General features: G+C 39.2%; 2 protein-coding genes across 3 annotated transcripts; both read right to left on the bottom strand.

The window, feature by feature from the left end:
- Positions 1-22,574: 22,574 nt before the first annotated feature.
- Positions 22,575-40,943, bottom strand: LOC131969178 (monocarboxylate transporter 2-like). Its single transcript, XM_059330354.1, has 5 exons — positions 40,924-40,943; positions 40,386-40,606; positions 33,745-33,888; positions 30,203-31,006; positions 22,575-25,672 (listed from the first exon to the last, which is right to left on the bottom strand). Exons 2-5 carry the CDS (start codon positions 40,600-40,602, stop codon positions 25,326-25,328), a joined length of 1,512 nt encoding a protein of 503 aa, XP_059186337.1. The 5' UTR covers positions 40,603-40,606; positions 40,924-40,943; the 3' UTR covers positions 22,575-25,325.
- A 3,549-nt stretch (positions 40,944-44,492) lies between these two features.
- kbtbd8 (kelch repeat and BTB (POZ) domain containing 8) lies at positions 44,493-51,844 on the bottom strand. Of its 2 annotated transcripts, XM_059329761.1 has the most exons (5): positions 51,795-51,844; positions 49,155-49,362; positions 48,645-48,951; positions 47,720-48,539; positions 44,493-47,568 (listed from the first exon to the last, which is right to left on the bottom strand). In XM_059329761.1, the coding sequence occupies exons 1-5, from the start codon at positions 51,808-51,810 to the stop codon at positions 47,105-47,107; spliced, it is 1,815 nt and encodes a 604-aa protein (XP_059185744.1). In that variant the 5' UTR covers positions 51,811-51,844; the 3' UTR covers positions 44,493-47,104. The 2 variants fall into 2 exon arrangements, with proteins under 2 accessions (XP_059185744.1, XP_059185743.1); XM_059329760.1 differs by lacking the exon at positions 51,795-51,844 and having other exon boundaries at positions 49,155-49,396.
- Positions 51,845-72,089: the final 20,245 nt, after the last annotated feature.

Below are 72,089 nucleotides of genomic sequence, written 5' to 3'. Positions count from 1 at the left end.
TTTTTATTATGTGGAAATCTTAAAAATATTAAAATATTTTGTGATTTTCTTATTTTTGACAAATGTTGAAATATGTGGCCTGTGTTTCTGTGTGGCTGAAGCCAATCCCCCTGTGCTGTAGATCTCCATTGTTGTCTAAAAACACACCATTCTAAACCAACTCGGTCAGCGTTTAGTTATTTTAACTCACGAAGTTAACTGCTTTAGTAATCCAATGACATACTACTTCATGTAACCATGCCGTCATGCACTTCATGATCTTGTCCTAAACCTCACCAGGTAGTTCAATTTCACATGTTTAAAAGTGTGCCACTTCACAACGTTCTATAAAATGGGCATTTATGACATTAAACAACATATTCTGTCCTTTAGGTATGTGAGCCTTTTGAATAAGTCTTTTTCATGGCAGACAGTTTGATATGTTGCCATAGGTAATAATAGTAGCATAAGTACCTGTGAAACTGATGTAGGGCTCACAGCTATTCCACAAGTTCATTTGGATTAAAGACTGAATGCAGTGATTATTATTGTCAACAAATTCTCTCCATGCTTCAAGATGGAGGTCGTTCTTTTTCCCCCTCCAAACAAAGACAAACGACCCCCACCCCCACAGGTATCTGGAGATACCTAAAGGCGTCTCATTGGCTGATACCAACAGGAAATACAACTTCCAGGTTGAGACACAAAAGTGTCCTGCAGCCACCCCTTCCCGCTCTCCTCTTCTCCTCTCAACTCCCTGAGGAACAGCATGCCTGCTGTCCTGGTCTGATCTTCCAGGAGGAAGATCAGACATCTTCCCTTTTGTCTCCAGCTCTAAGGGAAGGCCGGTGAGGACCCAAACCAAGTGGGCCCACCACGACGCTTCTAAGTTTCCTGCCTGTGATCTATCCTGGACATAATCACAGAGACCCTCACCAAGCTTCTGGAGCCAACAGCAACCAACGCTACAACCACCAAAACCCAACCAGGAACCAGATTCTTCCTCAAAAGGAGTGCTGCTTTCCCCTTTCAACTCTGGACTCTGTGGTATAGTACTGGGCAGTTAGTAAGCAAGAACAAGTTTGTTAAGTTTTAATCAATGGTGTTGATCTGTTGTGTGTTTAAGTATATTTGTTGGGATATTTTGTGTAGTTAGATCACTTGAAGTTGTATGATTAATGTTGCTCTACATATCTCAAGTTGTACATGTAAATTAGCTATAACTCCTTTGATTTGCTCACACACTAATCCACATGAAATATACTTTAATCTGGCTTCCTACAACACATAGACCTTCAAGACCGCATGGTCTATTGTTCTTCAAGAACAAAAGGGCTTCTGCCATTTTGATTTATTTAAATGACCGCCTTTCGGCAGCCATTTTGTTACACATTTTTTTCTCACTCACATTTCCACTGTAAATAGTCTTTTAGATTAGTTATTGTGTGTTCTGTTTGCTTTGTTTTATTTAGAATAAATATGTTTTTGGATTAATATGCTTCTCCCTTTAATGTTGCACATGAATGAGTGATTTGCTAACCTCTGCTATGGAAAAGAACTCAAAATTCCTTCAACCGTTACTAAATATTAATAAGGTAATTCGATTATAATTATATTTATAATTAATAATCAATGTTCCAAATTGATAATTTGTTAACTTTATGAGACTGATTAACTATGATTTGCTATCTCTTCCTATTCCTAAGTGAATAGGTGGTGCCCCATCGAGTAACTTTAATTCATTTAAAGTATTAAATATTAATTTAGTCAATTTCCGTTAGCAAAATTGACCTAAATTAGCTTTACCTCTAAATATTTTGGTACCCCTAATGGAGGCAATGTGTATCTGAACCAGATACCCCTACACTGATAACATTAACAATGGCTTAGCTTCATCAAGTGCTCCAGTAAGCTGTTTCATGTTTCAGAATGCACAATACCTGGAACCCCCTAAGGGGAGTGCAGTCATCACTATTGTAATTAGGTACAACTGTGCTTTTTCAACTAGCGAGTGTTTTTTTTGGATCAAACAGTTCTCGGGACTCCCTTAGAGGAATTACCCACTGGGGCGTTCCCCTGAGAGCTTAACCTTCAAGTGCTCTTTTTCTGTTTGCATTCGCACCGCTAACGGGAACACTAAACAGAGGTAAACCAGTGGACAGTTGACAAGTATATATCACAAATACATTTCCCATGTCACATATAAAGCCTGGACGATTTGTATGTTTTTCTTCCATTTTTTTCCCTTACATGCTATAGTTTGTTTTTTGTGCTGTCTGTGCTTACACAGCTGACAGCCTTTTAAAAATGGTGGTTAGCAGTGCTGCATCAACTGAGAAATCAACGTACAATCAGTATGTTTACATGACTCTTGAAAAAAACAAATTATTGTCTTAATCCGACTATAACTGGATGTAAGTGCATGTAAACGTGTTAGTCCAACTAATGTCAGAGTTCTCCAACTCCCCTTAAGACACCCAGATAATGCGATGGGAATAGGATTTCCGCCGTCATGTATGACAAAACAATGCATGACACCCCACCCCCCATCGCTGGCGCATGACCCCGGAACAAAAACATCCAAGAATACAATCACAGGAGAAGAACAAGGGATAGTGTGCACCTTATCTGCATAACGAGTAACGTGTACATTACGTACAAAATGAACAGAGCTGTACGATTATCCATCTTGTTGCTCTTGTTGTTCTAAAATGCTGGTTTCCCGCCTTTCTCCACTTGTTTATTTTGACGTAATAAGTCAACCGGAGGGGGGCGTATTAACCCGCTGAAACGAGGCATAGTGCCACCCAGTGTTGAGGAGGAGGACACATTCCCGTTAGTTATTCAATTTTCTCTGTTGCATGTAAACTGGGACAAGGACAGACATTAGATGCCCAAATCAAATTTTAAGCTTAGCTCGATTAAATTGTGCATGCACTGAGTGACTCCCAGCATGGTTCCTCTTCTGTTGGGAGAATACATAAGCAGTGATGCCGGTAACGCGTTAATTAGTAACGCGTTACTCTAATATGACCACTTTTTTCAGTAACGAGTAATCTAACGCGTTACTATTTCCAAACCAGTAATCAGATTAAAGTTACTTATCCAAGTCACTGTGTGCGTTACTATTTTTTGTCATTTTCCTTAGTAAAACGATATATTTGCTTTCTTCTTGCGACTCGGGGAGCGACGTCGATCGGCGGTTTTGCAATCTATTTTGCGGGTAAAAATGGGTTTGGGTGGGTGGATAAAATTGGGCTGTTTTCGGATCAGTTCTGCGGGTTTTTGAAGCCGAAACACGGGCACTTCCGATCCTTTTTCTGCGACCCTCTGTTCAGCAGGCAGCAGTCTCACTCACTCATTCACTCACACACACACTACTCACAACAGACACTCCCACTACCTTCAGGCTACGTTAAGTCAATCAGTAAGGATGACTATATGGCGCTTTATATCCAACACAATCATGATCTAGTCTGTCCTTAGCCTACAAAATAAAGTTTGAGAAATGTCTGCATGGAGCACAGCTGCTTACAGGTGTGCAGCTGACAGGTGTGCAGCTTACAGTGACAGTTTCCTCATCGCTACCTGAGCCACCATCCGATCCTCCTCCTTCAGTTTTTGCCCGTACGCGCCCGGTATCTCATCTCTTTCTCTCTTGCGATTCACACAGCACAGCTGGACAAAGTGGTCTATAACTGCCGTTTATATGCAGCAACTATATGATCGCTATTGGCAGTCCGGGGTATAAATGCTCAGAGTTTGTTTTATTTTAATATATTATTATATATAAGTTGTAAGCTTCAGAAACCATGAAACACATATATTTAGGAAAAGTCGCCGACTGAGAGACATGTAGTTTTAATGTAAACGAAGTTATTTATAAAAGAAAAACCCAAACGGTCTGTGAGACTGTCTTGGCCGTTCTAGTTCACTGTGTACATGAGAAACAAGGCAAAACTATTTTGGGCGGTTTTTTGTGCATTCTCGCGGTTTTTGATGAGGTTTTGGCTGGAAAATCTCGCTGTCACCAGGCAACACTGCGACACGAACGTTAACAACCATGGAGGGGAGAGAGAGATGCGCATTTACTTGTCATTACAGTATTAGTTAAATATGTCAGGTCAGAAAAGACTGTCTTTATGTTATATAAGCTACAGTCTTATACAAAAAGAGTATTTTTAAGTGAAGTCAAGAAAGACTGTCTTTATTTTATGTTTTATTTAAAAAAGAGTATTTATTTTTAAGTGAAGTCAAGAAAGACTGTCTTTATTTTATTTTTTATTTAAAAAAGAGTATTTGTTTTTAAGTGAAGTCAAGAAAGACTGTCTTTATTTTATTTTTTATAAAAACGTAACGTTTGTACGTTACTGTTAAAAATACACTTCCAATAAAATGAGTATTGGCAATTTAAAACTGGTTGTCATTTTTATGTTGAGGCGGCGAGGGGTTGTTGTCGGCAGCTGCTGAATGTAACTAATAAAGTAACTTGTAATCTAACTTAGTTACTTTTAAAATCAAGTAATCAGTAAAGTAACTAAGTTACTTTTTAAAGGAGTAATCAGTAATCGGATTACTTTTTCAAGGTAACTGTGGCAACACTGTACATAAGACTGGGAGAAACTGTTCAAAACAGGGTTCAAATAACTACGATCTTTGCGGGAGCTGACACAATAAAAGTGAGCTTCTTAGAACTTTGGGAACTATGAAAAAGTTCCTCCTTCCTGCCTTACGACAAGTCAAACCTCTGCAGTGAAAAAAGTCTATTGGAAAAATAAAACCTTATTATAGCGTGGAGAAACAGGATTCCATGTTTTAATAAGGTTAGACTGAAGCACACTTTTGTGCACCAGTCAACCCTAAAATTAAATACAGACCTTAATCCCAGAGCAAAAGTAGTTGAAGGGTCCCTTACCTTACCCAAGTGAAGTTGGCGAAACTTTACCATTTCCCTGAACAAATCTTTTTGGCACAGATATTGTAGAAAGAAACGTTCTTAGTAGAAGCTGAAAAGAGAGTTTTAATCAAAAGTTATCTTGTTTATCCAACAAATGCACTGATAACTTATGTTTGATCACAACTAAAATGCAGAGAGAAAAGAGACAGACTAAAGCATTGCTGGCTTTAAGTTTACCTGGGATTTTTTGCCAGTAAGCCAGGAAACCTTATCCTTTAGATAAAGGCCAATACAGTTCACCATTACCAGTGGTATACTATACTACTACTATAAAACAATGCATCCTATACATGACATACGAGAAGTGACAGAGAAGCTCATCTACAATACATAATGGAACCATAAACACACTGTCAGTGAATACCACTGAGTGAGGCATGTTCACCATATATTAGCCAGAGTGTATAAAGGTTAACTGTCTGTCAGAGGTGAGCAACTCATCCAGCCGTCTTCTATTCACATTTTCCTTCCCTGTCTCTTAAATCTGCCTCCCTGATGTGAGTGTCAGAGGAGGTGAGCGAGGAAGATGATGGGCTTCACTTCCTGCAAACACCCTCATCAGTGTGTTGCATCGATTGCATTAGTATCTCCTCCTCACCGATCAATGACTCTCTGTGCCGTCCTGAGCTGTGCTCAACAAGCAGGATTTCACCTAACATCATCACATCTCTCCGGCTTCTCACCTGCTGGTGTGTCTCCATCATGTCTGATATAGAAACTGTACTGAATGTGAAATTGTTTTGAAGATAAAGCAAATATATTAAAGTCTCATATTAACATGTATTGCTGCCACTTTTTGTTACATATCCTTATTATTCAGGGAAGAGAAAAAGATCAGCAGGATCAGGAATTACTGCAAGAATTTGACCCTCAACTGAGAGATGACTCCTCCGTCTCTCATGTGCTCCCTGTGTCTGTGACAGGGAGGCAGGTGTTAGATGAAATAGGGAAGATGAGCTCAGAAAGACCCATTAGAAGTCAGCAGCAGGGGCTCGATTGAACAAATAGAAACACTGTGTTGTCTTTGTTTCCAGTAGCCGCCTGAATGCCATCCTATCAAAGCATAAACAGGGACATGCAAACACACACATACAGGTACAGGGAGGTGATCTATAAATTAGCTTGTCTTCAGATTCAACAATCACAGAATTAGTGTTGTGCATGAGCTTTTATTTACATTTTTAAAGACTTCCATGACTTCCACAACCTGAGAGGATTTTCCACCATAATTACTTTTACAGCCAATGTATTGGATCTGTCCTGTTATCCATCACTTGGCTCCAATTTTGTTTTCCACCTGTAAAATCACCGACTATAACAACCCCCCCGCAGGTTACTCTAAATCATTTTTATCCTGACCTCATTTTGCTCTGTATCGCTAACACCAACACAGTACTTACTGGACCGTACTGTACGCCATTTCTCTTCCTCCTCCTCCTCCTCCTGCTCTTCCTTCATCTGTCGACTTACTGTCACTTTCCCGCTCACCTTCTGGCGCTGGCATGTGTGCTGAAATCCTCAGAGCAAACACCCCCCACCCCCCAATCTCCCGCAAATTTATTAATATGATTTACATAAAGTTAAAGTTCTCCAGGCAGCCAAGAAGGCCGCTCTAAAATAAGCTGTGTTGGTGACAGAGCCAATGTGTTATGTGTGTCCTAGGCCCGGGGGGCTGCAGGGGCTGCTGGGTAGGGAACGTCGTGGAGGGTCCCTGGGGGGGCGCTGGCCTGGAAATGACACAGAGTGAGGGAAGAGCCCCCATACTCCAGAATCAGTCATCTCATCTGCAGGGGGAGAGGAGGAAGGACAAAGACGCATCGCCACACCGCCGGGCACACACACACACTCACCATGGGAAACACATGCATGCCCTTCCTCACACACACACACACACACCAGAATATAATATTTTATGTGTGATTTTTAAATATGGCTTTAAAACGGATTATGCTGAGGATGATATGGGCCGATTATGGTTTCAGGAGGACATTAGGGGCACTTGATCTCTTCAGAGGGGCCCAGCGCATAATGTATTTATTCATAAAGTCTAGAATGATGTCATCTTTTCAGCTATAAAGGGTCAGTTCACCCAAATTACAAAAATATATACAAATATGTTTTTTCGCTTATGTCTGGTGGACTCTAGCCATGCAGTTCGTTTGTTGTTTAAGGGTCAAGGTTGCTTTCATTATATTTAACTTTTTTTATTTAAATTTTGTTAAATATTTATTAATTATACAAATGAAATATTACTACTACTAGTAGTAGTAGTAGTATCATCATTTAATTATTACTTAATTCATTTTTTAAAAAAATTTTCTATTTGATTATATTACAACACTTTCTTGGATTTAAAGGGGCAGTTCACCCCAAAATTAAAAATATGTATTTGTTCTCTTACCTGTAGTGTGATTTATCAGTCTAGATTTATTTGGAGATATCGGCTGTAGTGATGTATTTCTTCCCACAAAATAATCCACAGACCTTGTGGTTGACAGTTGCAGGAACACTACAAGAAAGAAAATAGTTCTTCTATAAAACTGCTCACAAAAACAAGGTCTCTGGATGTTCTTGAGTAACCAGGTCATGATTTCTGGAAGGCAACATTGCTGTTTATCGCAAGCGAAGAACCATCTAGTTTCATTATATTTGAGAGACAGACATTTCTACAGACGATATCTTTAACGCGCTGCAACTCAAACCTAAATAATCTATTTTGATAAATAACAGGTAAGATGAAAAATAAACATTTTTGATTGTGGGCTAAGCTGTCTCTTTAAGACACAAAAGGAATTTTTATATACACACACACACACACACATATATATATATATATATATATATATATATATATATATATATATATATATATATTTTTTTTTTTTTTTTTATTATAACTTGCCCACACTATAGTCACAATTTACAAAAACATATTCCCCAACTCTACTCATATTACTGTATGTGTTAATTATCTGTCCATTTTTTGAGATTTTTGGATGGATTTCTGCCTCCATTCCAATACAGCAGAGATTTACTTTTATGGTCCTTTTTTAGCATTTATAGCATTAAAACTTATATTTCTGTAAGCTTACTTTAGTGTATGGGAGTTTAGAGTCTCATAATCATGTTTAAGTCACCACCACGCTCTGCCTTCTGACACAATGATTGCAGCAAAATCAATTGTTAACATGACCCAAAACCCACCACATGTGCACATGAGGGGCTGGAAATAGGTTGTGTGTGGTGTCGCTTACCTACCACAAGGTCAATATCTGCCCCCACCTGATGACAGCCGCCTGATCTCAAACTACACTGACAGCTTTTTGATGGGATGATTTTTGAGAAACCGCCATCAAAGCCCTGGAGGTTTGGGCCAATAGCACACGGGAAATACAGTCCAGTGTAAAATGGGACAGAGGAGGTTTAAAAAAAAAAAAAAAAGACTAAATCCCCCTAGAGGGGCACACAGCACTCCAAGCCGCCTAAAGGGAGCTAAAACATGTGAAAATCAAGAGCTGTGGAAAGCATTTTGTGACAACCTATAAGGGCTTTTTTTTTCCTGAAAAAGAGTAAGTAATGCTAGAAATAACTCGCCATGGCCTGTGTTACTCCTTGCCATTATCCAGCATAGCTGTGAAATTACCTCAATGTGTCTCCTCCGAGCTGCATGACGAAGAAAAGGCAAAATGTCAACACCTAGTTCTCCCTGCAAATATTTAAGAAAACTGTGACTAAAGTCCTCTGAGACAAAAGAAACACAGAGACAGGGGAATTAGCTGAAACATTCATGTAACATTTTCCCTGATGCTTCATCTTAATTACCACCGTGCAAGCCATGCAAATCCGATTGGCCGTTTATGCCAGGAAATTCATAACCACAGTACGATATTAATTACTCCGGTAGGATTCGTGCTATATTTGATATGCACGAGGCATAGCGGCCATTACCAGCCTTGTGTTTCAGCCTCAGCTCTGCGTGTCAGCGGTAATCAAATCTAAACGTTGACAACAACACATTCACCAATCAATATAGGATGAGAGGGATCCTTTGATGGTGGAATTTTAATCTCTTTTTTCTCTCATGTGTGTGTCTTAATCTGTGTCAATATCCTGTTAGCATCTCTCACACGCAACTCTATTAATTTCTCTCCAACATTGCTCATTGGATTTCCTCATTTAAAGCACGTCTTTTATGTTTCATTGTTCGTAAAGCCATTAGATTAAATGGAGTCATATGCAATTACAGCTCATGGTTGTTCAAGTGTCTGCTGCATTTAGGGGAGGAATGGAGAGGGAAGTTATATATGCTATACTGGGATTATCACATGCTGAGAGTTGGATGAATGGGAAGAGAATGAGAAAACAAAATGAGAGAGAAAAGAGACAGAGGATAAAGGAGGGATGACAGAAAGAGAGGGAACTGGCCTTTAACTTCATCAATGGAGCAACACTGACCTCTGCTGGCAAACGCAGCTTTCTTGTCAGTGTTTGTTAGCCACTTTAACTCCCCACCAGTGGCTTTAAAATTGCTTTCTTAAATCATCCAGCCATGTGAGTGAGAGGGAACATAGATCAAACACGCTGAGGAGTAGAAATAATAAGAAAAAAACACAAAGCACTGTGCCAATTACTGGCTCAGGTTCTACATTGCTCTTATAAAAATGTAATCAATCACCCGCTCCAATGAGAGCCACCCACAATGAAGTCCACAGTTTAACACCCCACTGCCATAGCTACAGGAAAAGGTCAACAGGGGAGAGGTAACGGTGCTCTCCTGTTAATAACCTGGCTACAGCGAACTAGGAAATGAGAGATACAGAGAGAATAGGACACAAGATCACAGGCAGGCAGAGCTCATCCATGTCCATAAAATCATTCTTCTTTCCCTCCAGGACCCCCTGGCATGACTCCATTCTCTTCTAAAAGCTTCAGTTGATTTTCAGACGGGCATTGAGGATGCCACCTCAAGCTGACAGCAGTTGGAGCATGTTGGGTTGGAGAGAGGGGTTGCCCCGGGGGTCCTTGAAGGCCCAGACATGCTCATTAATATCTCCAGCTATGTGGGGTGCCACGGACAACAAAGAACAAGTGCAAGAAGAGTCTAAAGAGTGGGGACACACCAAGCAGCAACCTCCAATGTTGAGGTGCCTTAAACCTGCATTCTTAGCAATAGCCAGCATGGCGCAGCTTCACTGGCTGCAAAGAGAAGTCTGACTTTTCTTGATTTATTAATGGGCTTAATTGCTAGTTTCAAGTGTTCTTCAATACAGCATAATGTTCATTTTGTAAATTATGATCTCATTGACGGTAAAATAGACCATAAAGCAGGGTGAAATTTAAGGTGTGGCTTCCTTGTGATTGACAAGTCACTAACACAGCAGAACTTTGATCCTATCAGTGTGTTTATAGCTCATGAATTTTAATTAATTTAGTTTTGGTCAGCTAAAAAAAATGTTTTCTGCGACCGTTTGTAGTAAAAGACAAGCTTTAGTCCACTATTCTCTTCATTCACTGTTCTCTCCCAGCAGATTAAAGCTTCCCATATATACAGTTGTTGTTAGTGGCTCCCTCTAAAGGCTGTAATAATAGTTTAAAAGCAAAAGGAAAGGCAAGGATTCAAAGTATAAAGAGCTACAAGGTCCACTTAGGGTGTGAGGGGTGGTGGAAGGGCCAAACAAACGCCAGACTATGATCAAGGAGACACGTCCAAATATGGTCACTTCTCGCTTCAACAAACAAAGATGGCTTTAAAACAGTAGTCCTCAAACCAATGGGTGATGTCTACATCTACCTTTATTTTATACAGTCTATGTGTAAAGCCAGTTCTCAGAAATGGTTCATAGTTATTCCTATGAAAAGAAATGCACTGAATTTTGTAGCTATCCCATGAAATTGTGACCATTTATAGAGCATACAGACTACAGCTGCTTTAGAGCGGGTATGAAGGGAGGTGGACGAGATGAACACAGGATGTTGACCCAGTCATGTCGGTCGTGTCTTGATGGAAACTACTTTACTCACGTTCTACTTCACCAAGGTAACTATATCCATACGTTCTGTACCTTAGCAGTAACTGTCTCCTTGACCTTGTTCTTTTTCTAAACTTTAAACAAGTAGTTTTGTTGCCTAAACCTAATCATGTTGTTCCATATCACAACATTACCAACATTTTTAAAGCAGTGACTGTCATTTCAAAGGATACAACCCCTATTCCAAACAATTAGGACGCTGTGTAAAACATAAATAAAAACAATATGTATCTAATTCAGAATGAGTGCATATATTTGGAAAGTATTTGTTCTGTATACAATTAAATGTATGCCGCAATGAATTGGCAATTCTGTCGTTATTACATTTTTCACATCGTCCTAACTTTTTGAATAAGTGTTGTATTGCATGAACCACGTTGCATTCGTTTTGTCTGAGGCTACAATTTAAATTCATACTAACTCAATCATGAATCCTTAAATCTGACATACAGCATTGACACAAACACACACGCGCACGCACACACACACACACACACACACACACACACAAACACACACACACACTTTGTTTCCCCACAGTCTACTGTTAGTCAACACACAAAAAACCTCCAGCTCATGAGCAAACAGTTATCACCGACCTTTACAAAACCATACATCCTTTGTCTGCTTATGTGTGTGTGTGTGTATGTCTCACAGTCATCCTCTGCCTCAGCTAATGATGTACTGGCACGCACGGTGTAGCTGCGTAGCCATTCGCAGGGCTGGCATGAGTTAATGGGCCTGGCACCCCACGCCCACGGTAAAGTGATACATCCAACTGGCTTAGTGGCGTGCACACAGTCAGGACTGAACAGATGCCACTCATTTCTGCTGGCCAAAGTGACCCAGCAATCAGCTGGCTAAACACCTAAAAAATCTCAGCAAGCTAGTAATGAGAGGAATGAATGCTCTGCTGGGAGACAGCTCAGCGTGGAGCCTCGCCACAGTGGCCACATTTCTCTCTCCTACTTTCTGTTTGTCCTTTTCCTGCTCTTGCCAGTTTTGAGGCTGATCCTTACTTAGCTGATATTTCGCTGACCCTCACTCAGTCTCTCTATTTCTTGCTCCTCTCTCTCTCATCTCATTTTCACTCCCTCGTTCTGCCAGACACATTGTTTCATCCCCTTCCCGATCACACAAAACACGGTTCGGTATTTTTTTATTTCTGCCCTGCAATCCTCTCACTAGGCAGCATTAGTGTGTGTGTTTGTTGTGAGTGTACATGCGTGCCTTTGTGTATATGTGTGTGTTTGTGTGGCTGCTAGCTGATGCACTCTATGACATATTGAGGTAATAAAAAGCTGCTCTGCAGGGACGGCTGTGGCCCACTAATTAAACACCTCCTATGCGACCTTATTGCAGGCACCAGTTGCCATAGAATCCAACAACATCTTTTGGGTCCTGCATCAAAATGCATCCCCCATCTCTGAATCATATAACAGAGGGAAAGGTGAGAGAAACCAAGGGATGAGAAACTGCAAGGTCATTACCTCAGATAATTATACTGTACACAAAATAATCTCCTCATTCGCAGTAGAGGTATTGATTTGCAAGCACAGACTTGTTTTCACAGCTCTATATAAACATTTAGTCTGACAATTTTAGGACAATTTGTTCATGATTTGTCCTCCTAAGCAGCATACTTCAGTTATTTTCTCAATTGCATGAGCAGAATAAACACAATTTTCATGACTTTTATGCAGTTTTTTAATGTTCTCACTGTGTGCTTTATTAATTGGGATGGATTTACTTTAGGATAGTGTGTCAAAAACGCATGTATCTCTTATATAAAAACTGGTTTACCACAGTTGAAACTGGTTTCACAAGCCTAGGATCAACCCTGTAATATGTATGATGGTGAAAACAGCGTTACAGCATTCTAAGAGCTCTCCAGAGCTGACTATTATGTGACAAAAGAAAAATGAGAAACTCTGATCAACAATGCTGTGCTCACTACACCTGATAATAAACAATCAACAAAGCTTTAACGTTTTTACCTTGATCTTAAATCTTTTCTTTTTTGTTAGGTTTTTTCTCCTGAACACACAGAATCTGATAAATCAGAGCTCCAGGGGAAGGAAATGTTACTACAAACCTCTTCCTGAGTTTGTTGTCCAGGGAGTGATTTTCAGTCTTTCATTTGTCCTTTAATGTTTACTCCTGATGAGACTGTTTCCACTTCAATCATTAGGTGTGATGTAAACTGTAGCAGAGTAAATGAGCAGCACAGAGGCTTAGCACAGGAAGTCGACCCTGGATTAGAACATGACTCTGGTTTTTCTGTGTCAAGTTTGTGTGTTCTCACTGTGTTCGTGTTTGAAGACATGTGCCTCAGGTGAACTCTGAATCTGCCTGGGAGATTTTAATTTATGTGTCTGTGTTCACCATGCAGGGTGTTTCCCTGTCTACATATATGAGGGGTACTAAAGAACAAAGTTGTTGTCATGATGCATCCACGATTTACACACTTTCAAAAACTAGAAAAAGTCACAAACAATGTGCAGTGCAGCTTACTTGAATAAAGTACTGAAAAGGCCTACGGGGCACAGGCCTGGGGGCCTTAGTGTCAGGGCCCCCTGGGCCTTCTCCTGCAACGTCACTTGAAGAGACACAGGAAGAGACTCAAAAGGATCAGAATGAAATATAAAACACAAAGACACACAAAAAGACTACAAAGAGACCAAAACAACTACAAAAAGATGCAAAACAGTTGAAAATAAAGACAAGACCCTCACAACAACTAGGAAAAAGAGCAACAAATGACTACAAAGAGCAAAAAAGACCACAAAAATAACTACAAAAAGACCAAAACAACTACAAAAAGTTGCAAACAGCTGAAAAGAAAGACAAGTCACTCACAACGACGATGAAAAAGAGCAAAAAAGACCACAAATATATCCACAAAAAGACCAAAACAACTGCAAAGACACAAAACAACAATAACATTTGCAATGGGTTTTGGATCTTAATATGCATCACTTACCTATTACCTAGTAACCCCATAGTAACAAGTTATTGTGTAAAATGTTTATGTATGTTCTGTTCATCACTGTACAAATATAGTAATATATGAATATGAATATATTTGATTTGTATACTATACAAACTCGATAGTTGCACTTTTATCTTGTGTCCTTTTTTTTCTTCTTCTTCTTTGTGGTGAATGTCTTCTTGATTTATTGAGTTTATGTGTGGACACCAGGAAGAGTAGCTGACATATCAGCTAATGGATATCCCTCAAAAAATAAAAATAAAAATTTGAAATAAACTGTTTTGATTTAACCTTATACAAAACAGAACAACAACAAAAACACAATGTGATACACAGTAATTTATTAAATTCTGGCAGAAATACATACAGCTATATAGAAACCCAAGAACAACAAGAATGCGAATAGTGCCAGTGCAGCAGGACTGAATGTTCTCCATATGTTTATATAATTGCAAGCGTGGGAGTGAGCATTCTTTCCAGAGTCTGGAGTTAGCAAATAAATGTAAAGGAAACACTGAGTCAGAGAGATCTGTGTGTGTGTGTGTGTGTGTGTGTGTGTGTGTTAGGGTCAGGCCTGCAGAATGAAGGTGTCCTCTGATTTGGTCCGTTGTGGGGTGCGGGGTCAGCGCGACAGACGACTCAGCACCTGTCAGCGGCCGAGTCCCACTCATCAGTCACCACCTCCATATGCTGCCCATTAAAATCAGACGTGTGGGCACTTGGTTGGCAAAGTCCACACACCTAGTGACCCTCGCCACATCTGTTGACAAAGACTTAAACACGTGCAGCAGGGAGAGGGGGGAAAGGACAGGTGACAGGGGAGGGATACTAAACGAAACAGCGGCTACATTTACACAGTTACATTCTTTGACAACTGACTCGTGGACACTAAAGTAAACTGGCTCCTGGTCAATTGATCTGTTGTTGATCACTCATTAACCTCATGCTACAATGCAAAATATATATAATTAAACATTTTGTTTTCCATATTTGCAGAAATGCACACTCACAAGAGTATTGTTGTCAAGATAGGAACGTCTAAATGACTTGAAGTTGGAATAAGAAATTCGGAAAAAAATGTGTGCTAGATAAAACATGATGAATTCCTCTCTAGTGTGCCCATTCATTCATAAAAATGTTTTATCGTAACCAGGGTTTCTAACTATTTCACTAAAAATGTATGACATCTTTTTGTGTGCTGGTGCCCCACGACATACAGCAGGTGCCCTTTTTATTATTTTGCCCCTAAAACATCCCGAGTCTGCCAGTGGTGAGTGGTCTGTGGAGTGGTCTTATTGTTCCTGATCCATTCCACTTCACTCTATCATCAATTAGTATTACTCTTTTTGTTGCACTGTCTATTGCTATATTATATATTATAAATATCTATGCCTAACATGTTAGCTGTGGTCCGTGGCATGGTCCTTGTGGTCTAGACGGGTGGCTCAGTGGTCCGTGGCATGGGCCTAATCCACCGCACACCTCCTCTCTCTTATCTCCCCTTCTCCCTTCTCTCTCCTTTGGCCATGTGGTACTTTTCTCAGCTATTAATGCATTATTTTTGTACATTGAGACTGAAACATAAACAACTTAAATCATAATATTTTGTCAATGAATTACATTCTATATATATTTTTCTCTTTGTTCTTACTGTATTTGAAGTCTTTAGTTGGATAGGCAGACAGGCAGACTATCCCTCCAAATAACAGCAGTGGATGAAAACAAGCATTTTTTTTGCTTTTTCTTTTCCCGATTTTCTCAGAATTCAGTAAAAATTTGAAAAACATTTAGGTGGAAGCCTGTCTATTGTCTTCAGCCTCTAAACTATCCGCTCAGCTCGACACTGCTGCTATTTTATTTGTCATTTGAGTGAACGTACCCTTTAACTGCTTTTTCTTAAGGCAACAACATTAACACTCAGTTATAGGGTATCAAAGATGCATGTAAGCAGTTTAACCTGAATTAGCCCTTTACTGCAGAATGGTCAGTAGCTGGAGTGAGGCCTTGCATATAAGTACAGCTTGAGAGAGAGAAAGAGAGACATGAAATGAGGGAGTATGAGTTCAAAGTGGGAGAGAAATTCACTCTCTACCAATGACACTGCTGAAATTTGATGTAGGTGTGTGTGCACGCATGTGTGTTATGTGCAAGTTGGTGTGCAAATGTGCATGTGTGACTGCAAGACTAATATGCCTGTGTTTGTGTATGTGTGCAAATGCGAGAGAGTGTGCGAGTGCACTTGAGTGACTGTGTTAAAGAAATGCAGAGGGCATTCTCTTCAAACGGATGGTATTCAAAGAGCAGGGAGTTTCAAAAGGAGACAGCACTAAGGGCAGTCGGGTTTGAACTGTGTTTGTGCAAAGCAGTCTGCCTTTTAAAAAAAAAAGAAAAAAGGGAATTCCTGAAGTGCATTCGCTGGGTTTTCTTGGAGGAGGAGAGAATATTAGGTGAAATAAAGAGAAAGTGGTGGAGCCAGACAGACAGGGAGAAAGGGAGTTTACTAACCCGAACAGAGAGCAGAGAGAGGAATAAGACAGAGGAGGGAGCCGTGGACTGGAAGGCAAGAGGAAGAAAGTCAGGGGGAGAGAGAAAGAGAGAAAGAGCAGGACACATAGAGGGAGAACATTGGCCCGGGGCGCTGCTACGTGCTGCGCCTCCTTTCTCCCCTTTCTTCAGGAGACTTAGAGAGGAGGAAAGAAAAAGAGAGGAGACGAGAAAGAACAAAAACCCACTTTCTATCTGCACCTATGGGAGCGCTGAAGCCGGCGGTGCCCCATATAGCTGCACCAATCTGACCTCAGCGCTGCTGGAGTGATGGCTAGTGAATTACCATGTCAGTGGCCCAGTGCCCCGTCATGCCGGCTCCCTCACACACACATAATAAACACACTCCATCACCCGTTCGGCCCAACCACACCGCCCAAAGAGAGCATATTAATTATAAATGTACGTTAAATTACTTTCATTACCTCCCCTGCTCAGTGGACGGGACAGAGACAGGGATGATGGATGGAAAGGGGTTCTCTATACCTCCCCAAGAAGTAAACGCCCGCTCTTTTTTCCTTTCTCCAACCCTGTTCCTGCCCTTTCATTCTTTATTTTTGCACCAATTCCTCCACATTTTGTTGTTCTCTTTCACCGTTTTGTCTCCTCTCACATGATCCCACATTCAAATTAGCATCAAAATAAATTGTGGGAGAAAAGTGGGTAGCAGGTAGAGTTTTATGGGTGCTGAGTTGTTCCCTAAAACACACTCTTCTCATGCTTGAGGTTGTTACGCCCCTTGTGGTTTTGATAGCCCAAAACCTTTGACTTTTTCTTTCAAAGGCTGCAGTGGACTCAGTTTCAAAACTACAGAGAACATTCACATCATTGCATACTATACAACAAGGTGGGATGGGCACCTTTTTCTATCAGACGAGACATGCACTGGTTCCTCTTCATGTATAAAGTCTTGATAGGAGACATGCCACCATACCTCAGCACTTTATTAAACTGGTCACATAGTAATTACCCAACACGCTCTAGTGATTGCTTAATGCTCAATGTTCCCCGGACAAATACTGAATTTGGAAAAACTGCTTTCAGTTTTTCTGCTGCATCTAACTGGAACATCTTACAACATTCACTCAAACTCAACACAAATATAACTATGGGCCAGTTTAAAAGTTTGATAACCAATAACTCTGCCTTTCACTGTAACTGTTTTTAATGTTTTTCATGTGTTTTGTCTGTGCTGTTTGTTCTCCATTGTGTTTTCTATGTACGCTCGACAGCATTGTAAATGAGGGGTTGCCCTCAGTGATTCCTCGAGAATTAAATAAAGGAAAAATGAATTCTAATAAGACATGCCCACTGTATGCTAATACCTTGAAGTTTAAGCATCTGCATACTGGGGTCCCTAAACAGGCTTAGAATTACATACATTTTGGATATCACTTGAAGGCTGAGGCTGGATTCAATGAGCCCAATTGTATTCAAGTGTGATGATGTTAGTCCCCAAAGTATCCAATTCATTGCAGTGAGAGTATTTCTTGAAACTTGACTTCACTGTATAAAATCAGCTGCTGTGACCTCTAGTATTCACAGCCTCATGAAACTGTATAACCACAACCTAGAGACCTCGAGCATTCAGAAGATGTATTATGTATATTTCCTAGGTATATTGACAATAAAGAGGTTTTTCAGCAGTTTACAGTACAAATGTGCTCGTCACCCAATCGCTGTAAATACAGAAGTCTCCAAAATGGTCAGAAGTTTTGGAAACCCAAATCACCAAAAGCCAAGGATTTTTCTATGGTGTTCCTCAAGGTCTTGGTGTCTTGATGCAGTATTCTGGAGGGATATTTGACATTTTTTTCGTCAATTCTTGAGAACAGAAAATGGCAAAATGCAGCACCAAACAGTATTAGAGAATGACCTTAATACACCGCCATCATAATGTGACACTTTTAATTAAGTATTGAATTAATTCATATTACAGATTTATGATTACAACATCTTGCCACACAGTGCTGTTCTGCATCTTAAATTAATCTTCAGGTACCACTTCTATGTGACATCTATTGTTGACCTGCTATCTCCCCCTAAAAATCCACTACCTATTACCCCCAATTCTATATAAAGTGAGACAGAACACTAAGATGTTAAATGAATAATCTGCTGAAACCCTGTGAATAAGGCTACAAATCAACATAAGGATAGGCCCACACCCTCACATTGTTCAGCACCAAGCTGGGTTGTTCACACCGTACACGCTGCTGTGTAGAGCTCTGCAGCCGGCTTGAGATCTGCAGTAGTTGTTTTGGTGTCTAGTCTATTTTCCCTGTCTGCCGCAAGCAAATCTGGCAAAAAACACACTGTTTATCTGTTATAAACAAATATAACATATATAATATATTATATAGGTTTTGTGATTCTAATAAACGATTAAATATGCACCCTGTGGTGTGGTGCTTGCCAACACACACACACACACACACACACACACACACACACACACACACACACACACACACACACACACACACACATACAGACACAGACACACACACACACACACACACACACACACACACACACACACACACACACACACTATCAGACAAACAGACAGACAGAGACAGAAGACAAAGATTAGCTCTGTGTGATTACAAAAGAGCTGAGGAGCAGAATCGCTTGTTGACCAGTGTGGTGTGAACAGCCAGGCTACTGCTCACGCAAGAATTGACATATCTCAGCGCTTTGCTGCACTTCAGCGGCCAGTAGGTAAGAACCACCAGCTGAGAGATGCATTATGGTGCAGGAGAGGTTTGAACTGGAACTAGACTACTAGAGCTGGACTGATGAAAAGTCCAGGCCGATATCAGCTGATATTAGCTTGTTGTGAATATGTCAGTATGAGTATGAATATGAGAAATTTCGGAGACACTTGACATTTTCTGTCAAGTCAAGTAAGTTGCAAGTCATCAAAACAGTGACTTGTCTCAACTCAAGTCTGAGTCACAATGACTCAAGTCCCCATCTCTGCTGTCTTGTAAATTAAGCTTCTTATTGGTGGAAAACAAATACCAGCTTCTTCATAGGAACATGTTGACATGACATTTCCATGGCGCTCGATGAAACATACTACATAAGCCCTTTTTGATGAACTTTCGCTCTGATGTTAATACTAGCACTCCAATGGGAATCACATGATATTGAACATATACATGTTCTAATGAAGACGTGGCAAATGTGGAAATAGCACATCTCCAGCAAATCCCTCAGTGTATTCCCTGAGCAAATAACAAAGCATCTGATCTGTACTTCAAACCTAAAGGCCACTGTAGGATGCTCAGTGTGTGTGTATGTGTGTGTGTGTGTGTGTGTGTGTGTGTGTGTGTAAGTTTGATCTCACTCCGGCAAGGGAAGCATTACATTGGTAGCCTGTGCTTGCTCAACACCCTGGGCCTATCTAATCTCTGCTGCTCTGAAACATCCCATTCAATTTCTACTGTTGATAGATGCCAGTGCTCTTTGAGCCCTCTGGGAGCACATCCTTTCCCTCCCGCTTGTCTCCGACTCTTCGCTTGTGTAAGACCACTCCAGATTCATCAGGTCAGCCACCTATTGTAAACAACTGAGATCTGATTCGAGCAGATCCAAAGGTCAGGAGAAGGGCTGATAATCAACACGCAGGCAGCGGTCTCTTGTCCGCACTCGCTGCATATATGTATGTAGATGCTGATTAACACAAAATGTTTTCATGAAGAGTGATAGCCAATTACAATCACGCACTCCCAAGTTGGCTACTAGTTTAACGAGAAGTGACAGTTAACTGAGAGCTGTCAATTAGAGTTAGTACATGGTGATACATTCTAATTGTAGTCCTCATTAAGAGATGAGTAAGAAACTCAATCACAGCTCCTCTTCCTGTTTATGAACTCACTTTTTAAATTGGCAGATATGGATGCCACTTAGTGTGTTCAAGCTATATGGGAATTAAATTAAATTCATCCTACAGAGGTGTCTTTAGCAATGTTCTGAAACCCAATATACTGGGTTTGCCAAAGGCAAGGAGAGTTTCCCTACCAAGGAGGCTCATTGTAAAGGAATACTTCATACTTAAAAGGAGAATTTGTACATCAATTATTCACTTGAATTCTTACATGCCTCCCTGTTGAGCAGAGAACCTAAAAACAGTCATAAAGTAGTAAATCCTTAATCAATTTAAGTAAATGGAGACCAGATTTAACAGCAGCAAAACTATATCAAAACATGTACAAAAACTGTCAAATAACTCATGCAGCATAAACAAAGTCTCATTTATCCAGATGTTGCAGATAAGAATCTTACCATTTCAGTTCCACTAATATCTCAGGCTTGCACAGGCTTATCCAGACTGGTACAGACTTACTAATACTCACTAAGCCTGTCTCACTAAATAGTATGATTTTCACAAAAATAAATTTGATTTGGAAGTACTACGCATGTCTGAATGAATACCTTAGTTTCACAAAATGGCGTATGAATGACACGGCAATTTATTTTGTCGTTTCTTTTGTACTAACAATGCTTTTGAAGTTGAAATTCAGTTGAATTTTTTGCGTTTGAATTTTTTTCAATGATGTGAATTTTTAACGTTGAAAAACATTCAGCTTCATAATTTCAATGCATAAATATTCAGTGCTAGAAATTCAACGTCTTTTTTATTTCAAACTCCGATGACACAGATTTACTTCCATATATTTGATAGTGATTTTAATGTGTTATTTTTGTTTTGCAATTTTGTCATGTTGCACAACACATAACACAGACGTCCTTTCCTAACTCAACCAAGTTAATTTGTTTCCTGAAATTAACTGAATAGTTCTGCTGCCTAAACATAACCACAGTCATGTGACAGTCACATGTTCAATACAGCACAAAATTTTAAAAAATGTAAAACGCATTGACAAGACATGCATAATGTCTCGGAAAGCAATGTGCTATTTGTACACCTTCTCATGAGACTGCAATGGAATATATGAGACTTGGATTGTACTGCACGAGTTGCATGAGAGTTTAAAACATGTTTTAATATCATTTGCTGTTGTTAAACACAGCCTCCATTTACTTGAATTCATAAAGGATTTACTATTTTTGGCCATTCTCAGTTCATAGAGGCTTGTGTCAAATCTTTTCTTCTTAACTGATATACAAAGTAATCTTAAGGGTGAAGTGTTCCTTTAATATCAGGAGCTGACTTTAACACATGAAAATGCAGCAACTGTGAAATCGCTACAAAACAAAGCAGAATATCAAACTACCTGAAGGCATGTTATTCATATTTTTTTGTTATTCCACAGTATTTTTCTACTAGCAATGCCTTGTCACCAAACCCTCTGGAGACCCAGAATATTTTTTTTCTACCATTGAGGATGGAGGACAATGGTCATGTAGTTCAGAGAACACACACTGCAGGGAGGGCAGGCTGTCGAGCAGGGTCAGCAGGCCAGAGGGGAACAGGAGGTGAGAGGAAATATAATAATGATAAACAGATTTCCGGTCACAGCGCCCATTGCCTCGTCTCTAGGGTACCTTTCCACCTTGTCATGTCCAAAGACCTTGCCTAATACTCAGTGAAGGGACAGGAGATAGCACCAATGTGTGTGTGTGTGTGTGTGTGTGTTTGCACGTGCATTTTTAATTTATTGGCCCACTGATTTGCTGATGTGTGTGAGGCTGCATGCAGCTCTGAGCACTAGCCTGGAACACCCGGGCCTTGCTTCATTAGGTGCTCACGCCCTTAAGCTGCTGACATTTCCAAACTTGTTCCCTAGTCTTCTAATTGTCGTGAAAAATTGGACACGGCCACCAACATTGAGAAGCCGCGTGGTAGATCTTGATTTGACGGCATTTCTCTCGTTTCTGAGTGTCATTTACCTCACTGCTTGGATGTGGGATGTAAAAACTGTACAGTAAGTGATGAAGGAAATGAGGCTGGACTATTCGTTCTCATTTGCAGAACAAAATCATCAACAAATAGGGCTGCCATTACTGGTGCGAGCCGCAATTCTGAGATATGACAAAAACCTATGAGAATACATATAAACAAAACACACATTGGAATACATGGGGGATTTATTAAGGTTAACAATATAGTGTTATCCAGAATATCTATGGTATACCACATGTGTGTATAACATGGAGTACTAGTAAACTAAAGCTTTCATTAAATTCTTTGGAACACAGAATCCAAAAAGCTGCCATCACCTGGAAGGATTATTGAATGAGCCTAATGTAAACAGGCCCAGTTGCCCAAAGTTTCAGGGGCCCCACTGGCCTTCACCACTACTCAAGCAGGAAGAGACTCAAAATGACCACAAAGAAACAGAATGACTACAGAGAGACACATCAAAACACCTACAATGGCCCCTTTCATAGTGCTGTTTCATGCCGGGACGGGGAGGCGGAAAATTGGTGGGACTGTATGAAGCGGGACCAGTATGAACGGGCCATCCCAGCAAGGCGGAATGTTTGACGTATCGCGTGACGTCTAACACACACCTCCCACTTGGTCCGACAGTCATCGAATCACTGTTCAGCAGCACAACTACTGCAGCCGCCGTCGCTCACTGTGCACAGCATCCACAACTTATTGTAAACAAACCAGCATGCTAACTGTGCAGAGTGTCCGGTGGTTGCTGTAAACAAACGGAGGTCGCTAAGTGAACACATACTGCTGCAACACATATGCACATAATGTACTGCTACAGAGCTAACTGTGTAGCCTATTAGCACTGTGCTACTGTGCAGCACTGCTGCTGCTCTGTCACACTCCACCTTGTTCCGCTACGCCGGGCTGCACTTTGAAAAGGCATGAATATCACACCTTCGCGGGATTACTATGAACGCCCTAAGGTGAAAAGCTGCCACAGACCTTTCCGGCAATATATCGGGACATTTGCGGGACGGCACTATGAAGGGGGCAAGAAAAACACAAAGAAAAACAAGATGACCACAAAGAGGCGCAAAAGACACAACACGGAGATACAAAACAAACTATAATGACAAACAAAACAATTACAAAAAACAACCACAGAAAAAAGAATGAAAAGACCATGTCACTAACACAAATGTCACTAACAAAGTGACAAAACATGAACACAGAGGTACAAAACAAAACTAGAAAAAAGGCAAAACAACCACAGACAGAAGAATAAAAAAGACCAAATCAACTACAAAGCGACACAAAATAACTACAAAGACACACAAAATGACTAATAACAGACAACAAATTAGATGCATACCAGCTTCAAAGAGACACAAAACAACAATAGAGGCTAAACAACTATAAAGTCTGGGTCTTGTTGGGAAGATGGCTTTGCGTTTTGCACATCTATGCCCAGGGGCCCACTGTCTGCCAAATATAACCCTATACTTTACAGATTTAGGATTCATTTCAATACACTTTTTTTTCACTCTCTCCAACAAACACATTTACTCATATGCACAAAAACACACAGCATTGATTCAATTACAGTGCATGCAAATTCATTCTCACCCAAATAGCAAATGCCAATGCTAAATGTCAACACACAATTATTACTGTGGAACACACATCACAGTTTATAACGTCTTTCAGCATTACCGTTCAAATTCAATAAATACGGTTTACAATTTAAAAGACAGCATTATTTGCTTTAGAGAATGATCATAAGTCAATATGACAATCAGTAACAGGTTTTCTTACAGGTTGTGCATTAACGACTTTAAATACTTAAGTGTTTTCCTGGCAGCTATAGTATTTCATGTGCGAAACCAATTGCCAGTTTTATCATGTAAACACTGCAAGTGCAAAATATCTCATGTCTCCTGAGGTTATGCACATTACTGCAAGAACAATTAAAAATTTGATAGACAGAGTATATTACTGTGCAATGAAAAGCTACAGTAGGAATCACAAAAGAAAGTGTTCTCACATCTTGAACAAAGTTAACCGTTTCTGCAAACACTCACTCCAATATATTTAGGCTGTATGCATTTCACTGAAATATCTTAACATCTATTTAAATAATTGGTGTAAAATTTAATAAAAAGTCATTCACAGATGAGCAATCCTAATGACTGAAGATTCTCTGACACCACCTTGTAGCTGATACTTGTGGCTTTGAGTGAAGTCTCTCTACAACTTTTAGATTGCCATTAAAACTTGGTACAGACATCAGGAGGAATTGAACACCATCCTCAGGGCAAAAAGTTCAAAAATATGTTAGGAAATACTAACAAAACTAAAGCTAATTAGTTAACGTCAATGGCAACGGGAGGGAGGGCTAACAGGGACTTAAGCTCGCCCTGAAAAAGGTTGATCTAGTTTTAATGAGAAGTGTGTAGGATTTAAGGGGATCAATAGGCAGAAATGAAATATTCCTAATTATGTTTTCATTATGGTGTCATGACCTGAAACTAAGAATCGTTGGGTTTTTGTTACCATAGTATATGAGCCTTTCATATCTACACATTGGAGAGGACCGTTCACATTTACCTGAAGGCCACTCCAGCTTTATTTACTGCAAGATGCTACTTAATCCTTTTCACTGGCTAATCAAATATGACTGTTGATTGATGGATGGAATGAATGAATGAGTGTGTTTCCAGTTTCATGTGCAGTTTCGATTAGTGCAAAAAAAAATTTATTTCAATTTACGATTTCTTGCAAATTGTGTTGAAAAATATGAATAAAGGTTTTTACACTCAATTTAGATCAGAAAAAGTTGGTGTATCAATAAAAAAAAATAAAAGTGAAATGGAAACAGACTTTGTGAATAAGTCATGGTATAAATGAGGCACGTGTCTTGACATATTTTTTTTTAAAAATCAGAGCAAAGCCATAATTCAATTTTTTTTATACATTGTTTTCTGTAGTTTGAGGATTGGCTCTTTCAATGACAGCCTCTTCTTCTGTAATGCTTTGACCATTGAGATCACTCTGTGCTCCGTTCTTTACTTTGGCCTCAGGCTCAGTTTGTTCCATCGCTGCCTCAGGGATCTGTTTCATCTCTGCCTCTGAGACCTGGTCCTGGTTCTCTACGTTTGTTTGGTTCTGCTCTCTGTCCTTTGCTGGCTTCTCCTTCTCCAGCATGTAGTAGTTGTAGATGTTCATGAAGAAGAGAAAGAGCCCACCGGTCAGGATCACTGAGCCACACATGAAGAAAAGGCATTTGTAGTCGCCAAAGACGTCCACCAGTAACCCTGTGTGGAGAAAGGCAGAAGGGGTAAAATATATTATACAGTATGTCCAAACCAAGCGAGGGTCAGTTGTACCCATTTTATGGCAAGCTGAAACAAACAAACAAAAACACACTTGGAAATGTTGTCCACCATGACGACAAAACACAATATGTCACTGAATAGTATCTTCATTTGACCAGTTTACAAGTTTGAAGGTGAAGAGCAAGACCAAGCTCAGCTTTGGCTGCTGTGTGTGAGGGTGTGGGAGTGAGCACAGGCCAATTTGAGAAGAGTCATGTCGGAAATGACAGAGGGCCATTACACCCTTCCTGGCTCTCCCTGCATCTCTGGGAAGGCAATTTGGATGGCTGCTACCAAAACGAATCAGAAGAGAGGCCCATTCTCAGAGCCATAAATATCGAGCCCAAGTCTGCAGAAAAGTGACAAATGTAGTTTAGATCAGATTTAAGCCTCAAGGTTTTCAGAGTCTTAACCGCACCCCTGAACCCCCACCCCCCACTTCCAGACATGGATCGATGTGTGAGTGTCTCTTTCTCTCTGTCTCAGCATGTACGAAGGTCTGTCTGTCCGTCCATCTCTATATTACAATCCCTCCTTAATACCATTTTGTAGTCTTATTAAAGCCATGGAAGAGTGATTCAATATCTGAATCGTTTTGAGAAGGAACGCCTTCTCTTTATGGTCCTTAACCCTTGTGTATCACAAGGGATATTTTGGCATTTACATTTTTAGCAGTATAAATTCATATGGCATTCATTTCGGCAAGGGTGCGTTTTTTTTTTTTTTTTAACCTCAGCTCCTATGTATAATAAACTGCGCATGGACACTCGGAAATATAGACACTCGGAATCAATCAAAAGCACAATTTATGATGCTAAGGCCATTACAGCATCAAATCATGCAATCATGCTAAATTGTAGTTTATAGTATTTTCAACCAGATTGAACCTTTTTGTCATGTGTTCCTTGTGTGGCGATTGCATGCTATTTCACTGGTTTCCACTAAGGTTATAAGTGTTGTATTACGGAGCACGGCAGTACTGGATGCAATGCATTCAGATCCATATTGCTGCAAATTCTTGACATGTCCCAGACTGTGAAAATAATCAAAAATCCCCCTCACATTCAGTATACAGAAAATACAGTTTCTCAAATAAATAATTAACAATGGCATTATGTAAACAAACTGGTTTTTAAAGTGTCAAAGTTCTGAAAATGAATTTTTCCTCAGTGAAAGTGGAAAATAATATTATTGTCATAGCAGTTTTATAGGCATTTTTTTAAAGCCGCACAAAAGAAAAAAAATCAAGAAGGATTCAAGTCAACTATGTTTATCACTGGCATATCCCACACTCATCCCACAAATACTGTAACATTCACATAACAACAGGGGCATTTGGTAAACAAACTGAAAATTAATTAATATTTGAGAGTTGTTATCAATAGTTAAAAGATTTAACTATGTGAAAATTATATTAATATGTAGTAATTTTCTAGCAGATTTGTGAAGGTGACATTTTTTATTTTTTATTTATTTTTTAACAGTTGTTACGATAATGTAACAATTGTACATTGTAAAAAAAAAAATCTAAATGCATCAAAATAAATATTGTTAATCATCTACCTGTCTGGGGAAAAAAATCATTATAGCATTAAGCATACAGAAAAATATTACATTTTTGTAATGTTTTTCATGATGTTTTGTCCTCTAAGGACATCAGAACAACTTATTTAGTGAGGCACACAGGTTAACTAAATTATTAACAAATTTATGATAAGAGATAAAAAAAAATATTTTTCTTTTCTCTCAGCATCAGCATCTTACCATAAGAACAGAACCGATTAAGAGAAACCATTAGCACCTGAATCAGGTTTTTTTAGCCAGGCCGGCTACGTTAAACTCATCAGCTCAGAAGGTACCTTTACTGCATAGCAAGTTATAGTATCTTATCGAAATGTTTTATATTAAAGGGAATTTTCCTTGGTCTGCTTCTTAAGTGCACCAATTACCAACTTACCAACTACGACAAACAATGATGATAATGTTTGTGTATTCATGTACTGTGCCGTGCTACACTATCAGGGGTCACTTTGTATTTGGACCTCAATGTGGTCTGTATCATCTGATTGATAGCACTCATCTAGTGTGCGTACGACAATGACCATCACCCTCATTAAGACAGCCCTTGATTGGCTGAGCGGTAATTAAGTCCATCTGGCATGGTCACCTCTTTCTGTTTTTAATGTATTCACAGCTTAATTATGGCCCAGGTACAGGACTTCAATGAGAGTTTGAACTGAGCATCATTAAACACCCAAAGCAAAAGGCTAATTACACCCACTTACCTCACTTCCTCCTAATTGGATTGACCTGGAGGTTTGGGGGTGCAGTAACAAGCGGACTAGTTAGGGGAGACATAACGATTGTGCCCTCTGGAGGAGAATGCTAGACGTGCAGGGAGGCACTTATTTACCCTATTAAATGAGCGCCTCAGAACAGGGTTGCACCAGACAAACTGGGGGGCCCGTAAATTTCCACCTCATTAAAACTCAGGTTGGAGGCAGAAGGAAAGTTTGTCAGTGTCCCAATATGAACAGCGGATAAAGTCATGTACAGCTACAGTCTTGCATGTCCTCAGTGTATTTTGTGGGGTACTAAACAGGCCTCTCCAAGTGAGCTTAGAAATATTGGTTGGTGCACAAACTGAGCAGTAAATAAGAGCTTTAATCATTTAATCAATCATCATCAACAGTTTTTTCTGTGTCTGACAGTTATAAGAACAACATCACTTGCCTAATACAAGCATTATGATTGAGAAAGTTACTGTTTGCTGCATGTGGTTCATGCAAGGTAATGAGCTTGAGGGTGGAAACTGAAATATGTGTGGCACAGTTTTCCAGAGCCCAAGTTGACGAATCCAGTGTAAAACTGACGAAGACGATGAAAAACAGCAAATTCCCAACAGGAAAGCTGGACGTGGGGGACATTTGGTATTTTTACTTGAAAAATTGATAATCAAAATAGTTGCTGATTGTCTATAACTGTAATATATATATATATATACATACATATACATATATATATATATATATATATATATATATATATATATACATACATATATATATATATTTGTATTCTACATATATATAGAGTTTATATATATATATATAAAAACTCTAATAATTGATCAACTGTTTCGTTACAGGGGCTCCTAACTTTGAAAATGCAATGACACTGTGGGCATGGCACTTCCACTTTTTGCGCAGTTTGTTACACCCCTGTCCACCAAAGTGATGATTTTTCGTTATTTCCTAACAAAGGAGAAAGCATTAAAAAATGTACATGCCAGAAGAACCTATTTTCTATCAGCCACTTGCAGCTGTTACAGACTCTGAAGCTTTTGTTCTATTGATAACTTAAAACAATATTCTCTGATGTCTCCATTTTCAGAGGCAGTCACTATCATTAGGTGCCATGCTTCTGTTTTTACTGAAGGGAGCAAAGAGTGTTTATAGTGAGAGTTTTCAAAAGTGCACTAATCTTGCCATGGCAAGGAAGCGGAGAGGGTAAACAATATCCTTCAGATTACACACCTTTTTAGACCATGAAGGTGGCTGGCCAACACTTCAATTTAAAGCCCCATCACAGACAGAAGAACGAAGGAGACGTACTGTAAGTCATCAGATGAAAAGGTATTTTTCTTGTCTATGATGACCTGGTAGGCAAAAAGAGCTCAGCTTGTAGGTTGATGCTGAGGTATACAAATAAATAAAGCGAGTCTGACCCATTATATTAATCCCCACTAACTAACTTATATAAATGAATATTGTCTTAATTACTTTCTTCACGGTAAGGTGATGTTTGGTGCAGATGCCTTTAAATATCTATGTAAAAACAGGAAATAATCTCATGAAAACGAAAGGAGCGTAAAGCTTTAGATACATATGCTTAAGTTCTAAATGTTTCATATTTTACATAACGGAGGCGAAATCCTATAGCATACATACAAGCTTGAGCAATGAGTCGTTTTTTTTACGGCAGTAAATGACCATGACTAATAGCTACTTTTTTATGCACACCCAAACAGTCCCACTCACCAGTGATAATCCTGCTCTGTTTTACAGTAATGACTCCCTAGCAGGCAACTGAGCTCTACTGCAACACAATGCACAGCTTGTGACTAAGACAGAGATATAAACACAAAGGGAGAGTTTCTCTTTGCTGTAACTAAGTGCGCTGCATTATTTACAAAGGACCTTGCACCAAACTGGCTATTTATTTCTGCTGTAACAATAGAGCTTTTGTGTGTGCATGTGTGCAATATTCACATCCTCTTGGCCCTACAGTTGCAGAAAGGATCAGCATAAGACAATCTAAAGTGGGCTGCAAGTACATACTTGTGTCTGTGCCTGGCTTATCACATTCAACAATCCAGAAATACATGAAAAAGTGTTTTTTTCCCAGTGAGTCAGACTGATTCTGTCCTGTCTTTAAACTGATTAGTTTATGGTTAGTGTGCATTGTTACCTGCAGCAGGTGGTCCCAGTAGCATGGGGAAGCACTCGATGATGGTGACCAGTCCAACAGCACTGGGGAATCGCTGATTTCCCATCAGGTCCATGAGACATTCGAAAATCAGGGCGAAAACCATGCCGAAACTAATGCCAAAAAACACAGCATAGGCCACTAGGAAGGGGTAGGTCTCGATCAGAGTGCTCAGTAAGTGGCACGTGCCGTTGAAAACAACGGCAAAGCTGAAGAAGTACTGGATTCTGGGCCTGATCCATTTGCTGTTGGCTATCAGGCCGGTGCCAGGCCGAACAAACATGTCCACAAAGCCCATAATGGAGAGCAGATAGGCGGCGGAGTACTCCTCTACGCCCAGGCTAATGGCATAGGCTGGCAGGAACACAATGGGCCCATAGGCGCCGAAGATAAACAGCATGTTCCCAATGAGGTAGATGACGAAGCCTCTGTCCTTGAAAAAGCTCAAATCCAAGAACTTCTTAGCACTGTTCATACAACTGTCTTTTAGCGTAGTGTTTGCCTCTTCCTCCATCTTCTTCTGTGGTGAACAAGATGGCTTACAGGATGCAGCGACAGGCCTCATGAGGGCCCCCGCAACGCAGCAGTTGAACATCAGACCCCCGAGGATGAGGAGACTTCCTCTCCAGCCAAACTTGTGCAGTAGATACTGGTTGACAGGGGCCATGACACACAGAAACACTGGACTCCCGGCCATTGCTAATCCGTTAGCTAAAGGACGCTTGGCTAGGAAATACTTGCTGATCATGGTGAGAGATGCATTGAGATTTAAGGAGAGTCCGCAACCTGTGAGAAAAAAACAGTCACATTTTAAAACCCTCAGAAAGAAAACCTTGTAGAGTAAATTCTCACAACTGATTGCTGATCATATCTAGCCTCATTTTATATTACTTTGCAAAAATGTATTTTTTTGGTTTCAATGAATACGACAGAAATTTCAGTTTTATTAATTTGCTCATTATTTTTGAATTAATTTTATATTCAGAAATCCACATTTTTGACTGTCCATGTCAAACGATACATTTCATCTTTAACTGAATGTACCCAAAAAAGATATAGATAAAGACAAGATATTTATTTTAACATTTGATTACATTTTCTTCGCCCCCCGGTGTGTTTGTAATTATAGGCTAACTTTGTATACACAAGGTTTCTTAAATGTGTTGTATGTCTCAGTAAAGTTAATTTAAATGAGAAGAAGAAGAAAAAAAAGGAGACAGCCTTCCTGAACTCCAAAGGGTGCTCGCTAAATTAAATCAAGACTGATACTGCTTGGTGCTCATTAAGGTTCCATCTCATTTCACTTGTGCTGGCTGAAATCTCATTACAGAATGCTGGAATTATTTCAGAAATAATTTCTCCATTTAAGTAGAAATAAATTAGAGAGCCTGGGTGATACATTCACTTGCTTGTCTCTTTACCCCAAAATATTCAATTTAATAGCACATTATTTTCTACCAAGATGAAGGGCTAAAAGTAGATAGTTCAGGTGCTATATTCTCCCTTTCCAATGTCAATTTAATTGTCTCTCCTCTGGTTCTGTGTGTGTTTGTGTGTGTGTGCGTGCGTGTTAATATCAGCAACATTAATGAATATTATCATCATATCAACATTGTTTTGCATTGCTATTGAAATAAAAAAATACCAAACATATGTAATTAAATATAATTGAATTACTACTGTCAGCGTTACATAACAACTTCATCTCAATTCTTAAGTCATGAAGTGAAACAGCAATTAAAAGAAAAAAAGTAGTGAAATGTAATGTGTTGTTAAAACGAATTCAGTTAGCTTTAGGTGAAATAAAAGTAACTTCTGTTAACATCTGACTGGTTCTGGTTCTGACTGGTTCATTTGATTTAATTTACTCTTAGAGGAATAATTGTGTGGTCCACCCCTTCTCTGGTAGATGCCCTAACCAACTAGGACTCATAGTGCCGTGAAAAGGACACAAAACCTCACCAGCTTCCGATTAGCAGACACTGCCCAAGCCAGAGGTATAGCCACTGGGGATTTGAACCCCTGGTTTCTGCGCTAACAAAAAAAAAAAACTCTTCTTCACTGGCTCTCAGATAAGCAGAAGGACTTTTCAAAACAATGCACCATCCTCTTCAGTTTTTTTTGCCATTTCATTTTTTCTACAACCTTGGATAATGACTAATAAGTTGACCTGGATTGTTCACTGCTTCAAAAATGACTCCGAAAATGATAAAGAGGGACAACAAAGAAGGACAATCAATTCAATTTAAAATCTGGGCTAGGAGTTGTATGCACAAAGCATAAGTACTTACTCAAAGCCATTCACTGACTCTGTGGTGGTTTTCATCTTTTTGCCAATGTGTGTATTTGTGTAAGCATGTGTGTAAGCATATGTCAGCGTGTCTGCTAGATCTGCTAGGTGCGCCAGGGCACAGGGGAGCAGAGCAGGGCACACACATGCCCCCGGGCACCACACATGGCCCAGCCACTTGCTGGGCCTATTAATCCTTCACAGCAGTCCTTGGCAGGGTAATGAGCCTCGCAGGGTGGCACGGAGCCCCCATGTGACAACCATGATCGGAGCCTACGGGAGAGTACAGAGGGCCACGGAAGACCATGCTCTCTGGGATCGGGGACGGTTCTGTCTTAATTACCGTCCTGGTTCTGGTCCCCTTGGTGCTCTAACTGCACCCCAGGAGCTGGGACCGATGCCCTGGGCTCCAACAATCAGCATGGCAGCCCAGTCCAGAGATGCAGATCTGGCAACCATGTGATTCTGAAAGAATATGAAAAGATGCAGACTTTCTCTACCACAAATTAAATGGATCAGATGAGCCAGTCAGGAGCAAATTTTTCCAATTACTCAGATGACCACATGAATGCAGCATATCTATAAATACATCCATTATCTTTAACTGCTAATCAGAACTTGCTGGGGGATGGAGCTGACCCCAGCTGACATGGGCCAGAGGCGGGGTACACCCTGGACAGATCTCCAGAATATTACAGGGCAGACACATGGAGACAGACAACCATTCACACTCTCATTCACACCTGCGGCAATTTAGAGTTACCAGTTAAACCAAAGCTGCTGATGTTTTTGGACTGAGGGAGGAAGCCTGAGTACCCAGAGAGAACCCACGCTGACATGGTGAGAACATGTAAACACCATAAAGAAGAGCTGCAGGCCGGAGTCAAAGCGGCGACCCTCTTGCTGTGAGGCAAGAGCATGAATGCAGCACAAAAGCTGAAAAATAATTTGTTTATCCTCCCTGTAATTTGGATCCGCTCCAGAGTTTAATGTGTTCTTTCTTGGCCCATGCTACACCCTTCCACCAAATTACATGAAAATCGGGACAGTAGTTTTGACCAAAACATAAGCTCCTTTGCGAATGTATTTAGTTGGCTTGTTCAATTGCAAATGCATTGGTACCTTGTCTTAGCTTTGGGCAGTGATCAACTAATTACCTAGAGGGTATTATGCACCAGGTAAAATCAATCACAAGATGATGTAAAAAAATAAAATAAACATCCAAGTACTGTACCTCCAATGATGCCAATGCAAAGGTAGAGGTAAACAATGGAGCTCCCAAAAGAAGCAGTGATCATAGAGACCCCACACATCAGTCCACCCAGTATGACTATTGGCCGGCTTCCAAAGCGATTGACCAACACGCTGCTCACTGGTCCTGCAAAGACGAGGAGGAAGATAAAGAGAAAAACAAAGAGAGTGATTTAGAAACATCACATGTCACAGCTTAATATTAACAGTTAGTAGTTAGTAATTAGCTTACCTGCTGCTATTTATCAAGGGTTCACACAGTAGCACCAGTTCTCATTCTCGGTCATAACCAAGGACAAAAGGACATCACAGCGGATGATGGAACACCTCCAAACTTTTGCGTCCACTGTGAGTCATTATACTCCCCCCATATAATGTAAAATGCTACACTCTGTGATCAATCAGCAATTAAACAGCCTTTTATATGCTGTCACTCTTCCCTTCATTCATAACCTTGCCTGAAAGAGTGACATTGCACCACGAGTCTTTCTGCAACATGTCATAATGAAAACTTTTTTTTCTCCTTGTGATAAAGACCAATCAAATATATACATTTATTTTACTTAATTCATATAGAAACATGGGGGGAGAATCAATCAAACTAACGTATAGGCTGCCATGATTGTTGAAACCTTAACATGCAGCAGCTTTTCAATTAAGTGTTGGGAAGTGCTTCTGTGTGGATGTTGATAATTGAAAACAGCCCAGTGAGCCGTAAGAGGATTACATGTTTGGCAAACACCTACTGTCTTCACGAGCATGTTTACCATGGCAGATGATTAATTTCTCAGTGCAGCAGGGAACATTTACACTTAAAAGGAAAATATGTTCTGGGGTGAACAAAACTGTTCTGAATTGCCTTCAAAGTGGATATTTGTATATCTATGATTGTTTAAACAACGATTTTTATGACAACATTTTTTATGTCATGTGAATTTCTAAATGCAGATACATAGCTAATCATAAAAGTATTGTTATAGTTTGAATGTTTCCAACACAATAGTTCCCATACTGATATAAACAAATTATTCAATAATTCCAACCTACCAATACAAAACATTTAAAACCACATTAAACAAAGTTTGGACCATCAACAACAGAACATGTCATTTCCCATGCTTTTGCTTCTCCTCTAAGCATGTCACACTAATTGTCACTAATGTCATCAGGCTCAAGTAAAATCAGCCAGTATTCTTCTACAAACAATACACTGTAGATACAGGGCTGCAAATAAGCTTATTTTGATTATCAATTAATCTGCTCATATTCTCAGTTAGTTCTTTATTATCTGTATGTAAAATGTCCAAAAATTGTGAAAAATCATAATTCAACAAAGTCACAATTTCCTAAGAACAACCTGGTGTCTTCCTGTACCTTGAGTGACTAATAGTCCAAAGATATTCAGTTTACTATTACATAGTATGAAGAAAAACTGTAAATCTGCATAATTTATAGGCTGGAAACAGAAAATGTTTGACACTTTTGCCTGAAAACAAAACATTAAATAACTGATAATTTATTTTTAAGTAATCAAGGCCCCAATTAGGCAAAGTGGTTGATTCAAGTTGCAATGTATAAGATAAACAGCAATGCCTTTTTTGGTTTATCCTACAATAAAACATTTTTTTAAACAGCTTAGTGCATCTTTATTTTTTTAACAATCATCAATTGATTAGACAATTAATAAGACATTTTTCTGCTTTTCTGTAAAGCAGCACTTACAATTTTTATGCGGTTTACTTCTGTCTGACAAGGTGTCAACCTGCTGGGAGTAAAGGACTGACTTAATAAGCTAATGTCCATTCATGACTATCTGTGATCTGATATGTACCTCGAAAAAAATCCTTGAGTGCACTAATGTACTTAACTGTACACAAAATGTATTACTGATTATATGCATTTACGCAAACATACAAATTAATCATAACTAAGCTGCAATGAAGGGTTTTCTTACATTTTTTTTAATGTTCTTTCTCGCTTTTCCGCTAAGCTGTACAGACTTGTCCTCAACAACTGTACCTACTGTACCACTTTAACTATAGTACAGGCAATAAAAATATCCATCCTGCTGTTTATACAGTTAACCAGGTGCCTGCGGGGGTCAGAGATAGATCATCTCTCTCACTGTAGCTGTGTCACAATAGGGCATCTCCCTCACTACCACCATTTCTACTTCCATTATAACTTTATCATTCGGACTCCTTGAGTCAGAGGTTCTCTGAAAAGGCTGTCATGTCTCTCCCATGGGGAACTGGTGTCAGACCCAAGTGTGCTGAACCTTCCTCTGATATATTCCCCCTGTCTCTCTTCTCCACTGGGTGACATTGCTGAAGCCTTGCCAAGGACAATATGATAAAGCCCTGTGCCTGAGCCACAGTGGAGGGGAATATTTCACCAGTTAGGCCTCTCTGGGTTGAGTGCAGGTGAGTCACACACCCTGTTGTCCTGTAACCTTGAAAGCATCTACTGCTAAATTCATAGTAAACCTCCACAAGAGTTTTATTGTGTCAAATGTTTTGTCTCATGCAGTTATCCAATGAGTTCTCCAAAGTATGCCACTCCACTGTTGTAAAGCAATTTTAGATTTCTGGTTAGGGCCAGGTAATATTTTATTGTTTGGCCCCAAATCCAACTCATCACACAAACCTTCTATTAAAATGTGGTTGAAAATTTTGCAAAGATACAACAACTAAACCATCAAAAGTATCCTTTATATAAAGCTAGAAGTAATGCTATTCAGGTTTTTTTGGCAGATAAATAAAAGTCTACTGCCTCCTTCCTGGCCACTGAAAATTTTGTCTACCAATGCTACCATGTTGCTAAAATAAAGAATCGGGATCAGATTAGAACCAGAAGAGGCAAAATACACTGTGCATCAAACAACTTAGACTTCTTCCTTCAGGCTCAGATCACTGTTTGGTTAAACAGCTCACAGCTCATAGCAGGTTCAACTTGTGACGAGGACTTGTTAAAAGGACAAGCAGTTAAAAGGTCAAAAACCAAAAGCATCGAGAACCACTTTGTAAGAAGAAGAGAAGCCTGGATGCTGTTGTCTAGTGTTGTCTAGCCTGACAGTGCTATTACAGGTTGTGTGGTTTCACACTTTGAGCAGTTAAAAGTGATGTTACTGTAAGAAAGGGAGAACTTCTTCTCACATCAAACCATGTTCCCATCTCAACAAAACTCTTTCTTTAGGGTCTTAGATCATTTCACATTAAATTACTTTCATACATTCTGTGGGAACCTTTATATTGGACTTGAATGTCTGAGAGAGAAAGCAAAACTACTTATAAATGACTCAAAGTAAACTGTGTCAGTGTAGATAGTTAAATTTAAGTCAGGTGAGAAGCACATGCTAACATCATTCCTGTTATTAGGCAGCCTAACACTATTTAAGTGGGTGCTGTAACTCATGTGAAGTCAATTCGTCAATTATCTATTTGGTCCAAAAGCACAAGAGTTGTTTTCTTTATAGAGAAGACAGAGGCAAAACAACTTATGAAGTTTTTCATTTGCTACAAAACGGGGAATAACTTGGCCAATTGATGAGTAAAGAAACACAACACAACTTCTTATTCCCTCTCAAACAGGAGTGCATGTCCTCAGTCAGCTGGTTGTTAGTTTCAGTACAGTACAGTACAGTTTAAGGAGTGTTTGATCAGCAGATCATTATTAGTGCTAGTCCTTGGAGGACATCGTGGTGCGTAACAGCCCTAAGGGAACACAATCCAATCCAATACAAAAAGACCAAGAGAAAAAAATTGCTCAGCCTGGTTAACCTGCAGGCTCTTATTTACAGGCTTACATAAAGGCATTCTCTAGTCAATGTATTTATTGATTTAGAGGTGTTGGCTATAGACCCTGTGATGGCTTCAGGGTGCATGACCTCACATGACACGGAATTCCAAAAGGAAACATCAAATGTGGCTCGGTGAGTGAACAGCACTGTATTTGGGGGCAAATCTAGTTAAAATAATTAAATATATATACAGTAATAAATATAAATGCTGTAACATTATTGACAATAAGCGCATTGGCCCTCATTTATCAAACGAGCGTAGAAACCAGCGCAGATCTGAACCCATATTTCGTCTTATGACAGGGTTCACATGTAATTTATCAAACGATCGTATCTCTCCCCCAGCGTAAGAATGATCGGCTGTTGATAAATGTGGCGGCTCAAAACAAGCGTAATGTAAATACCACGCCCTAATATATACCCGATTCAGAAGGGCGCAATACAGCCAAAAAGAGCATTTTTTCCTTTTCTTTTTTTTTTAAAGTCAGCTTTGTGCACCGATACAAATAACAACAGTGGCGATATAGACATATTACAGAAATACGTAGCAACGGAGGTTTATGAAATAAAAGTACTTATAGTTTTAAACTCAACCAAGTTTGGTGAATATTTTAAATTTAAAAGTTTTCACAGCTTTTTGGTTGCAGCCAGGAGGTAAACAAAGTTTTAAAATAAGTTTTAATTCCAAAAGAAGAGGAATTTTTCAGAAGCAGAAAGTGAAACGCTGATGTCCAACAGCTGCAACAGAACAAACTGGTTTTGTTTGGCAGCATAAAAAGTGAAAAGGAACGAAATCAGTGCAGCTGTCAGCAGAGTAGCAGACCATTCAACTCCTGGTGAGGTTGGAATATTTCATTTATAAATCGTAATATATAAAGCCTAATAGCCTATGTAATATCCAATTATTGTAATTTTTATGGTGGAGAGATATTACTCACTTCTTTACATTTAGTAAGAATTCTGTCCCAGACAGAGGAGTGTGTGGCAGTGCTGATTGGAAATGTTTCTATTCGGGCAGCACCTGCAGTGGAGGAGACGCTGACGCTCTGGTGTCCGAGCAGGATAACGGTAAATAACAGAAGACAACAACATTTAATAGCTTTGGCTAATATTCTGGTAAACTCTCAGGGCGAGCCTTCTGAATCAGGTATATATTAGGGCGTGGTATTTACATTACGCTTGTTTTGAATTTCACCTTCGCAGGGTGTATTTATTTTTAATCAGGTTTTAGTGATAAATCATATAGCCTAAACATGCTTTGGTCAGCTCCAGGCATTGATACAACATTCTAATAACAGTGCTCCATCTCAGACATGTGGACTTCACGCTGACTCAAATTTGCGTAGACGAGCTGAGAGCAGACGTGAGATCTGATCGTACCCTCCGCTCACATCCAAATTGATAAATGCCGAGCCTTGCGTAGTGTTAGAGATTAATAAAAAATAGCAATAAACTGCATTAACCTTTAGTAAAAATGCTGCTGTGCCAGACACAGCACACAGAAATAAGGAGTATCAACAGAAAGGACATACTGATAATGCTTTGCACATCGCCACATTATTTGAGTGAAAGCAGATAAAAAACTAAAGCACTCTTTGTGCTCCAATTCAAGGCCACGGGCCCAGGTGGAGATAGACACTGATGAACACTAGACAAGATACAAAAGTGTGCTGTTAGCTTTATTCCTTCCCCAGGTCGGTGTCCGGAAGCTGAAGCATCAAGAGGCTAGGACTAGCCTGTGTGCCAACGTAATGGGCCGGCCGAGTCTAAACGATGGTGCTGCCCCAACGGTTTTGACCAATCAGATAGTTGTGTAGGATAAATCACACATTCATATTATAAAACTCTGTGTAAAAGTAAGTTAGGTATCCTTTTCTGGGAGGTGGTTACAGCTAACTGCTTAACAGCCTGTGATTTCTGAACAGAGAAGGTCCATGTACATGCTCACTCTTTCATTATTGTCTTAAATAAATACTCAAAAGGATTTTACTCTCCTCTCATCTGTTCTGCAAGAAATGAACTTTAACAGCAGAAATGATTGTGCGCCCACTTTACGCTCACTTTCTGTTGAACGCTCGTTTGATAAATGAGGGCTACTGTGTTTATGGTTGAGGTCTAACAAACAAGTCAAGTGCATCTCCTTCCTGACGAAACATTTTTACATCTATAGGTGCCTTCCAAAAGCCATTCCACCATATGATTTAGTATACCGGAAAAAGATATATATATACACACGTATGTCAAATACAGTATGCCAAAAACATCATGATGTCCTCCTGCATTTAGTCAAATTTGCAGTTTACAAGCCAGCATGATTTTGGCTATTTTGGCCCACAATCCTCTGCAAGGCATGTATGAGCAAGCGGATCAAAGTTCAGGGGGTAAGAATAAGTAGTATGTCCCAACTGTATGCATATTGCATGCAACAGTACATACTGTACTTTATGAGCAGCTGCAATGCATACTAAAAGTATGCAATTTGGTACACAGCATACATTTACTAGCCAGCAGTCAGAATTTCCCTGAGGAAACTGCACAAAGGGATTAATAAAGTATCTATCTATCTATCTATCTATCTATCTTGCCTTTGCTGGTGCATTACTACAAATTCTGCCATAACTTACCACTTGTTGATCAGTGGAATATTGTTAAAGTACTGGCAGGAATGTGTACTCATTCACTACAAAAAACCCACAGGGAGTTACATGTACCTACCTTTCTTCTAAAGTTGTAAAGCAACTGCAAATTTGGTCACTACTGATAACAGTGATTATTTTTTTCATATGTGCGAATCAATAAAACAGATACTGATTTAATCAACTCACCGCCTGCATACATGACAGCTAGCATGATAGAGGAGATCCATGCTATTTCACTGTAGCTAGCTCCCAAATCTGCCTGGATCTCTTTGAAGAAAATGGAGAGGACTTTAGGCGTGGAGTATGCAAATCCAATGGAAATGTGGGCCCCAACCACCACCATCCAGCCCCAACCGCCATCCAAGGGTTTGTAGCCCAACTCTTCTGCTGGAGCAGGGGCCATGATCCTTCAGAGTTGAAAATAAAAAAGATGTGTGAATTGTCAATATTCAACAATATCAGTGTTGTGACTTTAAAAAAAAGACTAAGTGCATATCAATAATGCTTCACTTAATAATGGCAGTCCTATAGTAATGTAGAATTAATGTTTTTATATAAAATACACTGTCTGTGAATGATTTCAGCAAATGAGTAGCCACGTTTCAAAATAAAAGACTGAACATATAACTTCCAAATTAAGGTATTTTAACACATGGACTAATAGCCTACTGTATGACAAGCAAATCAAAGTAACGCTAACTTTGTAAACACAGCCCTAACTGACCTCGCAATTATTTTCCAATGATGATATGACAAGCTCTTCGGTTAAATAGCTCCTAAATGTGAAAAAAAAAAAAAACAACAGTCATTCATATGGTCACAATTACTCCCTGCACCGTTAAATTCAGAAGTTGTGTGTTGTTGAGGCGCTAACGGCGAATACAGAGCTACCATGTGACCGCGTGCCTTATTAATAAGCCTCACAATGTTGAGTAAAGTTTAACATCCGTCTTATAAATGCCGTATTAACAACTGAAGTTTCGTCTACAGACGAAACTTCAGTTGTTAATACGGAAGAAGTGATCTTTTAACAAATACTTGTAAATACCATCCATGGACGTGAAATGTACCCCAAACTATAGAATGACCCCTGTATCTGCTGAGTAGTAAGCATATAGTGAGCCAGGAAGACTGTCAAACTGTCAAAGTAAAACTAAAGCAAATACTTTACTGCGGGAGTACCGCTTTGTCCTAACAAGCCTTTCCTCCCAAAACTAGCAAAACTAACAAATCTACGACACAAGAGAAGTCAACCTCAAACATGTGAATGTGTAGGCAGCGGAAATGTTTCAATGCACTGAAATCACAAGCTAACTAATGAGACTACAGCTCTGGGAAAAAAACAAAAGTAAAACAGTATCATGTCTCACCTCTCTTCTAAATGATCTATCAACTTCGTTAAGTAGGTATATTATTAAACTACTGTAGTAATACAATAATTGCCGCCCTCAAAACCCACCGATTTAAATCTGCCTTTGATCTGTGATCCGTTTGTCCCTCATTATTCTTTCATGTGGATATTGTTGTTTCTGTTTTCTTGTTTTCACTCATCGTAATAGTTTGTAGTTTAACATTTATACACATATTGTTACAGAGATTGTTCTTGCTGTTATTGCTATTACTGTCCTTAGTAGTTTTAGCTGTTTTTTAATACCAATTTTGTTTAAACTTTATCTCACTTTTGTTTTTGTGTCTTCGTTACCTTTAAAGATAAAACAAATGTACGAATAAAAAGTACTATTATTATGAATACGCGGGGGGCAACGTGGCAACACAAGCGTTTTTAATAAACAGAAAGCCTCGTGGTTGTCTCTGTTACAGCTCAACACGGAGTCGGAGAAACTTCACATGTGGAGAATGACTGAAATCATTGATTCAGCGTCTCTGCTGTGGTAAACCTGTAACTTTCAAAGCTTCAGAGACTGACAAGCTCATAACATTACTACACAACGTCTGAGTTTACTTTACCTCTCATAGAGTGCCTTCGCAGCCCGTTTCTCTCCTTAGTTAGTGACTAAAGTTTCAGCCTGTTGCTTTGTTTGACGTCTGGTCACGTGTCACACACAGATGGCCCGGGGGCTTCCTCGCAGTTTTGGCTACTTTCAGAATAATTAGTGCACGAGTTTCTCCTCCTCTGCATGCAACCAGGGCCAGATTAACACTTTGCTGTACCCTGGGCAACAATATTCAAGGGCCCCATCATCACGACCCCAGAATACCATAATCTGGCAAAATACAGAATAAATTAAAGTAATGAACAGTTAATATACTTAATATATCAATAACTGTCATCAAGTGCATTTTGTCCTCTTGTCATGGCCACTCACTCACATATGATGTTATGAAAACAAAACACATCAGCATCAGTACAATCTGGCAGAATTGACCCACTACATAGATAATAATAATAATAATAATAATAATAATAATAGAAATAATAATAATAATAATAATAACTGGACTGCAAGCAGTACTGAACGGGCCCTCGCAGTACACGCGTGTCAGGGCATGCTGCCATTGGGGTGTGTGCGTTACAGGGGCCAGTCTATACCACCCCTATGAATTTCATTGCCTTAAGTCTTATAGTGTGGCCACGGTACCAAATATGAAATTAGACTGCCACCACAGTGCCACCTAGGGGCCGATCAATAAAACCTTAAAGGGTTATCCTCAGGAGGGCATTGACAATAATTGTACCAAGTTTTGTATAATAATGCACAAATTATCCCTTTAATCCTCATACAGTGTCTGAAGGAGGACTCTTAACTGATATGTATAAGTTAGAAGAGGCAGGTAGCAATGGTGGAAAGTAACTATGTACATTTACTCAAGTACTGGACTGAAAGTAAAATTTTGAGGTACTTTTATGTACATTTTATGTAACTTTATACTTCTACTCCACTACATTTTGAGACATATATTGTACTTTTTATTCCTCTACATTTAGCTGACAGCTTTAGTTACTTTTCAGGTCAAGATTTAAAATGAAAAACATGATACATTTAAAATGATTACCCATTTTTATAAATTAAACCACTTAAAAGTTTATTAGGTAGTTAAAATGAGCGGAGTGGAGTCATTTCACAGTGTGGTATTAGTACTTTTACTGAAGTAAAGGATCTGAACACTTCTTCCACCAATGTCTTTTTTACTTCTTTACTTTTTTTTTTTTTTTACATTAATTTTTTTTCGTTATTTATTTTTTATTTTATTTATTTTTATTAATTTTTTATTATTATTATTATTTAAAAAAAAAAATTTTAATTATTATTTTTTCTGCGTTTCTGCGCGTGCGCGGCCGTTTTCGCTTCTGCATGCGCAGAAGCGCAAAAAAGCAGCAGAAGCGCCGAAAGGCCGCTAAAGACAAGTCATCAAGTCATCAAGACAAGTCATCTAAAGACAAGTGTTTAGAGTTTTTAGTCCCAGCCTAGTCTCAGACTGAGATTTTAGACGGACTGTGAATCTTGCAGGGTCACTATTTACAAGACTACAACTAGATTCTTCTAACTTATTTACATTACATTTTCTTACAAATGGAAGAGAAGCAGCTTTTGGCTCCAGCTGCTCTAGTGTGTGCAGTTGTTTGTGTTGGAAAAAAGAAAACAAAAAAACACCACAAAATGCCCCCTCACGAAGCTGAAAAAAGTGTTTCTGTTTTTCTGACATGAAAAGTTGACTATTTTTAAGTAAAAAAATAGATGGAAGGAAGGAGTAATAGATGGAAGAATAAAGGAAAGGAAAATTTAGAAATGAATTCATGATACATTTATGTCCTATTTATGTATACATTTATTTTTACATTTTAACTGGGTCTCCTTACTGTTCTCTTTACTAAGAAACAGCGCCCACAAAAATCCCGCTTGTGGCCGTAAATATATGACATCACTATATTTTTATTTAGGACTGAGCTTACTATGATTATTGTGATGTTATTTTTTCCTGTCTAAGTGGTTTTACTGGCCGGTCTGGAACCGGGGACCTTTCCCCCGCTCATCTATTGGTTGTTGATTGTGTTACGTCACTGCGACTTGAGATAATATCAAACACGTTTGATATGATCCAAACCCAAGACTAGGAAAAGACTGATATGAAACAGCGCAGATTACTACCTTACACATTCGAGATGATGGGAGTGCCGTGACTCCAGTAAAACTCCTAGATTTACTAAAGACTACGTTTTTAGTCTGGGACTGTGGAAATCTTTGGTGTAAACCCAGCATAACTGTCGGACTTTGGTATGACAAAACTCTTAGCATACATGTCGAAAATCGGGAATAAATGAAGACATTTCACTTTTAATAGTTTTATTTTCAAATTATGTGCAATGTGAATTTCACAGTTGAGCTCAACCACCACTATAACCCGAAACCCAAAACAGACAAACCAGCGAAAGAAAAGCATGAACACAATGGAATAGCACCCATAAGTGATGCATGTAAATGACCAGAATGAGCTATGCATTGCAGCCCAAGGCCACTAACTCTTGAACACAGAGAGCAGTTTTTTTAGCTTGTTGTATTACATGACTGGTGTTTGAAACGTGACGTAACAATGTTGTTATCTGTAATGCTTAGTTTCGGTGAGATGTTAAAAGAAATACTACTGTACTACTGAGGGAGAAAAGAAAAATCAAAATGTATCACTCGTGCAGGTAATCATTTTTTCTCAACAGAGCAGGATTACTCTACCATAACTAAATAGGTAATTACACAAAAAGAAGAAGAAAAAAAACAGCCACTGGAGACAACAAAAAAAGAAAATCACATCTATTTTTTTTTCAAGTTATAAAAGAAACTGAAGAGAAGTTTAAAAAACTGTGCAAGTACAGCAAACCTATAGTACAGTATATTACACATAACAAAAACATTTAAATACAGTACTGTGTATCAGTAGAAATCCTGAGAGTTCTCCGTTCCTGGTTCTCAAATGGCCGTCTGTAGACATGTGGATGGAGCTCAAACCTCCTCTCACGCTTGATGAGGGTTGTTTCTGAGGGCATTGTTCAATTAAAAATGAGCTCCAGGTCAGTCAACAGTGGATCTTCTCTTGGAGAAGTTACATCATGTCCTCAAGTCCTTACTGAATGTGACTCTTCTGGTATTAATTTCCATGAAAATCTCTTAGATGATTGCTATGTGGTTACTAAAACCTTTGTCGTGATAGAGGGGTACTCTTAAGATAAAATACAAGAGAAATGTGTAGTGCAAAGATGACACAGGAACCTGCATGAGGAAATTGACGGCACTGAAAATGTCCCGCTTTCACAGGGAACGCCACTCAGTGGTGGTATTAATTCTTCTATACAAGATTGTCAAAAAAAAAGCAGCACCAACAATTTGTGTCCTCTGTGTGATGGCGTGTAAAGACGGATTCATGACTGTTAGATGAATTAGCACACAACCTGAGCAACCCTCCCTTGTTCATATAGTCTGCTTGTTCAGGAGGGCGCTTCGTAAAGTTTGCAGTTAAGCACTGCTGAAGTGGAGAGTGATTCAGTGCAACGCTGAGTAAGACTTTTTCGATATTCATCATCAGGAGGAACAGTTTGATTATGATGCCCCTTTTTTTTTTCAAGCCACAGGCACATTGGCATCCCCAAAAGATCTGCACTAAATGACGCATCACTTCAAGCCTGCACCCATGCAACAGCCACACAATCATTGGAACTACCGTGATTTTCACAAGCAGAGACAAGCACACAAAACAATTAATGCACTTTTACTAAGATAATATAAACGTAATATAGCCTAATCACAGTTCCATGACTTATTGCTACCACAAAATTCGTTTCAATGTCCAGATCAACTATAACAAGACCTCAAATGCTGTTTTTTGGCATTTAAGAGGAAGGCTCTTTCCACCTTTTTTTCCAATGATTATAATCAGATGTCAAAAAACAACCTCAACAGAGCTCAACTGAGCTTTTCACACAGTTGCTTAATCAACACTATGGCCTGAAATGTCCCTTTTCTCCTAATCAAACATATCTGAAGTTTCTGAGGTAAGCCTGTTAGTTGGTCTGAACTTTCCACTTAGTGTTGCCACAAATTTGACTCTGTCCTTATTTCTCCAATGTGGAGAGTGAGTATTTCTAACATTTCACTTAAGTTGTCTTCGCATGTGACACAAAATGGCTGCCAACTCAAAGAATGGGAGGTATGAGCCCCCATGCAACTGGAATCTCAAACAAAACTTAAAATTAGCTCGGAAGCCACACATAGTGTATTGTTTGACACACCGACGCATGGAAGGAAGGAGGGGGGCCTTAAAAATATCATACAAGCTTCAAGCTTCAAAAACACTAAAGTAATGTAAATCACAAGCACACTTCAAAATAAAACTCGTCTATAAAATAAGCTGGAGAGACTTGAGAACCAAATAAGGAAAAACAAAACAAAACACACAAACCTCAGAGCCAGCAATCTACTAATGAGCTATGGTACTCATCTTACCCGTATGAATATATAGTTTATATAGTTATTTATATATAGATTTTCACTTTATGCTGACACGTAGCATCCATATCTCCAGAGGGTTCTTTTATCTTGCCAATACCCTCATTCGCATGCTTATCATTTGTAAAAATCCTTACCTATATGCATCTAAAACAAAAATAGAACAACATGGCTCAACAACAAGCAAAAAATAGGATAATTGCACTTATGATTCATTGTACTGTTTTGTTAAACAAGCATCAGTGTGGGTAGTTGGTGCTGTCTGGGAAAAAAAATACTGCAATCTTTAAAAGCACCCCCATTTTGATCATGATAAACCAAAGTTTGAACGCCTTAAGACTTAACCAAAAATGGTCCTTGTGGTGCAAACCCAAGGTAACACCAGGCACAAGGCAGGCGGGACCACACTCCTCCCTCTGCCACATAGATTGGGTTCAAAAACCAGCTACCTCAAAGCACTTTCTGTAGACATTGTGGGTAAAGTTTGGCCACCACACATTCAAAATGGCGACCTAAATCCCAGAGGCGATCAGGTGTCTCATATATTTTGGTCCATACATCTGCCTCATCGTCGTACTGGTAAAGGGAGTTCTTGCGGCTGGTGCGAAACACATGCTCCTCCACCATGACCTGTGTGGCTCGTACAAACAGGTGTAGCTGGCCTTGCAGCAGCATGGCCTTTATATACGGGCTTGTGGCTTGGTCAAAGGGCAGATCTCTCCTGCGGCTCCATGTGTTCTTCTCAATGTCGTAGACCTCCACAGTGAAGGTGCGCTGGTGGTTCCTGCAGATGCCGGCAATGTAGTAGATGCAGTTCTTATACAAGGCAGCCAGACCCTGACTCCGAGGGATACTCATCGGGGCCAGATGACTCCAATAATCCTTACGGGGATCGAAGCAAAAGAAATATTCTCCTGCAGAAAACACAATGAAGTGTTATTGAGAGGTGGTCAACATACTGTATATATTTTCAGAATATTTTTGAATGAATGAGAAAAACATTATCACAACATCCTCAGTCCACTGTGGAGATCACATTGTTTCACAACAGCAGCGTTAACTCACCTTGGAGGACATAGATGCGGTCCCTGTACTCCACAGCACTGTGAAACTCCATGGCCGCTGGCATTGGACTGACTGCTGTCCAACAGTTGTCCCTGGCATCATAGCACTCTACTGACTTTAATGCATTTCTCCCATCACCTTCATACACTCTGCCTCCTAGTGCATAAAGCTTCCCACAGCAGTGCACAAGCCTGCAGCCTATCCTCGCTCTCAGCAGAGGAGCACGTGGAAGCCATCGATTGCCTGCGTGTTCGTACTGCCAGAAGTCACTCTCTGCTCGATGGTCTATGGACACTTCGCTGTTGCTCGGCCTGTAACCTCCAGTAATGTAGATGTCATTCTCTGAGGACACCAAGATACCGACCTCCCGGAGATCATTGGGTGGTTTGCACAGCTTAAACACCCGTCCTGTGGCTGTGTCCAGGCAAGGCACCGTCTGCTTCTTCCCTGAGTGTTTGTGAGCGGCGTCAAAGCAGATGACCATCTCAGAAGCAGTCATACCCAGGCGCTGTGGGCAACCATTGGTGCCAGTGAGGCGGGCTTTGGCCTCAGCAGGGTCCTTAGACAGAGACAGGGCACAAGCAAAGGGGGCGGGTATCCGACTAAGGAAGGCCTCATCCAGCAAGGGCAGACGGATGCATTGGGAAAACACCTCAGCTAGGTGGGTCTCACGGCCAGACAGATCATGCTCCAGCCAGCGGACAATGCTCTCGTAGACATGCTCTTCTTTCTCCACATTGAGGTCATCATTGTTCAAAATGCTGACCAACTGCTCCTTGGTCAACTGGAGGAACTCCTGCTCCCACGACACACACAAGAACTACCAGAAAAACATAAAAATCAGTTAGCAGCTGTTAGTTAAGCACCGTTAATAGCATAAAACAAGTCTTTCAAAAAAGAAACCAACCCTGTGATGTTAACTGACCTTCTTACGAATGTAGTCTTGTGAGCGTTCCCTCAGTTCCTGATGTCCATAGGCATCAGCAAACATGAAGACCCCAATGCAGTTCTGGGGGTCAAGTCTGCTGATCATGAACTGGGCACACTGGTCCTGCAAGGCAGGAATCTGGAAAATGCTGGCTGCAGTGAACAGGGCCTGGACATTGGACTCAGAGAGCGTGACCCTGGATGTGTAGGCATAGTCTAGGACTAGGTGCATGGATTCAGATTCCACCCCAACAATTCTGACCTCACGCTGGCTGCTCTCTGTAAGGCCACTGGTGAACATGGACCTGAGGATGATGGTGGAAGAAACAAATGCTGTAACTATATAAATCAATTCACACACAACTGCATTATGATTCAGAAAGGCCTAAACTTGACAAGAAAGTTTAATCTGAATATTACAACATTTATCAGCCAAACTGCCACTAGAATGTTTTTCAGCTACTATATTATGAAAATACAACACCTGTAAACATTTAATATTACCCACCTAAAATATGGGCTGATTGCTGCAAGGACATTTCGATGACATGAGAAAGTCTTGCCATGGTCCACTTCTACAACAATGTCTGTGAGCTGTGCTTCATCATACAAGGCTTTGAGCTGCTGAAGGAGGTTACAGGCATGAACAGCGTCTACCCCATTGTAGTTGGTGCTTGGAGGCGTCCCATTTTGTACTTGTAACAGCTTCCCTACCTCTGAATAACACAGTACAAAGAGAGAGAAAAACATCAACATAGACTTTAGAAATGCTGTGGATACCACACACAAAACTGAGACATTTAAGGAGAGAAAAAAAAGTAATTTATTTAATTTATGTTGTAAAATTCTCACAGTTCCTGTAAGCATTTTGAGACCCTTGATTCAATCACCTGTATATAGTTGTGTGGTCTAATGAAAACAGAAAAATGAACATAGATTGATGATAAGACCTTTACCCAGTGATGAAACCATTGTTAAATTACGCAAAAGTGACAATAGGATACATCAATTCTTTGGACAACAATACAATATTTGCAGATACCACAACATCTGCAGCACCAGATTTGAATTTGATTAAATTCTGTGGGATCTATATGACATGATATCAAATGGGCATTTAACACAATTACTTATATTTATATCAATTAATATAAAGCAACCAAAATATGATGTGACAATTTTCTTCCTTGGCTCTTGTCGACACCTACATGAAAAATCCATCTATTATTTTTTATTTAAAAAAAGTTGTATCTTAAAAATGATATTTATCAATATTTGCACTTTCCATCGTCATCATTGAAGCTATAAATAAATATAGATTGATGTATCATTGCACCCGTAGTTTTTAACAGAGAAAATAACAGCATACAAGCTGGTTTCAAAATAGATCTGAGTACATTTGGTTCAGTTATGCTATGACTGTGGCAACTACAAAACATCTCTGCTTCACTTCTCCTTTTTTTCTACATCTGATTGTTTCTAACTTTGGGCTTAAGTTGTTCATATGATCACTGACCAACTAAACATACGGATAACATATTGTCACACTGTTAAAATAATTGCCTATGTCATTTTTTGTCAAAATTGTTTTTTTTTGCCTAAATCATGACGCCGGCCACCTATGGTAAAATCGCCTAAATCCTCAGTTGATCAGATCATGTGATTTTACCCCTTTAAGATAATGGCCTATGTCAAGTGTGTGACTTAAGCGGATTTATTATGCCCAAGTCAAAATAAAATGTGCCTTAGGCAATTTTTAGAACATGCCTTTGTGACTTAAGGAAGATATGGTAATACTTTATTTTGAAGTTGTCTACATAAGAGTGACATGAGCGTGTCATAAACATGACATGGGATGTGTCATGAACATTAATGACACTTTGAAGCAAGATTAATGCTCATGATACTTGTCATGTCATGTTTCTGACAGGCTTGTGTGACTCTTATGTAGACACCTTCAAAATAAAGTGTTACCATATCTTGCTTAAGTCACAAAAGCATGTTCAAAAAATTGCCTAAGTCATTTATTTCTCTTAAGTTACATAATTTACACACAGTGTTATTACTTTGCCAATAGCCACCCTTTGGTATATCTTTTTGAGTGAAATGATCAATAAATGTCATATGTTACACTTTTGGTGGAGTTTTTTGTGTTTCCTGCAAAACTTGAAAAAATGAATTAGGCGATTATTTTAACAGGGTGACGATATGGGCCTATACACTCGTGGATTCAGTTTACCTATAGCAGAGTCTGCAAAGTAAACATGTTTCTTATATCGCGTCTTATGGCAAGTTATACAAGTGGCAGCCCAACGTCAAGCCTTCTGTAATATTTCACTGTCGTCTTTTATTCTCAGCTGCAAAAGAACAAAAACTTTTTTCAACAAATAACCTCGTGTTGTACCACGCTGACTCCTTGACAGGACAAAGGCTCGCGATGAGTGAATAGAAAAACTACTGTCTCGCCAGGTGGTAGCTAGCTTGCTAACATCTCACATCATTGCCCGGTGACTGCAGCAACTGTGTGGGTGGCTAACTGGACTAAAAGCAAACTGGAAGAATAGAAACCATTTCATAGTTTATAATGTTTCGTTGGCATGTTTTAATATCTCGCAAAACAGCATCGTTTGAGGTTACGTTAGCTAGTTGACAAGCAAGCTTAACTTTTAGCAGACAGCTAGGCACCGAGCTAATGTTAGCAAGCTTTCTTTGACACAACATTACGAGATATAAAGGACGATAAAACTCAAAATGCTTACACTCCTAACGTTTAAATCGTAGAAAAACACAACAGCATTTAGCGCAATATCTAAAGCATTGCCAGTGATAACAGTAACTATAACCACCATTCGTCTAACCGATGTCTCTTGTCATAAACAAGTGTTTACACAATCAGCTGTGGGTAGCAAGCTAACCGGCCGAAAGTTAGCCAGACAGCTAGCACTAGCCGCATAGCGAGGCTAACGATAAGCAACACTTTGAGGAGTCGTTTAGAGCCTGACCTCTTTAACGAGAATGCAACACGTCACGACTCTTTCTATCAGTCTACAAGACAGCACTTCACGGACATATAAACACACAATTTTTAACTTTAAAATGCGTTATTTAAGTCTGATTAGTACACAAAACAATGAAGATTTTCGCTAACCTCCACTGGCAGCCATTCTCTCCAGTCTATCTCGGGGCAGACCGAGAAACGTCAGTGAGGGCACAGCGGGGCCCCGGAAACAAGGAACAACCAATCAGAAGAGGATCGCGGATCTCACAGCCAATCAGAATCCTTTCATCTGAAATAGCAAAAAAGTTGATAGCCGTATGGGCAAATAACTCACAGCAACAGTGGCCACACTCGTTATAATCATCAAAAAAAACACACTGAAAAAAATTGGAGTGACATTTACTTAGAAAAAGCTAGGCAAGTTTTTCCACACAGAAAGTGTTTGTAATCTTTACTCTGTTTCTAAGTAATATTTATTTAATAGAACCACTTTTTTAAAATGAAAATACACAGGTAAATTGCAGATTCACTGATGTCCCTCAATTACATTTTACTTGGAAATATGAAATAATTAAGCCAATGAACTGGTTTGGTGAATATTACTTGGAACGAATGATTCAATTTACATACAAAACTGAGGACACATAATAACAAACAATCAATAAGTAATGCACTACATGGAAAACTGCTATTTTAAAATAAAAGCACTGAATTCGTATTTCTTTGTAGAATTTATATAGATGATTGAAATAATAATTACAGGGCCAAAAAATCTTTTTTCAGTGTATTTAAGATCATTCACAGAATTTACCCATCTAAAGTTTTTTTTTTTTTTTTTTTTTTTACAACGATTTAAGAAAGACATAGACTTAAACTGCTCTTTCTGTGAAGGACACCCTGAAGATGTTTTTCATTTATTTTGGTCTTGTCCTTTCTCAACTAAATTATGGGAAGATATTTGTAACCGCATTTCTTTTTCTATTGAACCTCATTTGTCGCTGTGCTTTGAACATATACTATTTGGTTTCACTGACTTTCCTTTTGCAAAAGAAAAACAATACTATAATATCATCAATCTCATGATACAGTTAGCCAAATGGCATATCCATAAATGCCGTTACGTTAATCAAAAACCTCTTTTTCTTGTCTTTGAAAATGAAACCAAACAAATTATATTAAGTCTATTAAGAAATCTACCAACATGAAAGCGATAAAAACTTTTAATTTATGTACACTTTACAATGTTTTTGTATGAAAGCTTGCCTCTGTATTTGTTGAATCCCCCTGACGGCGTTTTGTTGGTGTATTGTCTTGTATTTCACCATGTTGATTTAATAAAGTTTAAAAAAATAAAAAAATAAATAAAAAAACTCACAGCAACAGTGGCCACACTTGTTATAATCATCAAAAAAAAACTCTAAGCAGGCCATTTAAAACTGAGCTGAGCTTTCTGGTATCATAAACATGCTGAAGCACCTGTGGAAGATGTTACTGCTTAGGAGGAATCCATTTTCTTTGCATATATGTCCCCTACATACTTCGTATAGTGGTATAGTATAGTATATTGTTTAATGAAGAGGTTATTTTTGTATACAGTAAAGCAGTGGTAAAGGAAGTACTCCATTATTGTCCTTAAGTTAAAGTAACACTAACATAGCATTAAAATTTTTACTTATAAGTTGAAAGTATCAGCGTCAAAACATACTTAAAGTACCAAAAGTAAAACTACTAGTTTCGGTCCATTTCTGAACAATGTTTGTCATACTATTGAATTATTTTTCATTAATTGATTCTCACTTTAAATTTGCAGTTGGTAAAGGTGGAGCTTATTTTTATTTATTCATTAACTGTTGGTTAGCTTAGGCCATAATAATAGGCTACATCATTATTTAATAATTTTTTTTAGATTTTTTATGAATCTGTTAAGTAACCGGTAACTTAAGGTATCAAATAAATTCAAAGGAGTAAAAAGTACAATATTTCCCTCTTAGATGTAGTGGAGTATAAGTATAAAGTAGTAGAATATGTAAATACTCAAGTATACGAGTGCCTCAAAAATGTACAGTTCTTTAGTGAATGTATTTAGTTACAGTCCACCACTCCAAGTTTTTCTTGTGGCTTCTGTGACTGAAATGATCAGGTTTAACACAACAGTTTCACGTGACCCCATATTAAAAATAGAAAGTGCATGTATTGCAGATGTTGGGGGGGATGGGGGGCTGAGGGGACATGCTCCCATTAATATTTAGAACATGTGCATTTGCACATGTCTCTGTGCTGAACAAGAATCCAAAAAGAAAATCTTTGATGAATTGAAGAAAACCTATATCAAAACATCAGTTTAAAAACTCTGACACAGCTCATGCAGTATAATAAAAGTCTCATTCATCCAGTTGTATGCTCAGTAGAATAGGCCTACTTCCCATTACATGCATTTCTGCAAAATCTTACTATTTAATAACTTGATGCTGCCAGGCAGTTTGTTACTCAGAACCATCTGAGAAGGCTTTGTTTGAAACTGTTTAGAAATGGTAAATGGACTGCACTTATATAGCACTTTTTCCGACCACTCAAAGCACTTTCCACTACAGTCAGCGCTCATTCACTCACTCATACACTGGTGGTCGATGCTGCTCTAAAAGGTGCCACCATCAGGAATTCATTGACACACTGATGAACGCATCAGTATCTTGCCCAAGGATACTTTGAGACGTAGGCTGCCATCGTGGCCTTGTGTTGTTACCTGTCGTAACAAACACCTAAACCACGCCTCTAGCTGCCAACAGCTTTGTTTGGACACACACTGTTTGGTAGTGTCGAGGGGTCCCCATTCACTCCAATTCATCAAGAATTTTTTCTCTTTTTTCAGATTCTTTGTTCACCATGGAGTCTGGAGAGACAAAATAAAATTCTCAGACTTAAGAACTTCAACGTAACACTGAGTGAGCTGTGTAAGTGAAGTATTACTTAAATATGTTTCCCCAAAAAACATCCTGCGTCCCTGTATAGAGGACTCAATATTGTGGAATTCAACATTTAAAATCAGGAGATTTTGTCAAATTCCCTTGGTGTATACAGAAAGTTAAGACATCACAAAGGTTAACTCAAACGTATACTGAAAAATAGGTTAAATTACTCTTTTATCTAACCTTCTTTTGGCTTCTGTTGCTGCCAACTACAACACAACTTGTTAGCATAGTGTGTTTGTGTGGCACACTTGGCAAAACACATTACACCACTATTATTTACAGTTCAGTATTCACTACAGTCACTGACTCAAAAGTCTCACATAAATGAATAATAGTGTTTCCAAGGATCCATTTGCCTGCATTTTTCCAAGTTTCTACACTTTCAGAAGAGCTTAGCCTTGTTTAAACATTTACTTGTTACATTTGTAAATCAATATAAAAAGTGGTACATTTTGAATTAAACTGTTTTCAGGGCATACCCCAAGGCAGTAAAACCACAATTTTAAATTAAATTTAGATTTTGGCAAGCTTGTTATGTCCCCAGCATGTTTTCTTATTACACCTCTTACTTATCATATTGCAGGCCATGAATTTTAGATCACACAGGATTATTTTTTGCTCGAAAGGCTCTGTAAAATATTGTATTTCATATCTTCAGGGTTGAAATTTGTGGGTTTATTCAGCCTGGCATGCTAACAGTGGATGGAAAAGACCCTCTGGTCATGCCAAGAATTACTTTCTCTTATACTATTTATTTATTTATTTATTTTACATCCATTCTGTTACCTGTATCTTTGTCAGAACTGGCAGTCACACGTATGTCACAGAACACTGAACACAATGATTGTGAAAATGATGTTTTGGTACTGCAATTTTGCTGCATTTTGCAATTAATGCTTTTACTCATCAGTTTAAATCAGTTTTGGAAAAATTAACCTATTTAAATCCATGTCTCTATTTATTAAATATATGCAAATTACATTAATAACTGTAAAATATTTCACTAAGAAATGCTTACATGTTTTGTGGAAAAATGTATTTCTTCCAACTTTCCAAAGGTTTTACCTTTTTTTAAGAGATTAACTCCAGAAAAGCAGTGGTCATATTTCCTTTGACCAAAGACTTTTGATGCACTGATTCTTTGGAAAATCTCTCCAGATGTGGTCAATAATGGACTCGGACAATTTCTGGCCATTCTGAACATATTATGTTCATGATATTTTTTACATTTATTACTGTTTCTGTGTTTGTGTCTTTAACAAATAGTAAAATTGTCATTTTTTTATGTTTGGTCATTTATTTTATTCATTCATTTATTTAGTCATATTCAACAGTGTCACCCACATAAGCAGATGTACAGGAATAATTTTTGCTTTAACACAAACAAATAAGCAATTGTTTTAAATTCCTCTTTTCATGCTGAACATTTTCAGATTAAATATTAATAATTGCACTGAAAAACATGCATTTTTCATTTACCAATTAAGTCAAACTTGAATGTTTCATTTAAAACCTCTATTATTATGATGATTGCATATTTCGGGCTCTTCACACAAACTGTCAACAGTAATGAGGCAATGCCCTTTTCAGCGATGGCAGTTGATAATTCATTGCAATTTGAGCTCTCTATCAAAGTCGAGTTGGGAGTTTGGCTCGAGTGGCTTTTTTTTTTTTTACATTTACAACATGTGGGAGCACCTGCAACCCCTGCTGTCAGGAAATACACTAATTGCTGTTTATTGAACACTATAATTGCTGTGTTATTTTTGTGTTTAACGTGCTGTCATTTAACGTCTGTTGCTTTTAATTAGAATTAATTTATTAATGGGTTTGTAAGAATAATTACAGAAGCCAATCCGATGATGTTATTATTTAGCATAACAAATTGTGTCTATCTAATGTACAAAACATTAACCTGCTGCTTTTAATTTTCTTTACATTTTTGTCAAGCCAGAGTTCAACTGCTTTATATCTTATTATAAACTGAGACTTTATCTGCTTTTACTGATAACACTTCAACAACTTTAAAAGACGCTTAAAACCCTTTCAGAATCACAAGAATATTGCTCGGAATATTGCAGTGACGGCTTGAGTAGTTTAAGTTTCTTGTTTTATGTTCCAAATTACAAGTGTTTTTTTTTTTTATCAATGTTAGTAATGCTTCTGTTGAGGTTTTGGTTATTGTCACTGTGGTGCTGGTTCACACTTAATTAGTGAGGTGGCTGTTATATTTCTTGCCCAATAGCCGTCAGTCTCTCTGCTTATGTTTCAGCTCTTACTGAGCTGCTCACACAGAGGATGTTAGTTGAGCAGTTATTCCTTCAATGTGGTGCCGGACACATTTGTATATACACTGCTAAAAGAATGTGGCTCAGAACACCTCAAAGTGCGGTCTGAGTGATCAGATCTCAATAAGGCTGTTCATACCCAGTATTAACATGCATCCTGGGTGAGCAGATTGCAAGTGGACAGTGTGGATCTCCGAGCAGCTGACACCTCATCCTTCGCCAGGCGATAGCGGTGCACAGAGCTTTGGACCAGGAAGGAGTGCAGATGGGTGTCACTGCATCAGTGCAGAGCACTGGAACAAAAACACCGACATCACCAGCAAGATGATTATAACAACATCAAAAACACAAGATTCACAGAGGTGGTTTCTGTGGCATAAAAAATACAGCAGCAGCAGCAGGAATCAAATGGGGGACATCAGTTAAGCAGATGGTCCTTCAATATTTACGTAAACAATCCTAAAGGAATGTGGCCATATGTGACCCAGACCACTCAAACTGTGGTCTGAGTGATCAGATCTCAATGTGTCTTCAACGTACTGGACTTAAAACTGTGATTTGTAATCGGCTCACCCCAGACGCATGTTAACATCAGGTGTCAATGAGGGCCGTAGTCTTGTTGTAATAATCAAAATTAAGTGGACTGTATATGTGTTATAGTGTATACTGTTACCCAAAAATGAACTCTCTCAGACACCCTAAAGGCAGAAAGTCAGCACTTCAGACTTCAGACTTTAAAAAAAAATAATTTAAAATTCAGTCTGCTCCAGTACACAGCCAATAATAGAAAATGTGTCACCGTTCAACTACTGACTCTGTGTAACTTTGTTACAACTAGGAATATTGTCAACAGCACAGTGAAACCAAAGTCATAAGCATGGTCTATCAGCTATGGGGTTGTAAATGTGTTTTTAAGTGCTACAAATGTTTTCATGAAGATGTTTTCATACAATAAATAAAAAAGTAGTGCTTGTAGTCAGATCCAACATGGGACATTAAGGCCTACATTCCTACTTGGATTATTTGAGGCAGTATTTGCTGCATGCACAAGGAGATTTGTTGCAAAGCTAAAGGTAGCACTTTTCCTGCAGTGCCATTACCAGTGCCGTGCAGGCTGGAAATGCACTCTTACGCTGCATAACACTGTCAAATGACAGAAAGGGAGACAAATAAAAGTACAACTGCAATCTAAGCAATCGATTTCACTTTTTTTTCCAATTTCGTCCCATTCAGCCACAGTGCGGCCTGTGAAATTGGGCCTACCTACTGTTGAATGAGAGAAAAAGGCTTCCTGGATCCGGTGTTATTTGATGATAGCTCTGGTTTCTGTTTACCTCTCCACAGATGCTCCTTTTGATACATTGAAACTGATCACCTGATATCTGCACTTTCTACTTTATCCTCATCTTGCACAGAATTTTCTGGTCACAGCACTCTGAACGAGAGATTTATTATTAGGCCTATGGTGTGCATTCACAATATGATACTGGTTCAGCCTGAAAAAACTGCAAGAATGGCTGTAGCCAATGAAATTAGAAGAGGTGTCTCTGGAGGATATGGAAGAATAGATGGGATCATCTTTTGCTGCTTACCCTCAGATCCTGAAACACAAGCGCTGTTTGTTGACTTCTATTCCAAGTACAACTGTAGAACTGTCATGATTAGGTTTTAAGTGAAGAAAATGTGTATATGCATCAATGCTGAGCATAAATCTGAATAAATAATTGTATTGTGGAGTGTATGTGTTCGGTATAATAAGTATATCCACAAAGACAGGGTTTACATTTGGACTAAGTGTTCTCCTAAGGCCCATCTTTTGTTGTGAGCCCGTCTCATGTAATCTCTTGGGAAGATGAGAGAATAACAGTGCGGGGGGTTAAATGGAGGAGTCCCAAGTTGGCAACGTTTGAATTGCAGAACAGAAGACGAAGAGGAGACAAAATGGGATGCATGAGGAAGAGGAGGCAGGGGGTGTAATTGTAGTTTAAATGTGTGTTTTGTCAGAGATGGAGGTAATGGGTTATTATATGCTTCCGAGGGCCCGTATAAGAATGCCTGCAGATGTTGTGAAGAGCCACGGGCTTCCCCACCCCGCCACTCAGGAGGAGACAAATAGGAGCACTATGGGAGGCTGCTGTAAATACAGACCTGGAGGTTCTTCTCCATGTTTAAAGTCTTTTTATCGCTCCTTTTCCTCTGACTTTCTTTGTAGCTAACCCCACCTGAGGAGCTGATGAGCAGATGGTGTGAGTCCCCCACAAAAGCCCCTTAATTTGCACACAATCCCACTTTAGCAACTCAAACTGGTGACAAAGTTGTTTGCTAATGGTAGTTGTTTAGCCGCATAACTTGGACTTTTTTTGGTTGTGTTGAGGGCTTTTTTGAATGTTAATAAAATAAATACTTATTACCTTTGAAGGAATTGTTTGACATTTTGGGAAATACACTTATTTGCTTTGAGAGTTAAGGCTTTTACACAACGGGGATTTTTTTCATGCAATTTATTCACCTGTCAATTCATTTCTGGAAGTTTTGTTAGTAGAGGACTTTCACTCATAATGAGAATATTGCACTTTTTTTCCAGAAAAAGGTAGATTTTTTGTGAACCAATCACATTGTGCGGCAGACATATTGAAATCGTACACGTTATGAATTGACCTATGAGAGTTATAATGCAACACTGAGGCTCCTTTGTCAAAATCAAGACAGCAAACTTTATTTCTCCTCACAGCACATCCAGATCCACTCCTTTTGTTCTTACCTTTCACAATGAAAGCCCTGGGCTACACTGCATTGCTGTTTACTAGAGAGAAATAGAATTCACTCAGAGCATTTCACTCAAAGGGAACTTAATAAAATAGCTTACAGTAATGTAGGTTAAACAAAAACTTACCTTAGATAGACTGCTGGACTCCGCTCCCAGTAGTTGGTTGGCTGCCTGGGTGGATCTATTACTTCAAACCTTTATTGATGTTGCATGTGGACATGCATGTCCTATGGCCGAGTATCATGGAGGAGCTGACGCCATGTTTTGCAAAACAGAACAAAACTTGGAAGGTTCTATGCATATGTATCAACTCCAATTCTGGAGATTCTGTGAAAAGAATCTAACTCATTGCTGCGATTGGTATCAATATTTTCATCTAACTTTCTGCAAACAAAGCAAATAGGCTTATGTCCCAAAATGTCAAACTATTCCTTTAAATGGTTTGGCTAAATTCTGTCTCATTTGCATCAACCATCATTAACGGCAAGGAGTTGAAAGACATTTACAAAAAATGTATATTTATATCTATTTCTCCAACCTAGACACTGCCAGGAATTCCTCAAGATTGCGTTTGTTTGATGAAAGATAAGACTGTATAAATATCGGTCTGTTGGAAGCTGCCTGAGTATTATCCACTCTGTTGCAATCATAGTGGGTGGTCCTATTATGTGGTGATAATAACCATTCATGCTTTCACTGCTATCAGATGGAAGTGGGTTAGCAGAGATGAGCCCATAAAGGAAATGTTCTTCTCTCTTGTGCTGAACATGTAACTGCACTGATAACACTGGATCAAAGCTCATGTGTTTTGATCTGTCTGCCAAAAACCACAGTGACTCGTTGGGAAGCGAGCTTCACATTGGCTCTAACTTTGGGGACAGTTTCAGTAAAGCTGCTGCTGGGTGACCGTGCATCGTCTGCCCTTCAAGTTGTAAAAGCAAACAAATAAGGCTGTGCTGCCTCCCACCGTGAGGTCGACTCATTTGTTCCACTTGTCCGGCTGATGGATTTGGTTTTATAAAATTTGGCTTTTTTTAGCCTGCCGCTAATTAGTTAAGGGAGGAAAGAATAAAACATGCACTCCACACATTTTGTCCAATTTGACAAGCCTCTTTTTTCTCCTTGTAAATCGTTCTCCTGTGGTCTTCTTCACAGACCTGTGCGTCCACAGCATGGTTGAGCTCTCTCTGTGTCAGGGTGAGCCGGAGTGGCTGGGGGGGCTCAAGACACCCAGCGGGGAGGTCTGGGGCTCTAATAGCAGAATCGGATTAGAGGACTCCCCTGGTGTGTGCTGCCATGCACCCGTGTGTGAATGCTCTGCCTGTCATCAATATAGAGGCGGTGGCGCGGGGAGATCTATCAGCAAATCCGATTGCACGCAGAGAATTCTGAGGTCCCGGCAGAAAAGGCTGGGATGGGCTTCCCCCCCCCCTCTCTCCCACTTTCCTTTTACATTATTTCAGGCCCCAGGAGAGTATTCTCCATCATGTCAATGTAATGTAGCACACAGAGGCAATCATGCAGCCTCTCTGGCCTCAGGGCTGCCTGCTCGGAGGAGAAAATGCAACTTTAGCACTTAATCATCTCAGCCATAGCTGGCGCACTAGTCTATGGGAAGGTTTTCCACACAATATGAAACCAGATCCCTCATGGTGGGCATGCTGTTGTGTATCCCCCATGGTTGGGGGGCTTCATATCCCTCCTTCCCATTTGAAGATCAGCGAATTCTCTGCCTCAAACCTGTGCTTATATGTCAATTCAGCCCATGCGGAAAAAGAGCTCAGTTGGGTGCGATGTTACCTGCAGACACCTGCTGAAACATTTGGATTCATGAATGCCAACTCTTTACCGAGGGCAATCAGAGTCATTCTAGTGTGATCAATGCCGCGCCACTGAGGAAGACCATGCATGCCAGAGCAGACTGATGTGAGGCTTTATTGATATTGGCTTACATGCATACCAGACGTTACTGCTTCATGTTTCAAGGCCACGGAGTTCACATTTGATAGGAAACAGATACCGCAAAGCCCCTAATGTGTTTGTCCAAAGAAAGCAAGAGACAGAAAAAAGTAGTTGTACATGCATAGAAATGAACAGGGAGGTGTGTATTATCAAGTGATTGATCTGCTGCACGCATGGCTCCAAGGGAAGACATAGGGAGAGGTCAAACAAGACTGTTCCAAATAGACCTGTCGGAATCAGCCTCGGGGAGGCCTAACTGGTTAGACAAGGGCGATACTTTTTTACTACAAGTGCCCTTGCTTTACTGTGTGTGGACTGGACAAGCCCATGTATTATTCACTGGTCTCACTGGGTGATAAATGGGAGACCTCCATTCCAGAAGCAGTGGAATATTCACCAGTGCTTATCTCTTTTAATCCCACGACTGCAGGCCAAGTCACTGAATTAGTGGGCATAGCATAACAGCGCTGCTTAAACTGCAGGGGCAAGGTTGTTTAACCGGGAGATTTATCCAAAAGCTATTTGTTTGATAAATAAGCTGGGTCATCTTAGCCAATAGTGTTTTTAGGACATTATTTATAAGGAACACATGTAGGATTTATGCTAAAGCTGAATAGCAGTTATGAGCGTACACTATATATTTCCTGGAACGGTTTTTTAAAACATCTGCACATTCATTAAATTCTCCTCCCGGCTGCATTTGATGTACAATATGAAAGCAAAGCATTAGAGCGAGTGGCTGGTTGTATTTTTAAACTGCATCATCAAAACAAATGTTATAGCAATGTGTTAATGAATAAATCACATCAAGTCACAGTTCTCTCAGTGATTTGTTTTTATTAGATTTCTTTTATTCATGTCTATAAAAAGCTAAACTCCACGCTGTCAAGTAATTGGAAGGAGGATTTTTTCCTCGTTCTGTTGTGATTAGAAAGAGATCATTCTAACTGTTTTCTTTGTCCGTGTTGTCCTTTATTTTAAGCATTTATTTTGGTGAATGCCACTGAGGTGACATACTGCCTGAATCGTACATGTGCGTATGTGTCTCTTTTTTATAAATGTGGATGTGTCATGCATTACACTGTGTAAGCATTAGCCCAGATTTGTATTTTTGTTTTGTTAACTTTAGACTAAAGTTGTTAATATTGTCTTGTTGTCATATTTTTATCCCATGTAAATAAATAAAACAAACACTTTGCTTGTCTCTCAGTCCCACTGAAGATGAAAATTGTTAAAAACAGAATAGAACTCACAGAATATAATTGTATCTTTGAAAAAGGATGAATAATTCCATAAAACAGCTGGGCATGGTAGCTGTTATCCCATGTTTGTTGGAAACTATTTTAAGATGTGGATTAATGTGCATTTTGGACTCTGGTGAGTATTTATTGCAGGATAGAGTGTGTGGGATTTGTGCAAAAATAAACTATAGTGTCCATGTTCATAGTTATGAAGGAACATGTAACCTTATGCAGTGCGTGGCTTACAGATGTGTTTTATTGGTTGTGGGAAACAATAGAGTGATTAGATTTTGCCTGATTTTTCCTTGCACTCTGTTTGGACCTTCAGTCCGATATTACCTCCATTGTTATAGTACCAAACTGATCACTGAACACTCTCAAATGACAGTAAAGAGACAGACAAGGCCATATGGATGGTTCTTTGATGGTAAACCAGTCCACCAATGTGGCAACCCACCAGGATTTGTCCTAGTATGCCAGATGGGGTCATCCCTTTGTTCCCTTAGCACTATGTTAGGGTTAGGGTTAGGGCAATGCCACTGAATTCTGTCACCCCTAGTTCGGTGCCGAGTTTCTACAATTGTACAATGTAATTTAGTAGACGTTTTATCCAAAGTGATGTACATTTGAGAGTTAAGTAAAGTAAAGATGAAGTCAAAAGACAACACATGAGTCGCAGCCATGGGTTCATTTGAGTCCAGAACCGGAAGTTCTGAACAACTAAAATCGAAAGGAAGGACTGGACAATTTGAAGCTCTTAAGAATTATAATAATAGTTTTCTGAAGCTTTTTTTTTTCATCGCTGAAAAAACGCACGAAAGTCAGGTCAAATTCTTTATTTTATTATTAACCTGAGGGCACATAGGGCTGAGGGAACACAGACACGATCCCTGCCGGATGGCCAGTAGTTCACCACCGGAGCAAATTAAAAACAAACTACGATGTTGAGCATTATTAGGAAGAAATGCTGTGTCTGTAAATGCACAGCTTGACAACACTAGATAACAGCATAGGACCATCCCGTAGCACTAATCATCAGTTACCATTTTATCTGATAAAGTGGAAATAGTTCAATAAAATACAAGCACTTGAAATTTGTCCTTTAAGGATAAGTGTGTAGGATTTAATGGAATTTATCAGTTAACCTGCAGACTGAAACCAACTGACTACCATGTACACGTGTTTGAGAACTACGGTGGCATTCAGATAATGTACCCTCTCACAAGCCAGTGTTTAGTTTGTCTGATCTGGGCTACTGTAGAATCAGGGCAACACGGCAGGCTACATGGAAGAGAATCCATTGTCAAACACAACTTTTCTTAGTTTCAGGTGATTATAAACTAATGAAAACATAGTTATGAATATTGTGTTCCATTTTCTGCCAATCGATTCCCCTAAAGCATACACTTTCAGTAGAGAACTTGAGTAAGTGTGTGTAGTTGCATTCCACCAGTGATTTTACTACCCTCTGAAGTCTAGGCCTAAACCATAGACCTTCAATTTAAACACAAACGTAGCTAGATCTTGATGTACTTTTCTACAGGAGTTTCCTTTGGAGACTACACTCGTATTGCAGAGACGATTCCCCATTCTCCTCAGCCCTCTCCCTCCATCCTCAGCTCCGCTGCAGTCATATCACAGCAATTTGGAAGAAGCCGAATCCTACGCTACAACTACAACACCAGCAGCCTTTTGTTTTCTCCACACAGAAACTGGATGTCTGCCACGGAGCTTTCTAGAATACTAATGAGGGTGGTTAGCGAGTCAAAGTTACTGACCTGAGGTGTCGGGATAGAGCGCAGACCAAGGAGTGGTGGGGTTGAGTGCAGCCAGACACCGTCTGCCACAATAAGACTGGAAATGTCAGAGTTTATTACCTCTGGCCTGGCTTGCCCTCAGTCGGCTGGGGCTGATAGAAACTACACTGATGCCTCATTTGTCCTATTATGGGGATTTCTTTTGGGATGACGAAGGGAAGCAGATTTTGTTACACTACAGCTACTGCAGCAATAGTATCTCACTTACTGGAGACATAAATCCTTGAGAGACATACTGTAGTTTCTAAGGGACATATTACCTGTCATGCTGACAACCAGTGTGTTGATGTGTGTGCACAAGTGCTCTATAATTAGGTGTTCAACCTCAGAAGAAGCCCCTTTCTACATCATGAGCGTTGGTGTTGAAGGAAAATTTGAACAGCCTCTGGAAGCGATGTCTTTCCACTTCTCTCCGTCTTCGCTTGTCTCTCCCTTCACCTGCCCTCTTCTGTCTTGTTTTTTGTCTCATTTTGCCACTGATTATCTTTCTGTCAGCCCGTGTCTCCCATTTTCTCTGCCTATCGTCTCTCACTCTCCCAACTTTTCCAACTTCATTTAAATTCTGTTCCACCTCCCTCCCTCTCCCCGTCTCTCCACAGGTGGTGAGGCCGGGGAAAAAAAACAACAGAAAGAAATAAAAGAGAGGGACTGATCCCTCTTTTCTGCTTCTCATGCCTTTCCATGAACATGGTGAGGGTAAGACTTGTCAGGCAATTAATGTAGCTCCTCTTGGCCATGAGGAGCCTCTCCATTATAAACAAAGCCTATTCATGAGCTGGGAGATAACCCCCATGCCTTCATTTGTATCAGGGGGAGAGTAATTACCCCCCGTGCAACTAATCTATCTCTGCAGCCAATGATTCGTCTTCTATGTGGCAACCTTTCTAAGAAGGCATCCCCCATTTTGCCATTATTCAATTCATATTTTCATGGAACATTATGGATTATAGAGAGAAAATCTTGAATAATAAAAGTGAGATTTTTTTTTCGTCACTTTTCCAACTGAAGCCACAACTGCCTGTCATGAAGATAGTTCAATGTGGGATAAACATAACCTATTTCACTAAAAATAATTCAACAGGACAACAGAATATGGATAAAAGTGGATTTATGAAGAAAAAAAGGTAAGAAAAGTCACAAAATCTAAATTTATACCTAAGTTGTATAAGAAGTAAGTATAAGAAGTAAAATAATATTCATATCTTTAATGAAAATGAGTCAACATGGCTAACCCGTGTGTCAACTCTTCATAGAGTGTATAAATATAGTGGACATAGTCACCATGAGATTACCCATTGGTTTGAAGACTCCAGTTATGAAGCATCAATTTTGGCATTTTGGTCGTTGCCATCTTGGTTTTTTTGCAACCAGCACAAACGCAGAATGGATTAAGAGCCAGAATGGCTCCATGTCATCAGACACATGAATATCAAGAGGCAATTGTTTCTCAAAATAAACTCCTTAAAGTGTTTTTTAGTCCTCGTGTACACTGAACAAGACATTTTAAAACAATCAAAATACTACAATAAAATTTGATGAGCTGAAAACATATTGTGAAAGGGTAAGTGTTCTTTGATGAAAACACACAAAAACACAGGTGTGACCTGTCAATCACACGGAAGTCATGTCCTAAAGCATAACCTGCTTTATTGTCTATTTTACTCTAAATGGGATCATAATTTACAAAATGAACATCATGCTGTCATGAAGAAGACTTGAAACTTGTGATTGAGATCATAATCTTATTATGAGAATGTTCACCAAGGTAATAAATCAAGTGAGAAGTAGGGTCATTTTTTCGGTTGACTTTCATACAAACAGAATCCTTTTTACACCAGTGGAGTCTCCCCCTGCTGGCCATTAGAAAGAATGCAGGTTAAAGGTGCATTGACTTCACTTTTCAGACCCAGAGGTTGCCACTTAGTTTAATGTATGTGTATACCAGTATACGTGCGTATACATAGGGTGTTTCAGAGTCATTAGGCTTTCTAAATTAATTATTCTTAAAAGCAATTACTCCAATACATTAACTTAATGTCTGACATGGATTATCTATACTTTGACTTCAGTAGTAAAGTTCTGTGCTTTCTCTCATGTATATATATTTATATGTATAAGTACATTTTGTTGGACATTATGAGCCTCTTGTTTATTTATCATATGATCTTTTAACTTATTATTTAAAAACAAATAACAAAACCACCACATTTCTTAAAGACTAAAAAGTTTCAAATTATAATCAAAACATACAAGAAAAACAAAAAGTTTTTAATTGAAAAATCCCTAAAGAGAATGGCAGCATAATGTATTATGCACATATAAAAACAGAAGATTTTTTAAAAAGGACTTTTGTGTTTGTTTTATATGTGACTGCTCAAGTATAAAATTAAAACATATATTTCAGTTATGGCAACTGAGAGTTATTGAATTCCTTTTTCTAATGTGGAAGCCCTACATCCTCATAATACATGTTCCTTACCTTTATAAGTTGTAAGTGTTTATTTCATTTGTGTTTCCCTATAACAGTATATTGCCAAATCCTGATGGGCTTAAATTGAACAATTACTGAGTAAAAATGTTTGCAGGAAACTTCTATTAGAAAACACACAAAACAATCAGTGGTAGCTGAGTGCTTTTCTATGGAAGAGCAACATTGCCATCTATCACTGAGAAACAGAAGTGCACACACACAAACTGGCATTAAGTGACAGTTATTCTGCTAAAACCATACATAAAACAGAATAAAGTCAATGGGAGCACATAAGTAAACTGTAGTGAATACCAAGCAGGAGGTTGAAAGTGATAAAGTAGCAATAAAACAGATCCTAGGCCAAACATCAGTGGTGGAAGAAGTACTCAGATCTTTTACTGAAGTAAAAGTAGTAATGACATGATGTACAAAACATATGTTATAAGTAATAGTCATGCATTTGAAATCTTCATTGAGTAAAAGTACAAAAGTATTGGCATTTAAATATACTTAAAAGTACTTATTATGCAGAATGGCCAATTTCAGGATTATCGTTATTGATGCATTCATGTGTAAGCATTACTAAGCATTAATTTAGCACCTGGTAGAGGTGGGGCTAATATATAATACTTGTATACTGACAGTAAGGATTTACCCAAATCTTAAAGTTATTCAAGAAAGCACAAGTAATGTGACAGAATCAGATATATAGTTTTTTATCCAATTTTGCTCGTTATTAATCGAGAATAAAATCAATAACTGACATGTCTATGCATCTACCATTATGTTCCTCAAGATGATGAATAGTACAGTATGAGGACGTTACAGGATACTCTATAATGAATTATAAGCAGCTGTTAAATTAATTTGATGCTTTGAAGGCATAACAAATGAATTGCCAATGAACATTATGATAAAAAATACAATTTTGGCTGATTTGACATGACTTCCGGTATAAACCACACCCCTCTTCCGAGCTTCTATCCAAATACAGATACAGAGACAGATCATTTTGTTGGTTGAATGAACACAGATACAGATAATGATGTCTCTGTACATCTCTAACTGCAAGGTTGCTTTATCTAATATTACATCATAAACTATTAGATGATTGACATGGTTTCCCATAAAGTTGGAATAGAATATTTTTTACCTCTTTCCATGAAATGATTGTGACAATGTGATTAATTATTGACAGAAAAAGTGTATATCTTCTCAAAACTGTATTAATCAATCTCTTCCGAACATATCACAATGAAAATTAGAACCACAATAAACAGAGGATTGTGTCTGAAAACAAAATTATTCCAACGTTATGGGCAACTGTGTAAAATCAGAGTAAACAGTACAATATTCAATGTCAAAATGGGGATTTCAAAGTGTAAAGCAACATAAAATGGAAATACTTGAGTAAAGTATATCAAAATTGTACTTAAGTACAGTATTTGAGTTAATGTAAAACTGTAATGTAAAACTTATTTCCCTCCCTCCCTTCCATCACTCTGCCTTGACTGACATGCTGATGGTCTACTGACTGGTGCTCCTCATGCATATAATGCTGCCAGCATGGCCTTGGATGGGAATTCTCCACCATCAGCCTGAGATTTATTCTTCAGCCTCGCGCTCAGCTGGTGTATTTGCATGGGATGCGGTGATGCTGCCACATTGTCGAATGATAATCCCGATTTGCTGCCGCTCCCAAAAGTCCCACCGGTGCCTCGTGCGGATGTGATTTAATTTCTCCCGGCTAATTTAGTGAAGAGTGTAGTTTATTGAGTGGGCCCGTCTGTCTGTGTGAGAGATTACAAGTGAAGGTGGTGCGGGTGATTAAACATGCGGTGTGTTTGCTCTGTTGCTATGATGGCAGCTGTGACATGATGCATGACCTTTCTTTTTTATAAGCACACATGCAAACATATAAAATCCCTCCACACACAGCGACACACTCAACGAATGGCACAGGAGTGTGTCATTATGATTGAGAGAGATGGCTTCTTTTTTAACCGTAATTTCATGCATAATGTCACAGATCTGGATGCTGCGCGGCCCGACTGTTCTCCCCCGAATCCTAATTCCACATTCAGATTGGTTTATTTCTGAGACGCTTCAGCAAATCATGCCCCTAATTAATCGAAATGATGCATCGATTCCAACTTCCTTTTTCCTTTTCCTCTGCAATTTTCAAGGGCTTATGAGGAATGCATGAGGAAACAGAAACACAATCAAAGCAGAGAAACTCCCCAGAAAAAGAGTATGGCTATTTCAGATGTAGCATTTGATTACACCGCTGTGTGCGACTCGCTATCATTTCTGCTGTGCTATAACTCTGCAGAATAGATATTTTAATCAGATGGCCTCTCCTGCTCTCTCTGCTCCCTCCCTCCATCCTTTGCTCTTCAGCTCTAACAGCCCTTGACAGCTGGAGATGAAATAGAAATTTTGATATCAAACACCTACACAAAGGAGGGCTGACCTTTGATCAGCACGCCGTTTGATGTTGTGACATGAAATTTGCATCATGGGAGCCTGGGCAGCGGACGCAACCGCAAAGGGCTAATGCCAGAGCCCTGTCAGGGAGCTGCGAAGGTCAAGGGCCTATTAGGAAGGAACAAGCCCTCTAATCCCACACAAGGGCCCTGCACAGCATTTGATGCTCAATACACAGAAATAGAATAGAAAATTGAGCCCTGCGAACAGAGCAGTGACAGTAAGAGTATTCATTAGGTATTAGCCCACGAGTGAACAGGGAAGGAAGGGTATTATGGAATTATTATTAGATATGATGTCATGTTTAGAGCAAGATATTCATAACCTCTGCAGGTCCAGCAGGCCACTCGCTGAGAGAAAAATCAGCTCATTTGATGGACCGGTTTGTTAAACTGTCCGTAACGCATTTCAGAAGTGGTAAGCAGCTCCTTGCCAGAAATCAAATGGACATCCTCTGTCAGGTTTGTGGTGGTGTGGGCCACTTTAGAACATATGGCACGCTCCATCTGAATGTAGTCTATTGATCTGTGGACAGGTGGATCAGTGGAGCTCTGAAGCTGTTTAATTATTCAAGCTGGCACGTCATTTTTCATGCTTGGTGCTGTTTCAGAAGACCAAAAATAAACCTGTCAATCCCACTGTCCATCTTTCATCTGGCCATCAGCTTGCAGCCTCATTACCTACACAGGGCAGGTGAGGGGAGGGAGGGGAGAAAAGGAAAGGAAAGGAAAGGAAAGGAAAGGACAGAGGAAAAGAGGTAGGTGAACACACACATTTACACATACTTTATATCTCTTTCACATGCACATTAACAGGTCTGCAGCACTATGTCAGACAATCATTTGATCTCATTTCAGGCAATATCATCATCTATCCTCTGTGCTGTACTCAATATTTCAGTTACATTTTGGTCCTGCTTTCAAAGTGCAGTCACGATACATTGCAAAGAGTTTAGTAATACAGTGAAGACTGGTTTGTTCGGTTAATATATGATGGTTTTTCTTTTACCATTCTTCAAAGTGAGTACCATTTATGATCCCTGTAAAATGCTGGTATAATTTGTGTATGTTTGTGTGATTATAAACCACTGAAAAATCACAGCCCAATTTACAATGTCAAATAATTATCTCAACTGAGTCATTTTGGTAAACATGCTGTGAGACTGAGACAGCTTAATGCGCATTTGAAGTATATAAAAATACAGGCAATGAGCCAAGCTACTTTGTATGCATACTTTCCTGATTACATGAGTCATCTGCCAATTACGAATATGGATATATGCTATATTTTCAAGCCTAGCTTTACACCTGAAGCATGACTTTTCACGAGAGATGGATTGAAACATCTGAAATTAATTTAATTATTTAGAAGAAAAGGAGAGGCTCCCAGAGGTTACACTATTAAAGATGTTCTGCAGACATTATGTTGTTATATTAACAGTTCATAACAATTTGCTTGCCTTTGTCTGAGGCCACTGTATTACTCATCAGTTAAACCCAGTGGGTAGGTTTAATTGGTGACTTTTAATTGCCCGTAGGAGTGACTGAGAGCATGGGATCGGCACCAGCCCCCCTGCAACACAAGTTCCAATAAGCCGTATAATTATTGGGAAAAACTGCTTAATGATTTATTTTTAGTGCTTGCTTTACCATTAGACTCACCGCAGAATGTATGACGCACTATTATGAGATATTACTGAGCTACACTAGCACCACAAATACTTCCGAGATAACCTTTGGCATTTTCCTGCTGTAATAATGTAATAACAATCCCTCAGTGAAAATCAGCAATTATTCCACCGAAGACAGTCCTGATGAAGCAAAAGTCAAAGTTCAAGAACCTTTCTAACTTTGAGCGATTCTTTATGAGTCCCAATAATCTCCCAGGAGTGATTAAAAAAACCCAAATATGCTCCACTGTATTGCATTACCTCACTCACCATATTTCCTGACACCAGCATGAGGTAAGACTTTTCAGGTCAGACGTTTTTAAGACTCAGGAGTTTGCCGGCCTGATCGATAATTTTGTTCTCTCTAATTATCTCACCATTGCACTCATTAATTACACTTTCAAGGCTCATTTCCAGTGTTGGCCACAGATGCCCATTCTGTTGGAGCATCCAGAGAGGTGAGGGTGAGAGGAGGGGTGGCGGAGGAAGCCTGATTAATACTCAGTCTCTCTGTCTAAGGTTGGCTGCCACTCGCAGGGGGTAAAATGCAAGTGCTCTGTCATCTGAGACTTCACCAAGTGGGAGACAAACGAGGTCTTTGGCGGCCAAATCGATAAGTTCCTCTGATGAGCCAAATTTAGAGTGCTGCTTCTGCTTTGGAGTAATCCACTAACACCTCACTGTAAGACTTTTTAAGAGAACTACCTGTGCAGCCTTTTCTGACTGAAGGATACATAACATGCATCGAGAAATTGAGAGAAAGTTTACCTGAATC

The sequence above is a fragment of the Centropristis striata genome, chromosome 3 (genome assembly GCF_030273125.1).
Source record: "Centropristis striata isolate RG_2023a ecotype Rhode Island chromosome 3, C.striata_1.0, whole genome shotgun sequence".
Taxonomy (NCBI): Eukaryota; Metazoa; Chordata; class Actinopteri; order Perciformes; family Serranidae; genus Centropristis; species Centropristis striata.
The sequence above is the reverse complement of the archived record's forward strand: the minus strand, read 5'-3'. Positions and strand labels throughout refer to the sequence as shown.

Excerpts from the sequence above, each read along its gene's own strand:
- LOC131969178 (XM_059330354.1), bottom strand. The coding sequence starts at position 40,602 with ATGGCCCCTGCTCCAGCAGAAGAGTTGGGCTACAAACCCTTGGATGGC. Across the intron at positions 33,889-40,385 it reads AGCTGTCATGTATGCAGGCG|GACCAGTGAGCAGCGTGTTG; the intron begins GTGAGTTGATTA and ends TCGTCTTTGCAG. Across the intron at positions 31,007-33,744 it reads TTGCATTGGCATCATTGGAG|GTTGCGGACTCTCCTTAAAT; the intron begins GTACAGTACTTG and ends TTTTTCTCACAG.
- kbtbd8 (XM_059329760.1), bottom strand. The coding sequence starts at position 49,396 with ATGTTTTTCTCTCTCTTTGTACTGTGTTATTCAGAGGTAGGGAAGCTG. Across the intron at positions 48,540-48,644 it reads AAGACTACATTCGTAAGAAG|TTCTTGTGTGTGTCGTGGGA; the intron begins GTCAGTTAACAT and ends TTTTTCTGGTAG. Across the intron at positions 47,569-47,719 it reads CCGCATCTATGTCCTCCAAG|GAGAATATTTCTTTTGCTTC; the intron begins GTGAGTTAACGC and ends TGTTTTCTGCAG.